The sequence below is a fragment of the Dendrobates tinctorius genome, unplaced genomic scaffold, assembly GCF_039654945.1.
Source record: "Dendrobates tinctorius isolate UK_male_01 unplaced genomic scaffold, ASM3965494v1 ptg000022l, whole genome shotgun sequence".
Taxonomy (NCBI): Eukaryota; Metazoa; Chordata; class Amphibia; order Anura; family Dendrobatidae; genus Dendrobates; species Dendrobates tinctorius.
This window is the reverse complement of record NW_027361690.1, coordinates 13,848,585-13,920,673: the sequence shown is the minus strand read 5'-3', so window position 1 is coordinate 13,920,673 and position 72,089 is coordinate 13,848,585.

Sequence of the window (72,089 nt, the reverse complement as noted above, 5' to 3'; positions counted from 1 at the left end):
TTTCCAAGTTCAAGCTTTTTGAAATGATTTTTGGTAATCACTCTGGATCTCCCTGATGACGACCATGAAGACGACGACCCTGAAGTCCACCCCGAAGAAGATGACGACCCCTAAGACGATGACCCTGAAGACGACGACCCTGAAGACCACCCCAAAGAAGACCAAAAAGATGTCCCTGAAAAAGATGACCAAGAAGACAAAGAACATGAAGACAACCACCAAGATACAGAACAAGAGACAGAAGACCAAGAAGCAGAAGAACAAAAAGCAGAAGAACATTAAGCATAAGACTAAAAATCAGAGCAAAAGATATTATCTAAATTATAAGCAGAATAAGACCAAGCAGTGTATGGGGGTGAGTCCGTTCCTCCTCGTGGTGCCCCTGGAAAATGCCTGCTACTGCAGGCCAAACTGAACGCGGACAAATCCTGTTGTAAATCTTTTGTGACAGGCAGAACGGAAGGTGTAATCTTCAAACTTTTATATATAACAACTACAGGAATGCCTGTCACAAATAAGAATATGATGAAGAAGAAGAATAGGAAGAAGCTGAAGAAGTAGAATATGAAGAAGAATAATATGAAGAATGTAAAAGAAAAGAATAATAGGAAGAAGGTGAAAAAGGAGATGAATAAGGTGAAGAAGTTGATGAAAAATATGCCACTCCTGCTCATGAAGGAGAAAGTGTGGGAGAAGTAAAAAAGAAGGTGAAGAGCAAGGAAGTAGTGAAACATACATATCTGACAAAATATAAAAAAGGTTAACATAGTCAATATCTTTGTAACTCCGAACGTCTTAAAAAAAAATTAATTCCTGCTTTTACATTTGATCGGGCTAAACCTCTATGCCTTTAATGTCTCCTCCACCTCCCCAATACATTCTACATCATTCTTAGTTGTTTTACTTCATGTAGAATTAACCTACAAGGAAAGAAAGGGTTTATTTTAATTCCGATATTTCTGTCCCATTGACTTGCATTGGTTTCCGGTATCGAAATCGGAGATATCCGATACTTTTTGGGTATCGGTCCGATCCAATCCGATCCGATATTTCCCGATATCGGAAGGTATCGCTCAACACTACCCAAAACATAAAGCCAAAGCAACCCAGGAGTTTATTAAAGCAAAGAAGTGGAATATTCTTGAATGGCCAAGTCAGTCACCTGATCTCAACCCAATTGAGCATGCATTTCACTTGTTAAAGACTAAACTTCAGACAGAAAGGCCCACAAACAAACAGCAACTGAAAACCACTTCAGTGAAGGCCTGGCAGAGCATCAAAAAGGAGGAAACACAACATCTGATGATGTCCATGAGTTCAAGACTTCAGGCAGTCATTGCAAACAAAGGCTGCTATGAATGAGTCACCGAGGAGGAAAAACAAAAGCAAGCTAAGCCACAGAAAACCAGAGAGGTTGGTAACTAAGCGGATTGCAGACCACTGATCCTATCCACACAACTAGCAGAAGCCGTGAAGCATACATATGATGATTATAGACGACTCATCAAGTGGCAGGTCTCTGCCATTTAGATCAGCTTCATTACCTACTGTTACCACTAGAGGGAGCCCGGATGGAGAACTCACGACTCCTCTGTCAACACATCCAGCTCCACCACCCTCACCAGAAGCCAGAGGTAAACCAGAAAATGAGGTCACAACAGTACCCCCCCTTGAGGAGGGGTCACCGAACCCTCATTCATGCCACCGGGCCGATCAGGATGGGCCCGGTGAAAAGCACGAACCAATCTGTCAGCATGAATGTCAGAGGCAGGGACCCAAGAATTGTTCTCCTGGCCATAACCCTTCCACTTGACCAAATACTGGAGTCTCCATCTAGCCAGACGAGAATCCAGTATTTTCTCTACCTCATATTCCACATTACCTTCAACCAGCACAGGGTCAGGAGGTGCCACCATAGGAACCACTGGCTCAACAAACCTCTTCAACAGAGACTTATGAAACACGTTATGGATCTTAAACGTAACTGGAAGAGCCAATCGAAAAGAAACCGGGTTAAGAATCTCCAAAATCCTATAAGGTCCAATAAATCTTGGCTTGAACTTTGGAGACGCAACCTTCATAGAGATATTTTTTGACGACAACCAAACCATATCACCCACTTTAAACCGGGGACCAATGGTCCTATGCCGGTTGGAAAACCGCTGGGCCTTTTCTTGAGAGAGGGACAACTTATCCACCACTTGGTCCCAAATCTGCGGCATTCTCTCTACCACAGTGTCAACACCTGGGCAGATTGAAGATTCAACTTGCCCTGAAGAAAATCGAGGATGAAACCCAAAGTTACAGAAAAAGGGCAGACATCAATGTGGCAGAACAAGCTCTATTATTTAGGGCTAATTCGGCCAAGGGCAAAAATGAGACCCAATTATCCTGATCAGCAGATATAAAACATCTCAAATAAGACTCCAAAGTCTGGTTTGTTCTCTCAGTCTGTCCATTGGTCTGTGGGTGAAACGCAGAGGAGAAGGATAACTGAATTCCCAGCTTGGAACAAAAAGCTTTCCAAAACTGGAGACAAACTGGACTCCTCTGTCCGACACAATGTTCTCAGGAATCCCATGCAACCGAACCACCTGTTGTAAAAACAAGGGCACCAACTCTGAGGAAGATGGCAGCTTTGGAAGTGGTACAAGATGGACCATCTTAGAAAATCTATCACAAATCACCCAGATAACAGTCATTCTCTGAGAGACAGGAAGATGAGAAATCAAAGCCATTGAGATATGGGTCCATGGCCTCTTGGGCACCTGCAAGGGCATCAACAACCCACTAGAACGAGAACAGGGTTTAGACCGGGAACAAGTCCCACAAGACTGCACAAAATTCCTGACATCATGAGATAACGCGGGCCACCAAAAAGACCGACTCACCAGATCTCTGGTACCAAAAATACATGGATGAGCAGCTATCGCGGAGCAATGAGCTTCAGACATCACTCTCTTCCTCCACTGGTCAGGAACATACAATTTTCCCATAGGACAACGCTCAGATTTGTCCTCCTGAAATTCTTCCAGGGCACGTCTCAAATCGGGCGAGATGGCAGAAAGAACTACCCCCTCACCTAGGATGGTAGTAGGTTTGGTCACAATAGGAGAATCAGCAAAGAAACTCCTAGAAAGGGCTTCTGCCTTAACATTCTTAGTGTCCGGAAGAAAGGAGACCACAAATTCAAATCGCGTGAAAAACAAGGCCCACCTAGCCTGTCTAGGATTCAAGCGTTTGGCTGACTCCAGGTAAATCAAATTCTTGTGGTCAGTAAGGACCACAACTTGAAGTCTAGCTCCCTCCAACCAATGTCTCCATTCCTCGAATACCCACTTCATGGCCGACAATTCCCAATTCCCCACATCATAGTTGCGCTCAGATGGGGAGAACTTTCGGGAAAAGAAGGCACAGGGATTCATTTTAGAAGTCACCTGATCTTTTTGGGAAAAAACAGCTCCTGCACCAATCTCTGAAGCATCTACCTCTACCTGAAATGGAGACATAAGGAGACATAAGGTTGCTGTAAAACCGGAGCAGAAGTGAACCTCCGCTTCAGCTTCTGAAATGCCAAAACAGCCTCTGGAGACCAATTCAGCACATCAGCGCCCTTCTTGGTCAGATCAGTCAGAGGTTTGGCAATACCAGAAAAATTAGCTATAAATTTACGATAAAAATTAGCAAAACCCAAAAGCTTCTGGAGAGCCTTCAAAGAAGTGGGCTGAACCCAATCATAAATGGCCTGTACCTTGGCCGGGTACATTTCAATATTTGATGGAGACAAAATAAATCCCAAAAATGAAATCCTCTGTACACCAAAAAGGCATTTTGATCCGTTAACATACAGGGAATTCTCCCTCAAAATCCGGAACACAGTCCGAACATGTTCCACATGAGAATCTCAGTCACTGGAAAAGATCAGAATATCATCCAGATAGATGATCAAAGATTTATCCTGGAATATATCTTTCATGAAGGATTGGAAGACAGAAGGGGCATTAGTGAGCCCAAAAGGCATCACCAGGTGCTCAAAATGTCCCTCCGGAGCATTAAACGCAGTCTTCCATTCATCCCCATGCTTGATGCGAATAAGATTATACGCCCCCCTGAGGTCAAGCTTAGTAAACCAGCAGGCACCTTTAACTCTGGAAAATAAATCAGAAATCAGGGGTAATAGATATTGATATTTAACCGTAATCTTGTTAAGGGAACGATATTCAATACAAGGCCTTAATGAACCATCTTTCTTCGCCACGAAAAAAAAAAACAGCACCTAAGGGTGAAGAGGATGGTCTAATATGACCCTTCTCCAACGACTCCTTAATATAAGATCACATAGCCTCGTGTTCAGGTACAGATAAGTTGAAAAGCCGACCCTTGGGAAATTTACACCCAAGCCTCAACTCAATTGCACAGTCATAACTCCTGTGAGGAGGCAGGGACACAGACTTACTCTCACTAAATACATCATAAAAATCAGCCAAATAGTCAGGAACATCATGAGACTGGGGAGAGGTGGAGAAAACAGGAGTGTCACCAAGAGCACACCGACAGCCCCAATTCACCACAGACAAAGATTTCCAATCCAAAACTGGATTATGGATTTGCAACCAGGGAAAACCCAGAACAATAGTATCATGCAAATTATGCAGTACCAAAAATCTACAATTTTTTTGGTGGTCTGGGGTGACCCGAATTATCACCTGGGTCCAAAACTGAGGTTTATTCTCCGCCAAAGGAGTAGCATCAATACCCTTCAAAGGAATAGGTGTCCGCAGAGGTATCATGGGAAAACCACAATGTTTAGCAAAATCCAAATCCATCAGATTCAAAGCCGCTCCTGAATCCACAAAAGCCTTGGAGGAAAATGTGGATAAGGAGCAGATCAGAGTAATTGCCAAAAGAAACTTAGGTTGTACGCCACCCACAGCAAATGTGTGTGCAAAACGTTTCTCTCGTTTAGGGCAGACAGAAATAATATGAGAGGCATCTCTACAGAAAAAACACAGCTTATTACGCCTTCTATACTCCTGATGTTGCACACTAGACAAAACGCTATCACATTGCATAGGTTCAGACATTTGTTCAAAAGGTGGCAACACCTCTCATGTAGTTTTACGTTCACATAAAAGCCGATCAACTTGAATGGCTAATGACATAGAATCGTCAAGGCCAGAGGGAACAGGAAATCCCACCATAATATCTTTTACGGTTTCTGATAAACCCTTCCGAAAGAGAGCTGCCAAGGCACCATCATTCCATGTAGTAAGGACCGCCCACTTTCGGAATTTTTGACAGTATAACTCTGCAGAATCTTGACCCTGGTTCAATGCCAATAGGGCTTTCTCAGCTTGATCAATAGCATTAGGTTCATCATACAACAACCCCAAGGCCTGAAAAAATGCATCCACATTAGTCAGAATAGGATTTTCAGGTGTCAAAGAAAACGCCCAATCCTGGGGATCGCCGCGCAGCAAGGAGATGACGATTTCAACCTGCTGCGCAGAGCTCCCCGATGAGTTAGGCTTCAAGGCAAGAAATAATTTACAATTATTCTTAAAATTTAAAAATTTAGACTGATCCCCAGAAAACACATGAGAAGTAGGGATTTTGGGTTCAACAGCGTGTGATTGAGCGAGATAGGTGGAAATTCCTCGCACTTCAGCAGCGAGCTGCTCCACACGATCAGACAATTGCTTAATCTGCATTAAGGAAAAAATCCTCCTACGGCCCCAGAGAAAAAGAGTAAAAAATGCATATAAAAAAAATAAATTCTGACACTTTTTTTTCCCTGCTTTTGAGTACCCTAGAATCTGCGGTATGGCTGGTGATTCTGTTATGAATGCGTAACCGAGGAGGAAAAACAAAAACAAGCTAAGCCACAGAAAACCAGAGAGGTTGGTAACTAAGCAGATTGCAGACCCCTGATCCTATCCACACAACTAGCAGTAGCCGGGGAGCGCACCTACGATGATCCTAGACGCCTCGTCAAGTGGCAGGTCTCTGCCATTTAGATCAGCTTCATTACCTACTGTTACCACTGGAGGGAGCCCGGATGGAGAACTCACGACTCCTCTGTCAACACATCCAGCTTCACCACCCTCACCAGAAGCCATAGGTAAATCAGAAAATGATTTCACAACAAAAGGGTTTTCAACCAAGTACTAGAAATGAACATTTTATTTACAATTATTTAATCTGTCCAATTACTTTTGGTCACTTTAAAAACAGGGTGGCACATGTTAAGGAGTTAAAATTCCTAAACCCTTCATCTAATTTTAATGTGGATACCCGCAAATGAAAGCTGAAAGTCTGAACTTCAACTGCATCTGAATTGTTTTGTTTAAAATTCATTGTGGTAATGTCTAGAACCAAAATTAGAAAAATGTTGTCTCTGTCCAAATATATATGGACCTAACTGTAGATACACGGCTCATAAGACGGTATCACATTGGATAGGATTACAAACATGGCTCAGCAGACAGTATCACACAGGGTAGGATTAGATACACAGCTCAGCAGACAGTAACACACAGGACAGGATTAGATACATGGCTCAGCAGTAGTGTTGAGCTTTCCGATACCGCAAGTATCGGGTATCGGCCGATATTTGCCGTATTGGAATTCCGATACCGAGTACCGATACATTTTTCGTATCGGATACCGGAATCGGAAGTCCAAAATGCAATGAGCCACTTTTGTGGCTCTGATTGGCTGTCGAAATGACGTCATCATGATGCGCTGTCTGTGCGCATCATGATGCGCCGTCAGTTCGGGCCTTCGGGGGGGCTGTGCCGACTGTCCAGGGGTCTGTGCCGGCCTGCCAGTGGTCTGTGCAGGCCTGCCGGTGGTCTGTGCAGGCTCCGGGGGTCTGTGCCAGCCTGCCGGGGGAGCTGTGCCGGCCTGCCGGTGGGTTGTGCAGGCTCCGGGGGTCTGTGCCGGCCTGCCGGGGGAGCTGTGCCGGCCTGCCGGTGGGCTGTGCAGGCTCCGGGGGTCTGTGCCGGCCTGCCGGGGGAGCTGTGCCGGCCTGCCGGTGGTCTGTGCAGGCTCCGGGGGTCTGTGCCGGCCTGCCGGGGGAGCTGTGCCAGCCTGCCGGTGGTCTGTGCAGGCTCCGGGGGTCTGTGCCGGCCTGCCGGGGAGCTGTGCCGGCCTGCCGGGGAGCTGTGCCGGCCTGCCGGTGGGCTGTGCAGGCTCCGGGGGTCTGTGCAGGCATTGTCCGATGGGACTACATGTCCCATCGGGTGATGCCTGCTACCATGACAGTGATTGACACATTAGCCAATGATGGGACAGTAGTAGTCCCATCATCCGGCTAATGTGTTGAATGTAAAAAAAAAAAATAATAAATTTACATGCTACATACATGCTACATACATACTACATACATACTACATGTAACATACATACAACATGCATACTACATACATGCTACATACTACATGCATGCTACATACATACTACATACATGCTACATACTACATACATACTACATATATACTACATGTAACATACATACTACATGCAACATGCATACTACATACATGCTACATACTACATGCATGCTACATACATGCTACATACTACATGCATGCTACATACATACTACATATATACTACATGTAACATACATACTACATGCAACATGCATACTACATACATGCTACATACTACATGCATGCTACATACATGCTACATACTACATACATGCTACATACATGCTACATACATGCTACTTACATACTACATACATACTACATACATACTACATGTAACATACATACTACATACATGCTACATACTACATGCATGCTACATACATGCTACATACTACATACATGCTACATACATACTACATATATACTACATGCATGCAACATACATACAACATATATACTACATGCATGCAACATGCATACTACATATATACTATATATACTACATGTAACATACATACTACATATATACTACATGCTACATACATGCTACATACTACATACATAATACATATATACTACATGCATGCAACATACATACAACATATATACTACATGCATACTACATATATACTATATATACTACATGTATACTACATATATATACTATATATACTACATGTAACATACATACTACATATATACTACATGCTACATACATGCAACATACATACTACATACATGCTACATACATACTACATACATAATACATATATACTACATGCATGCAACATGCATACAACATATATACTACATGCATTCAACATGCATACTACATATATACTATATATACTACATGTAACATACATACTACATGCTACATACATGCAACATACACACTACATGCTACATACATGCAACATACACACTACATACATGCTACATACATACACACTACATGCTACATACATGCAACATACATACATGCTACATACTACATACATGCTACATACCACATGCATGCAACATGCATACTACATATATACTGCATATATACTACATGCATGCAACATACATATATACTACATACAATACATACATATAGACATACAGTACATATAACATAGAGTACATACTCACCGTCACTTGTCACTTTGATCCCCGAAGCCATTGTCCCCTCGAGGAATAAATATCAAAATAAAAAAACACCAATATACTTACCCCGATCCGCAGAAGTCCACGAGGGTCCCACGTCGATCTTGCGTGGAGAACAGCAGCATCAGCTGATGCTACCGTTCTCTACCAGCTCCAGGAATACAATGACGGAAGGTAGGTATCCTTCCGCACTGTATTCCTCCACCACTTTAAAAAAAAAAAGTCCCTAGTCTCACTTTATGCCATTGCTGCGTGGGAAATTCCCACGCAGCAATGGCATAAAGTGAGACTAGGGACTTTTTTTTTACAGTGGTGGAGGAATACAGTGCGGAAGGATACCTACCTCCCGTCATTGTATTCCTGGAGCTGGTAGAGAACGGTAGCATCAGCTGATGCTGCTGTTCTCCATGCAAGATCGACGTGGGACCCTCGTGGACTTCTGCGGATCGGGGTAAGTATATTGGTGTTTTTTTATTTTGATATTTATTCCTCAAGGGGACAATGGCTTCGGGGATCAAAGTGACAAGTGACGGTGAGTATGTACTCTATGTTATATGTACTGTATGTCTATATGTATGAATTGTATGTAGTATATATGTATGTTGCATGCATGTAGTATATATGCAGTATATATGTAGTATGCATGTTGCATGCATGTGGTATGTAGCATGTATGTAGTATGTATGTAGCATGTAGTATATATGTAGTATGTATGTTACATGTAGTATATATAGTATATATGTAGTATGCATGTAGTATATATGTTGTATGTATGTTGCATGCATGTAGTATATATGTATTATGTATGTAGTATGTAGCATGTATGTAGTATGTATGTAGCATGTATGTAGCATGTAGTATATATGTAGTATGTATGTTACATGTAGTATACAGTGGGGAAAAAAAGTATTTAGTCAGTCAGCAATAGTGCAAGTTCCACCACTTAAAAAGATGAGAGGCGTCTGTAATTTACATCATAGGTAGACCTCAACTATGGGAGACAAACTGAGAAAAAAAATCCAGAAAATCACATTGTCTGTTTTTTTTTCATTTTATTTGCATATTATGGTGGAAAATAAGTATTTGGTCAGAAACAAAATTTCATCTCAATACTTTGTGATATATCCTTTGTTGGCAATGACAGAGGTCAAACGTTTTCTGTAAGTCTTCACAAGGTTGCCACACACTGTTGTTGGTATGTTGGCCCATTCCTCCATGCAGATCTCCTCTAGAGCAGTGATGTTTTTGGCTTTTCGCTTGGCAACACGGACTTTCAACTCCCTCCAAAGGTTTTCTATAGGGTTGAGATCTGGAGACTGGCTAGGCCACTCCAGGACCTTGAAATGCTTCTTACGAAGCCACTCCTTCGTTGCCCTGGCGGTGTGCTTTGGATCATTGTCATGTTGAAAGACCCAGCCACGTTTCATCTTCAATGCCCTTGCTGATGGAAGGAGGTTTGCACTCAAAATCTCACGATACATGGCCCCATTCATTCTTTCATGTACCCGGATCAGTCGTCCTGGCCCCTTTGCAGAGAAACAGCCCCAAAGCATGATGTTTCCACCACAATGCTTTACAGTAGGTATGGTGTTTGATGGATGCAACTCAGTATTCTTTTTCCTCCAAACACGACAAGTTGTGTTTCTACCAAACAGTTCCAGTTTGGTTTCATCAGACCATAGGACATTCTCCCAAAACTCCTCTGGATCATCCAAATGCTCTCTAGCAAACTTCAGACGGGCCCGGACATGTACAGGCTTAAGCAGTGGGACACGTCTGGCACTGCAGGATCTGAGTCCATGGTGGCGTAGTGTGTTACTTATGGTAGTCCTTGTTACATTGGTCCCAGCTCTCTGCAGTTCATTCACTAGGTCCCCCCGCGTGGTTCTGGGGTTTTTGCTCACCGTTCTTGTGATCATTCTGACCCCACGGGGTGGGATTTTGCGTGGAGCACCAGATCGAGGGAGATTATCAGTGGTCTTGTATGTCTTCCATTTTCTAATTATTGCTCCCACAGTTGATTTCTTCACTCCAAGCTGGTTGGCTATTGCAGATTCAGTCTTCCCAGCCTGGTGCAGGGCTACAATTTTGTTTCTGGTGTCCTTTGACAGCTCTTTGGTCTTCACCATAGTGGAGTTTGGAGTCAGACTGTTTGAGGGTGTGCACAGGTGTCTTTTTATACTGATAACAAGTTTAAACAGGTGCCATTACTACAGGTAATGAGTGGAGGAAAGAGGAGACTCTTAAAGAAGAAGTTACAGGTCTGTGAGAGCCAGAAATCTTGATTGCTTGTTTCTGACCAAATACTTATTTTCCACCATAATATGCAAATAAAATGAAAAAAAAACAGACAATGTGATTTTCTGGATTTTTTTTTCTCAGTTTGTCTCCCATAGTTGAGGTCTACCTATGATGTAAATTACAGATGCCTCTCATATTTTTAAGTGGTGGAACTTGCACTATTGCTGACTGACTAAATACTTTTTTTCCCCACTGTATATAGTATATATGTAGTATGCATGTTGCATGCATGTAGTATATATGTTGTATGTATGTTGCATGCATGTAGTATATATGTATTATGTATGTAGTATGCATGTAGTATGTAGCATGTATGTAGTATGCATGTTGCATGTAGTATGTATGTTACATGTATGTATATATGTAGTATGTATGTAGCATGTATGTAGCATGTATGTAGCATGTATGTAGCATGTAAATTTTTTTTTTTTTTTTTTACATTCAACACCTTAGCCGGATGATGGGACTACTGCTGTCCCATCATTGGCTAATGTGTCAATCACTGTCATGGTAGCAGGCATCGTCCGATGGGACTTGTAGTCCCATCGGACGATGCCTGCACAGACCCCCGGAGCCTGCACAGCCCACCGGCAGGCCGGCACAGCCCCCGGCAGGCCGGCACAGACCACCGGAGCCTGCACAGCCCACCAGCAGGCCGGCACAGCCCCCCTGCAGGCCGGCACAGACCACCGGAGCCTGCACAGCCCACCGGCAGGCCGGCACAGACCACCGGAGCCTGCACAGACCACCGGCAGGCCGGCACAGCCCCCCCGGCAGGCCTGCACAGACCACCGGAGCCTGCACAGACCACCGGCAGGCCTGCACAGACCACCGGAGCCTGCACAGACCCCCCGGCAGGCCGGCACAGCCCCCCGAAAGGCCCGTACAGACCCCAGAGAGGCTGTACAAGGCCAAAATAGGGTTTTTCTTATTCCGATACCGGAAGTCCCATAGACTTGAATGGGACTTCCGGTACCGGAATCGGCGATACCCGATATTTTTTTTAGATCGGCCGATGCCATCCGATACGATACTTTTAAGTATCGGACGGTATCGCTCAACACTACTCAGCAGACAGTATCACACAGGATAGGATTAGATACACAGTTCAGCAGATAATAACACACAGGAGAGGAATAGATACACAGCTCAGCAGACTGTATCACACAGGAGAGGATTAGAAACACGGCTCAGCAGACAGTATCACACAGGATAAGATTAGATACATAGCTCAACAGACAGTGTCACACAGGATAGGATTAGATAAACAGCTCAGCAACAGGATGTGCCAAAGGAGAGGACATTTTCATTTCAAAAATTCCACTCATTCCATCTGATTTGCCTTTTGATTTTAAATGCCTCCAGTTTCCACTTCGACTGGCATTTGTAATGTCCATTAACAAGGCTCAGGGACAGTCCTTGAAAGTAGTAGGGATCGATTTGCAATCTCCATGCTTTACTCATGGTCAACTTAACGTGGACTGTTCAAGAGTTGGAACTGCAAAAAATCTGTTCATCTTTGCACCGAAAGGAAAAACCAAAAATGTTGATTATCAAAAAGCTCTTGAATGAGTTGAAAATAAAATACTATCAGTACTTAGGTAATCATTTAGTTAATTTGTGTTACAAATCTATAGTGTTGAATATATGATGTGAAATATTTTATGTGCAATAAAATCATTATAATTTGTTATAACTAACCACAGTTAGTTACTATGTCTGGCTAACGCCGGGTTCTTTAACTAGCAACTAAAAAAGTGCCATCCGCCAACCCTAATTACAGTGTGTCATCAGCATAGAGGTGATACTGCAAGCTGTGAGATTCTATGAGCTGTCCCAGTCCGAAGGTGTAAATGGAGAAGATCAGGGGCCCTAGGACTGAACCTTGCAGGACTCCGACAGATAGGGGCTAGGTGAGGAGGTGGTGTGTGAGTGGGAGACACTGAATATCCTTTCTTTTAGGCATGATACGATCCAAGATAAGGCCAAGTCTATGATTCCAAGAGATGAGAGGGTTTGTAGTAATAGGGAGTGGTCCACTGTGTCAAAGTCAGAGGACAGGTCCGGGAGAAGGAGGACAGAGTTGTGTCGCTTGGCTTTGGTAGCCAGTAGGTCATTGGTGACTTTAGTTAGGGCAGTTTCAGTAGAGTGATGCAGCCGGAAGCCAGATTGTAAGCGGTCAAAGAGGGAGCAGGGAGAGAGTTGGGAGGACAGTTTGAAATGGACATGTTGTTCCAGCAGTTTTGAGGCAAAGGGAAGAAGTGAATGGGCGATAGCTAGATACAGAGGATGGGTAAAGAGAGGACTTTTTGAGGATGGATGTGATTGAGGCATGTTTGAAGCATGAGGGGAAAACACCAGTTGTTATTGATAGGTTGAAGAGATGGGTTAGAGATGGGATGAAGTCTGTGATGAGGTTTTGGATGAATTTGGATAGGATCGGGTCAAGTGCACAGGTGGTGAGATGTGATCTTGAGAGTAGGGTGGAAAGTTGGTATTTTATGTTATTGGAGAAGCTGGTTTTGGAGGAAGAGAGCTGAATAGTTAGGAATAAGTGCTGTGGGGGTTGTAGGCCAAAGCTTTCTCAGATGTTATCAATCTTCTGTTTCAAGAATGATGCAAAGTCTTCAGCTGAGATGAGTGGAGAGGGAGGTGGTGCTAGGAAAGGAGGAGAGAATTGAAGGCATTGAATAGCTGTTTAAGGTTGTGAGACACGGAGGATATGAGAGATGAGAAGTAGGTTTGTTTTGCTGCAGCGAGTGTGGCCTTGAAAGTAGTGAGGGACTGTTTAACTATGAGGCAGTGCAGGCATTGCATTCAGTGCATAGGCTAACAATGTGGCAGAAGCTAATGAATAATGTGAACTTGGTTTTCCTGTGGCCATCCAGTACCTGGGTTGAAAGGCTTATTGGGGCGTGTGTTACTTTGGTGCAGGGCAGGACTTGCATTCAATGCATAGGCTAACAGTTTGACAGAAATAAATGAATAATGTGAACTTAGTTTTCCTGTGGCCTTCCAGTACGTGGGTTCAAAGGCTTACTGGGGTGCATGTAACTTTGTGGCAGGGCAGACCTTACTTTCAATGTATAGGCAAACACTATGGGAGACCCACTTCCTTCTAAAGGGAACATTTGTGTCCTGAAGCCCTCAAGTAACATCTGTTGAAAGGCTTATTGGGGCGCATGTTATTTTGGTGCAGGGCGGTCCTTGAATTCAATGCATAGGCTAACAATTTGGCAGTATCAAGAGAATAATCTAAACTTGGTTTTCCTGTGGCCATCCAGTACGTGGGTTCAAAAACTTATTGTGATGCTTGTGACTTTGTGGCAGAGTAGGCCTTGCATTCAATACATAGTCTAACAATATGGCAGAGCCAAATGAATAATGTGAACTTGTTTTTCCCGTGGCCTTCCAGTACGTGTGTTCAAAGGGTTATTGTGGTGCATGTAACTTTGTGCCAAGGTGGGCCTTGCATTCAATGCATAGGCTAACACTGTGGCAGAAACAAATGAATAATGTGAATTTGGCTTTCCTGTGGCCATCCAGTACCTGGGTTCAAAGGTTTATTGGGGTGCATGTAACTTTGGTGCAGGACAGGCCTTGCATTCAATGCATAGGCTAATACGTAATATGGCAGTACCAAAAGAATAATGTGAACTTTATTTTCCTGTGGCATTCCAGTACGTGGGTTCAAAGGCTAATTGGGGTGCAGGTAACTTTGGTGCAGACCCACTTTCTTATAATGGGAACATTTTTTCAGGAGGCCCTCCTGTACGTCTCATGAAAGGGGTATTAGGGTGCGTCCTAATTTTTGGCAGCTGTGAGGTAGCGCTGTCATTTACTTAGGGGATTCTCGCTTGCAGCGAACAAAAACACATCCGGCACCAGGATTTCCATATATCATCACAGTCCATGTGGTTTATTGTTCAGCATAAACCAGCGTAATCAACATACAGTTCATATCAATATAGCATCCATTGTATAGGCTAGCCAGCCTCAGCGTTATCTCACCCGTCAGGGTTCCTCATGCGGCTTCACCATTGCATACGTTAGTTCCCTCCAGGGAACTCTCAGGCACACATCGCCATTGCTCACAGCCACCTCTCATGCTGTGATCCAGGAGACAACTCTCTTCACGGGACCTTCCAAGCTGGACCAATCAGGTCCCAGCATTCACCCCCATGTGACCTACCCTGGCCACATTATATGGTATATAGCCACGCCCACCAAGTCACATGACTATGACCTCATCACAAGTCCTTCACACACTCACATTGCTTTTTAATACAGGCGTTTTCAAACACACCCCTGAGTGGGTTTGTAGGTAACTGGCCCTCCCAACTCCCGAGTTACCTGGAGACTTCTCCCTTATACCTTGAAATAACACTTCAGCAATATCATTACTGATCAATACACATAACTAAGTCTCCATCTCAAAGCCACCCACTTTGAGATACATAACCATCCTTCAGGATTCTGCCACTCATCCTCTCTCTTGGAACCTCCACACAGCGCCCCCTAGCGGACATAGTGGTTACTACACCACACAGCCCAGCCACTCAATGCATAGTCAGTAACAGTATAGGAGACCCACTGTTTAATAATGGCCCTGTAAGAATAGTAATGTCGACTGATGCCCCTATAAAAATAGTCTATGTGTCTTTAAGAGTCACTCCTTCATAAATGAAACAAGGTGTGTCTGATGATGTGTCACACACCACATGGCCAGCTAAGGTTTTAAAGGCTACAATGACATTTCCCAGTAAATGCATTTGTACTGGTTGAAAGTAATGGTAACATTGAAAATCTCATCAAAAATGCTATGTATGAACATAGCCAAAGTGGTGGAGAAACGTTTTTTGAGGGGTTATTTCTTTTGCCTTACATACAAATTATTACCCTGGAAAGCATGTCCCTTAACATATTTCCCTGTAAAATCTATTTTGGTTTCGTTTTTGCATGTTTTATTGTGCGCCTGTAAAAGTGGCGTCACACTCTGACAACATTGGTCACAGCAGTGACCTAGGAGTCAGAAATGCTTCCAGGGGCCTTCCCCATGTTGTCCCCATGTCATTTGTGCACTGTTCCCTTACATTTCTGATGTTTTGATACCCTAGAAGGACCTCCAGGGGGGTTGTGGCAAAAAAGCTCGGATTTCCCATAGACTTACATTGGGCTCGTTGCTCGGGTCGAGTACCTGAGTATTCCAATTTGCTCGACCCCAGCAACGAGCACCCGAGCATTTTAATGCTCGCTCATCACTACTCAGCTCTCTTCAGATCATTGATCAGTTCCTCCCAAGTAGTTCTGGGCTAATTACTAACTTTTCTCAGAATCAAGATCTTGCATAGAGCCCCAAACTGAGGAAGATTAGCATTCATCTTGTGTTTCTTCTATTTTCTAATAATTGCACCAACAGTTGTTACCTCATCACCAACTTGCTTGCCTCTTGTCTTTTTGACCTGGTGCAGGTCTACAATTTTATCCCTGGTTTCTTTACACAGCTCTTTAGTCTTGGCCATGGTGGAGAGGTTGAAGTGTGATTGAGTGTGTGGACAGGTGACTTTTATACAGGTAATGAGTGGTGATGAGCGAGCACTAAAATGCTCAAGTGCTCGTTTCTCGGGTCGAGCTGATTGAAATGCTCGGGTGCTCGACCCAAGCAATGAGCCCAATGTAAATCTATGGGAAACTCGAGCATTTTGCCGCGGCCCCCCTGGGGTCTTTTTAGGGTCTAAAAACCACATAAATCGATGGGAACAGAGCTCAAATGACATGGGAACATCATGAGGAAGACTCCTGGAAGCATTTCTGACTCCAAGGTTGCTGTGAACAATGTTGGTCCATTTTTGACACTGCGTGCTTTTGCTCAAAAACACAGTGTCTTACAGTTCTAGCAAAGTGTATAATTCCCATTATTATGGCAATAAAGTTTTGCCAAAGAAAAAGGCAAGAAGTATCAAAAACAAATAAGCTTTATTTAAAGCATGACGCATGAAACAGAGACAAAAAATGTCGCCTCAAAAACATGATAAAACTGCATGTTTAAAAACGCACACAAAAAACAATGAAAAAACACAAGCAAACTAATTATATAATAGGTGCAGAAATGCTGCAGAAAATGGTAAAAGTGCTTGTTTTGTATGGTCCAGCCATCAGTGAAACAAATGAATAAAATAATATTTGTGACATATCAGAAAGATCGGCTTCTTTCTCTTGCAGAACTGTTCCGTCATTATCACAATTTTCAGTTCTGAGTAAAGTCTTTATTCAGTGAAGACAGATTATTAATTACTGATATAGGAAATGGTGGCTGCCACTGACACATGTCTATGTAGATGGAAGGAGGAGCTAGAGACAGAGCTCCTCCCTCCTCCTCTGCCTTCTATCTAAATAGATTCTCATCAGTAGCAACAACCATCTCCTATCTCAGCTTTGCATGCAGTTTTACGCCTCATTCAGACATCTATTTTTCATGAACGTGTTATATTTTTGTGTCTCTACTGATAGAACACGTACTGTTCTATGGGGATGTTCACATGTCTGTTTTTTGTCGACTGTGTGTCTGAAAAAGTACAAAAAGGAAACAACTAGTCATCTTTTTGAGTCACTGATCAAACATGCTAATGCAAGTCTATGAATCTGTGAAAAAACTAGACCAGCACACGGATTGCATCCTATTTGCATTAGAGTTGAGCGAAACGGGTCGGCCAAATTCAGAATCCGCCGACTTTGGCTAAAGTCGGGTTTCGCCGATCGAAACCCGACCACAGCGTGAGGTCGGCCATGATGTCGCTGACTGGAGGGCCAAAGTCGCGTTACCCACAATGCTTCCAGTGCCTTTTCTCATCCAATCATCAAGGACGCATACTGTGGGCAACGCGATTACATAGGCAGCGGCCCCCACCATGTTAAAGAAGGGCATTCAAGTGATTGGCTGGCTTTGTGTGGCATCACAGTGCCTATAAAAGGCTGTGACCACGGACCGCCATCTTACTTCTGCTGGTCTTAGCATAGGGAGAGGTTGCTGCTGATCGTCCTCAATAGGGAGAGTGTTTAGGCAGAGAAAAAGAAAAAAAATTGCTTCTGCTGATAGCGAATGTCACTGTACAACAAAACAGTATAGTGTGCAGTGACAGGGGAGGATATATTTGTGTGCAGCAGCTCTGTTGGTTATTAAGCTGCCTTATAAGGCTCCCTGATAGCTGCATTGCTGTTTGCACACTGCTGTGTAGAGTGCTTTTTTAAAAGCAAAAATATTTTTATTCCTTTTTTCTGCACAGTTGCCAATCGTTCATTTTTTCACACCTTTTTGTGCAGCAGCTGTTGGTGATTAGGCTGCCTTATAGGCTCCCTGATAGCTGCATTGCTGTGCCCACACTGCTGTGCAGAGTGCATTTTTAAAAGCAAAAATCCTTTTATTCCTTTTTCTGCACAGTAGATACTGAGCGTAAATTTTTTCACAAACCGTATAGAGGTGTACGCTCCTCACACACTACCATGTACTGGCTGGTATTATGGACAAATACATGCTATATGTGTGTGACTCCATAAAAAAATACACGAAGATTAACATTTTTCCATACATACACCGTATAGAGGTGTCCGATTATCAAACAGTATTGGATATCTGGTGCTCTTATTATGGTCACATATATACAGAGTCAGCGTGTGTGTGACACTCCATAAATACATATACGGACATTTCCATTTCTTTATACACCGTATTGGGCAGTCCGATTCTCAAACAGTATCGGATATCTGGTGTTCTTATTACAGTCACATCTACACAGTCAGCGTGTGTGTGTGACACTCCATAAATACATATACGGACATTTCCATTTCTCTATACACCATATTGAGCTGTCCGATTCTCAAACAGTATCGGATATCTGGTGTTCTTATTACGGTCACATCTACACAGAGTCATACTGGGTGAGCGTCTGTGACTCACAAAATATATACGGAGATTTCACTTCTTACACACACCATACACAGCTGTACGCTACTCGTACAGTACCATTTCTCTGCTGGTATTTTTGGTGCATTTTCCCAAACATGAGGAAGTCTGGTGAAAGAGGCTGTGGACGTGGGGGGTCGCAGCTGGTGCTGATGGTGGTGGTGGTGCATCGGCTGGTTCTGGCAAAAGCACAATAGCAGCTAAGGCAGGAGGTGTTGAGCCTGCGTCATCGTCTGGCACAAGAAGGCCTTTAAGGTTCCCTTTTCTGGGAGTAGGTAAACCGCTTTTAAAGCCAGAGCGTCAGGAACAGGTTTTGGCTTACATTGCCGAAACAGCCTCCAGCTCTATTGCCTCCTCTTCTGAAGTTACAAAAACTGCAAGCACAGAGTTGTCAGTGCAGGTCTCTGGACAGGAACAACACCTTTCCTTGTGTCCTTCACCCACACCAAAAGTGAAGGATGCTGCAGCACACACTTCAGATTACTCCATGGAGCTCTTTTCACATACCATTCCTGGGTTATCAAGTCAAATCCTGAATTCCCCAGTCCAAGATGAATCTGACATGGAGTGCACTGATGCACAGTCACTGCTAGATGAATCTGCTGGTACATTCACCCACAGCACTACATTGCCCTCACAGTCTACTGAGCCAGAATCAGACCCTGATGAAACTCAGGTGCCCCTTTCCGCATACTATACCACCTTACACGGTGACACAGAGGAAGGTACAGAGGAAGGTGCAGATGACATTGAAGACAAGGTCATGGATGACCCAGATGTTGACCTGGATTGGCATCCATTGGGGGAAGAGGGTGCTGGTGACAATAGGTCAGAAAAGGAGAAGTGTCAGGGTCCTGTCAGCGCCGACGTGCAGCCTCCGCTGAGCAGGGACTCATCCGCACTGTAGGGGGCCCGGGGTCAGGGGGACATACCAGTGGATTGACTCACCCGACTATTGAAGGCAAATTCAGGCAACGGCAGTATATCACACCAGTCATTCTGTCTAGCAGAAGTCAGACATCTGAGGATCTGTTCCAGAGACTGATTAGTGCGTTCCGTCTGACCATTACTCTCGGGATGGTATGCAGACGAAAAGGACAGAGATATCAATAATTTTTTGCAGAAAGCATGCCAAAACTTAGCCACAAACTGCACACCAAGATCAGACACCCCACATTCAGGGATACCACATGCAATCGGACCACATGCTGCACAAACAACCTGGATAAGGTCTCAGCAGAAGGTAATGCGGACAGGGATACAAAATAAGCCTGCTTTGAAAATCTGTCCACCACTACCCATACCACCGTATTACCCCTGGAAGAGGGAAGATTCATAATAAAATCCATGGAAAGGTGGGTCCATGGTCTTCGGGAACTGCCAAGGGCGTCAGCTCCTCCGCCGGCCGGCTATGAGAGCTTTTAGAACGAGCGCAGACCCCACAACCAGAAATGAATTTCTTTATATCAGAACCAAGGGTAGGCCACCAGAAGATCCTAGCCACCGCCAGTCGCGTGGCTGATATACCAGGGTGAGCACACAGCTTGGATTCATGGAACTCTTGCAAGAGTTTAAGGCGAAGTTGCTCTGGGGCAAACAACTTGCCCCCTGGCTTGGCCACAGGAGCCAGCGACTGGGCCCCTTCAATTTCCCGTTCCAATTCAGACGAGATCCCTGCTAACACCACCCCAGGGTGCAGAATGGAGGAAGGTGGCTCAGGGGCAGACACAGGATGAAAACTGCGAGATAAGGCGTCAGCCTTGACATTCTTTGACCCTGGACGGATTGTAATAGAAAACTGGAAAGGAGAAAAAAAAGTGCCCAAAGGGCCTGTCTGGGCATTAGTCTTTTAGCAGACTCAATGTATGACAAATTTTTGTGATCAGTGATCACAGTAACCGGGTGATTAGCCCCCTCCAAAAAGTGCCTCCACTCCTCAAACGCCAGCTTGACCGCAAGAAGCTCTCTATTGCCTACATCATAATTTCTTTCAGCAGCAGAGAACTTCCTGGAAAGGAAAGCACATGGCCTGAGGTTAGTAAGAGTGGCAGGCCCTTGGGACAACACTGCCCCCACCCCCACCTCAGAGGCATCCACCTCCACCACAAATGGTTTGGACGGATCTGGCTGTACCAACACAGGAGCAGACATAAAACATTTTTTCAAAGTCACAAAGGCCTCTTTTGCGAGCGAGGACCAATTTCTCACATCCGCACCTTTGCATGTTAGATCCGTGAGTGGTTTGACTACCTGCGAAAACCCCGGGACAAATTTGCGGTTATAATTGGCGAACCCCAAGAAGCGCTGAAGACCCTTAAGATCTCGGGGTTGCACCCAATCTGCAATGGCCTGCACCTTCTTGAGGTCCATGCGAAAACCCTCAGAGGATACAATTAATCCCAAAAAAGACAATTATTGAACACAAAATACACATTTCTCCAATTTGGCAAACAGATGATTTTCCCTCAGTCTTTGGAGAACAGTTCGTACATGTTCCAGATGAGAATGCCTGTCGGAGCAGTATATCAAAATATCATCTAAGTAGATAACAACAAAACGACCAATGAGACCCAAGAATACCACGTTGATGAAATTCTGAAATATGGCGGGGGCATTGGTAAGACCAAACGGCATGACTAAATTTTCAAACAGTCCCTCGGACGTGAGGAGGCAGTTTTCCATTCATCCCCTTCTCGGACCCTTATCAAATTATATGCCCCCCGAAGATCCAGTTTGGAGAACCATTTTGCCCCTGATAGTTGGTTGCACAAATCGGGAATCAACGGAAGGGGGTACGTATTCCGTACAGTAATCTGATTAAGCTCCCGAAAATCGAGACAGGGACGTAACCCGCCATCTTTTTTCTTTACAAAAAAGAAACCTGCCACCACATGTGAGACTGAAGGACGTATGTGTCCCTTGCGCAGACTTTCAGCAATGTACTCCTTCATAGCCAAGCGCTCAGGGCCGGATAAATTAAACAGACGGGCTTTAGGTAATTTAGCCCCGGGACCAACTTGATAGCGTAGTCAAAGGGTCTATGTGGCGGTAACATCTCAGCCTCGCTTTCAGAGAATACATCTTCGAAGTCCTTCAGGCATTCCGGAATACCTTCCAGCTCGACAGATGATACAGACACAGATTTAACAGGTTCAACCAGCAGTGCAGATTTATCACACAACTTAAAATCATTAAACCCCCATTGAACAATCTTCCCCTGTTTTCCAGTTAATAACTGGGTTATGGCGTTGTAACCAGGTCATGCCCAACACCAACCCTGCAGGTAGATTGTCCAAAACCAAACAACTTAGGTTTTCCACATGAGTAGCACCCACTCTGAGCGAAAACAAGTCAGACACAAAGAGAATTCCCTCCTTAGTGAGAGGAGAGGAGTCAATAGCCGCACCTTGATCGGAACCTTGAGCCTAACTGTCCCTATCTTGCAGTGTGTGACCAATTGGGAGTCAATGAGATTAATCGATGATCCGCAGTCCACGAAGGCTGTAGAGGGAAAAGAACTACCGTCCACAAACAGTTCCACATGAAGTAAAACCTTAGAAAATGAGGAAAAGGGTACCTGAGAGTCTGAGTAGCCTCCCCGCTGTCTACCCAGACCTAGTTGTTTCCCACCAACCGGGTCGAAGACAGGCAATCAGGACACTCCCTTTTCCAATGTCCCATTTGACCGCAGTAAAAGCTTAACTGCTTGTCCTTCTGGCGTTTCCTCTCCGTATCCTTCATGGAGAGGACGCCTACATCCATGAGCTCAGGGGCAGTCTCTTTTCCACTGGGGAACAATGGAGTCTCCACCTGCATCACCCCTCTGGCCCGCAGCCTGCGGTCCATCTGGATGGCCTGGGTCATGGCGTCCTCGAGAGAGTTAGGTTGGGGATGTTAAACCAAGGCATCCTGCAGCCGCTCGGACAAGCCTCTGCGAAAGAGTCCTCAGAATGCGTCGTCGTCCCAAGAGACCTCTGCGGCCCAGTGGCGGAATTCAGTACAAAACCACTCAGCCGAGTGTTTCCCCTGACAGACGCTCATCACCATGTCCTCTGCCAATCGCACTCGGTCAGGCTCATCATAAATGTGCCCGAAGGCCTCAAAGAATGCATTCACAGACACTCTCTCAGGGGCAGTGGGAGGAAGGGAGAAAGCCCAAGCTTCTGGGGACCCTCTTAATAAGGACCCCAACCTTCTGACTTTCATCCCCAGAGGAACGTGGCCTCAAACTAAAAAAAAGTTTGCAACCCTCCATGAAGATCCTGAACTCCTTTTTGTTCCCAGAACAGAAGTCAGGCAGTTTAACAGGTGGTTCCGGAGACACCAGAACAACATCCCTCACCCCAGCCCCCGGAGACCCAGCAGATAAAGCCCCTCGCACTGTCTCAGAAACCTGCTGCTAAGAACGAGCCAGAGCTTGCTGCTCCAGGGATAAACCCTGAAACAACTGACTCAGATTTTTAATCTGGTCAGTTAGAGACTGTATGGGATCCATAATTCTCTGCACAAAAAAACCCCAAAAACTTAATGGTCAGTTATAATGTCAGGGTCCTGTCAGCGCCGGCGTGCAGCCTCCGCTGAGCAGGGACTCACCCGCATTGTAGGGGGGCCCGGGGTCAGGTACAGCCGGAAAGTACAAAGAGGACCTGGGGACGCTGAAGTTTAGCAAGCAGTGAAGGACCTATGGTCATGTGACTGCAAGGGGCGGGGCTTAGCATCCTGCTTACAGAGATGGCAGGACACTAAACAAAAATACTCAGAGTCAGGCAAAATGGAGGTCATACACAGAGATAGCGGTAAAGTACCAGGGATGAGACAGAACGGATAGTCGGGGCCAAGCAGGGGTCAGAACCAAACAGACATAGAAGGTACCAAGCAGAATCCAACAAGCAATATCCAGAGAACAGACCGAGTCATACACAGAGTATCAAGCAACCAGAACACAGCACAAACACACTCAGGGGTCACCACACTATGCCAAGGGCGAAAGTATAACTGACAGGGATGGGAGCTTCCTGAGGCTATAAGAAGCTTTCCCAGAACCAATGAGAGGCCACCATAATAAGTCCCAGGTGTGCAGGTAAGAGTCTGCACTGAGATCAAAACATTAACCCCAGAAGTGCAGGTCCACCAGCACTGGTATCATGACAAGAAGGATCCGCAGCAGGCATCGTCATCGCAGCAGCGGTTATCCGGCAGGCCCATAGCTGTCAAAAACTTAGCAAAAAATCTAAAAGAGTTGCAGGACAGCTTGGCCAGACGGTCAAATTAGCACAGCGTGCAAGCCATGAAAATTTGTACCATAGTAGGAAGAGTGCAGTGTGGCACTTTTTTGAACAAAATCCTACTGATGACGCAAAGGTTATCTGTAAGAAGTGCTGAAGGACCTTTAGCAGAGGGAAAAATCTAAGAAATTTGAATATCAGGTGCATGCTTAGACATTTAACTAACATGCACTTACAAGCGTGGATGGACTACAAAAGCTCAGGTATCACATGTGCAGCTGCTCCGACTGACGTTAGCCAGCAATGCTCCATCGCTTCCCCCACTGTAAGGCCACCGCTAAGCACACCACCATGAAGAAATGTTGAGGTATCATCGCTAGGCCAAAGCGGTAAAGCGATCACAATATTTTCGCAAGGAAACACTGAATCTAGGCCATCAACACCCTCCCCATCACCAACCCCTTCTCAGTCCATCATGTCCAATGCTAGTTCCCCCATATGCAGCTCTCAAGTCCAGCTCACTCTACCAGACACTCTGAGTAGGAAAAGAAAGTACTCATCCTCTTATCCGCGTACATTGGCTTTGAACACCTACATTGCCAAACTGATCTTATTAGAGATGATGCCATTCCATTTGGTAGAAAGTGAAGCTTTCCGAGAGCTCATGGCCTACGCTGTCCCACGCTATGACCTACCCAGTCGGCTCTTCTTTTCTCGAACAGCCATCCCTGCCCTCCACCTGCATGTGAAAGACCGCATTGTGCATGCACTAAAACAATCAGTGAGTGGAAAGGTGCACCTCAAAACAGATGCATGGACAAGTAGGCATGGCCAGGGCCATTACGTGTCCATCACTGCACACTGGCTTAATGTGGTAGATGCAGGTTACACAAGGGACAGCGGCAGTGGAACAGTGCTGCCTAGCCCACGGTATAGGAAACAGTTGGCTGTAGGCATTCGACTCTCCTCCTCCTCCAGAAACGAAAGCTCATCAACAGAGCGCAGTCGCACGAGCACTCCATCCACATCTGTCTGTCTTGCACATGAGGTGTCCCACTATCGAACAGGTAGTGGTAAGCGGCAGCAGGCTGTTTTAAAAATTATGTCTTTGGGCTACAGTAGACACACCGCGAAGGTACTGGCCAACTACTTGCATCGACAAACTGAGTCATGGCTGGGCAGTCTACATCTTGAGCCAGGCAAGGTAGTCAGTGATAATGGGCAGAATTTTGTGGAGCCATAGCCCTTTCAAAACTCACACACATACCTTGCCTGGCTCACACCTTGAACCTGGTGGTGCAGTGCTTCCTAAATAATTATCCGGAGTTAACAGTCCTGCTCCATAAGGTGCGAAGACTGTGCTCGCACATCCGCCGCTCAAACGTCCACTCCAGTCAAATGCAGAAGTTTCAGCGATCACTCAACCTCCCCAAGCACCGCCTAATCATAGACGTTGCTACAAGATGGAACTCCACCATGCACTTGGCTGAGAGGCTGTGCGAACAGAGGCAGGCTGTAATGCATTTGTGGGAGGATACAAGGGCAGGCAGTTTGAGGGAAGACATGGAATTGTTAGGTGTGCAGTGGTCAAAGCTGAAAGACCTCTGTAAAGTCCTTCAGTGTTTTGAGGAATGCACAAGGCTGGTAAGCGCAGACAACGCCATCATAAGCATGAGCATACCACTTATGCGTCTGCTCATGCAAACTTTGACACACATTAAGGATCAGGCATCTGCAGCTGAGGAGCAACAGGAGGAGGAGGAGAAGGGAAGCCTTGATGACAGTAAGCCATTGTCTGGTCAGGGAACTGGCGTGGATGAGTTGGAGGAAGAAGAGGAAGATGAGCAGGAGGATGAGGGGGATGATTATTTTGGTGTGGAGGATGCTTCTCAGGGGGCAAGAGAACATGTGGGTGTGGTAAGTTCGGGTACAGGGTTTGTGCATGACTGAAGGGATGTGGATTTGCCAGAAAGTGCTCCTCCACCCACCACTGGCAGTGCAGCCTTGACACCTGGAACATTGGCCCACATGTGTGACTATGCCTTGCGGATCCTAAAAAAGGACCCACACATTACAAAATGATGATGTTGTAAATTCACTTTCTGGCCTACCTCTGGTTACTTGTGAAGATGATAACCAAAGACAAGATAAGGAGTACAAAGTCCAAAAAATATAAAATATATATAATTTTATTAGACCTAATTGTCACAAACATGAATACATACAAAAGGATCAGGTAATGAAGGCAAGGTCACAGATTAAATACCATGTAAAAAATGCCAAAGTGCATTATACCACCATGGGAATAGATTATAAAATTACTGACCAGTATAAGTACTAAATCCCCCACTGTTGGAACCGGCCAAAATACAATTAAAGATACATCATAAATAAATGCCCCAAGTGCTTACCCGTAAGTGATATGAATCAAGACCAAAGCCCCACGCCACCGATGCGTGTTTCGCTGCTCTTTTTCAAGGTGCCTTACTGTGTGTCACACCAGGCCGATTTTTATATCCCTCCATTTCACAATCTACGAATCACAGCGTGTGTCAATGGTAATGCGCCCTGGAAGTTACATCATCAGCTTCATAATGACAGAATGCCAAACTGTCACGCGGGGCTTAGTTCAACTGAGGCTGAAATACCCGGGGCCCCTGTGATGTCCCTTTAACTAGGGGAAACACTGTCTGACCCTCAACCCAGGGTTTCTGCTGATGGTGCAAATGTCTGAGCCTCCAACCTTTCCTTATCTCCTGCTCAGCCCTGCACTTAACCCTCCACCCAGTGAGGAGACACACCACCAAAGCCCCCACACAAATTATGACAGACAGGGAGAACTTAAACTGCACTGCGCCGCACACACACAGGAATATACAGTAATGTGAACAGGGCACAACTAAACACAAATATGGGAAGGAGAAAGGATAACAACGGATCATACGCCACCAGATACGAATCTCTCTCTCTTCAACACCTCCACTCCAGACCACTTGGTATGAAACACAAGCTATAATCGGCGACGCCCATAGGCCAGCATGACTATTTAAAGACCGTGGGCGTGACTAACCATCCAACCTGGTCTCCAGCAAGATTAACCCCCGAGAGCCTGAAGATCAAGCCGGCGCCACTGAGGCTATAGTGGATGGAGGTGGAACTACCTCTGCCTGCCGGACGCTGTGGTGTGAACAACGTCTGACATGACATTACCCCGTCTTCTATGAGGGACCCCCGGACCCTCAAGACTCATAGCACCCGGCTTGTCCGGATGATGATGGTGAAAGGAACTGACCAGTCGATTCGCATGTATGTCTGAGGCTGGAACCCAAGACCTCTCCTCCGGACCATACCCCCGCCAGTGCACCAAATACTGAAGAGTACGGCGTACTACTCGAGAGTCCACTACCTTGGCGACCTCAAACTCTAAATCACCATCCACCATGACTGGAGGTGGCATCAGCGTCGTGTTCACCAAGCCTACCACCTTTTTCAATAAAGCCCTGTGAAACACGTTGTGTATCTTGTACACCGCAGGAAGTTCCAACCGATAAGCCACTGGGTTAATGATGGCAGAAATCCTAAAAGGCCCAATAAACCTTGGACCCAGCTTTAAAGATGGAATTTTGAGTTTTATGTTCTTTGTAGCTAACCACACGCATTCACCCACACACAGGTCCGGACCTGGCACGCGTCTACTCTCAGCCACCCGTTTGTACCTAGCACTCATGCTCAACAAACGCTGTTTCACCCTCCTCCAGACCGATGACAATTGGGCTCCTAGCTGATCCTCCTCCGGGACACCCCCCGAGTCACCCTGACGTAAGGTACAAAACTGAGAATGTTGACCGTACACACAAAAGAATGGAGACTCTCCCGATGACTCTTGGCGGTGATTATTTAACGCGAATTCGGCCAGAGGAAGGAAAGTAGACCACTCCTCCTGGTTGTCGGACACAAAGCATCGTAAATACTGTTCTAGATTTTGGTTCATGCGCTCAGCTTGTCCATTAGACTGTGGATGAAACGCCGATGAATGTGACAACTTGATCCCCAAACGTGAGCAAAACGCTTTCCAAAACCTCGCCACAAATTGCGTACCCCTATCAGATACTATGTCCGACGGAACTCCGTGGAGTCTGACCACCTCCTTCACAAATACCTGAGCCAACGTCTTTGCATTGGGCAATGAAGACAACACCACAAAATGCGCCATCTTTGAAAAACGGTCAACCACCACCAGGATGACCGTGTTCCCCGCCGAGGCTGGCAAGTCAGTGATGAAATCCATGGAGATTTCTGTCCATGGCCTATTGGGTACCCCCAGAGGCTGTAGCGTGCCAGCAGGACGGGTTCGGGGTGACTTAGCCCTAGCGCACGTGATGCAAGCTGCCACGTATGAGACCACGTCCTGCCGGATTTTGGGCCTCCAGAAACGACGCGATACCAGCTCTAAGGTGCCCTTCACCCCTGGATGACCAGACAGTACCGAGTCGTGGTGTTCCTTCAACACCTTAAGCCGAAGATGCAGGGGTACAAATGATTTGTTGGCGGGGAGACCTGGCAGTACCTCCTCTTGGGCCTCGGCAATCTCCGCCTCTACCTCCGTCGTGAGAGCCGAGACCACTACCCCTTCCTGGAGGATGGGTACCGGCTCTTCCCGAGGTTCTCCCCCCGGAAAACACCTAGACAAAGCATCCGCCTTAGTGTTTTTAGCCCCGGGACGGTGAAAAATTGAAACGAGTAAAAAACAATGCCCAGCGGACCTGCCTAGGAGACAGACGCTTGGCCGACTCCAGATAGAGCAGATTCTTATGGTCGGTGATGACTGTGACCTGGTGAGCCGCCCCCTCCAAGAAGTGTCGCCATTCCTCAAAAGCCAATTTGATGGCCAACAACTCCCTGTTGCCGATATCATAATTCCGTTTGGCCGGCGACAGCTTCTTGGAGAAGTAGGCGCATGGATGCATCTCGCTCAAGGACGAGCCTTGAGACAGTACTGCCCCCACTCCCACCTCTGACACATCAACCTCCACCACAAAAGGTTTAGACACGTCTGGTTGCACCAGAATGGGGGCTGAAGCAAAACTATTCTTCAGACGCTCAAATGCACGTATAGCCACCTCAGGCCAGCTCGCCAGATCGGCACCTTTTTTTGTCATGTCCGTGAGCGGTTTGGCGATAGTCAAAAAGTGTTTTATAAATTTCCTATAATAATTCGCAAACCCAAGGAACCGCTGGAGTGCTTTCAGACTCTCCGGCCTCTCCCATTGCAGCACCGCTTGCACCTTAGCGGTGTCCATTTTAAACCTGGCTGCGGACACAATATATCCCAAAAAGGGCAACTCCTGGACAAAAAATAAACATTTTTCCAGCTTAGCATAGAGCTGGTTCTCCCGGAGCAACTTTAACACCTGCCTGACATGCTCCAAATGAGTGTCCCGATCGCTAGAATAAATGAGGATATCATCCAGGTATACAATCACAAATCTCCCCAGGACATGAGCAAATACATCATTAATAAAATGTTGGAAAACGGCAGGCGCGATGGTCAACCCAAACGGCATAACCAGACTCTCAAAATGACCCTCAGGAGTGTTAAACGCCGTCTTCCACTCATCCCCCTGACAAACCCTTATGAGGTTATACGCCCCCCTGAGGTCCAGCTTGGAAAACCATTTCGCCCCCGCTACCTGGTTGAACAAATCCGGGATCAACGGCATAGGGTAGGGATCACGGATAGTAATCTGGTTTAACTCTCGGAAATCCAGACACGGGCGCAACCCCCCATCTTTCTTCTTAATGAAGAAAAACCCCACGCTACAGGCGAGGACAAAGGCCGGATGTGTCCTTTGCTCAGACTCTCCGTGATGTAGTCTTTCAGAGCTTGTCTCTCAGGACCAGAAATATTAAACATCCTGGCCCTAGGTAATTTGGCCCCAGGTTTTAACCTAATCGCACAGTCATAGGCTCTATGTGGAGGCAGTTCTGAGCAACCCTTCTCAGAGAAAACATCCGCGAAATCCTGCAAAGCCTCCGGCAGGCTGGGCGTCACGGCGGACACACATGTGGCCAAGCAATTGTCTTGGCAGAAACCACTCCATTGTACTATGTCCTGAGTTTTCCAATCAATTGCCGGGTTGTGCCTGGACAACCATGGAAAACCCAGGACCATTTGTGCTGGGAGATTACGGAGGACCCTACATGTAACCGACTCAGAATGTGGGACCCCAATGTGGAGTTTCACCTCTGGCACAAACTCCGTAATCTCCCCTTGAGGGAGGGGAACAGCATTAATGGTAACCACCTGTATGGGGTGAGGAAGTCTTTCGATCTTAAACCCGGCGGTGTGTGCAAACTCCTCATCTATGAGATTGGTGGCGGAACCGCTATCCACAAACACTGATATTGGTAGCTCTCTGCCCGTGATAATAACCTTGGCAGGGAGCATACATTGAGATACCATCATGGAGGATATGCATACGCTCAGTTGGGTCTCCTCCATACCCTCTGAGCTTAACAGTTTTCCGCCGGTGTGACCCTCTTAGGTAGTACCGGGCAAACGTTAACATAATGACCTCTTTTACCACAGTAGAAACATGCTCCGGGCTTCCGGAATCCCGGAGCGCGACGCTTAACCTGCGCCACGCCAGCAATCTGCATAGGTTCAGGGGACTCATCTACTTCAACCACACTTGCACCTCTGCTTTCCCACAGAGGTAGCGTCTCCTGTGCCCCCTGACGAAAACGGCGATCAATACGTATCACCAAACTCATGGCAGACTCCAATGATGCCGGAGTCTCATACATCAGGAGGGCTTGTTTAACCTTCCCTGATACCCCATGAATAAACTGGCTCCGCAGTGCTGGGTCATTCCACTGTGTGTCTACGACCCAACGGCGAAATTCCAAACAATAGTCCTCTGCCAAGCGCTCCCCCTGGCGGAGGGCGCGGATTTTAGATTCCGCTAGAGCCAGTCGGTCAGGATCATCGTAAATGAGCCCAAGGGCAGAAAAAATATTATCGACAGAATGAAATGTAGCAGAGTCAGCTGGTAAGGAAAATGCCCATGCTTGGGGGTCCCCACTCAGTAAGGATAACACCAGACCCACCCGCTGAGCCTCATTACCTGAGGAGACAGGGCGCATGCGAAAGTATAACTTGCAGGCCTCCCGAAATATGACAAATTTGCTGCGATCCCCTGAAAATCGTTCTGGCAGCGGAAACTTCGGCTCTGCACCGATACCTGCAGATGCCGTTTGCACCTTCGCTACTACCAGGCCCTGCTGCTGAACTGCCCCTTTCAACTCGGAGACCTGTAAGGACAGCGCCGTCAACTGGCGGGTTATGGAATCTAATGGATCCATGGACTCCTGAAAAATGTGGGCCGATTATAATGTCACGCGGGGCTTAGTTCAACTAAGGCTGAAATACCCGGGGCCCCTGTGATGTCCCTTTAACTAGGGGAAACCCTGTCTGACCCTCAACCCAGGGTTTTTGCTGATGGTGCAAATGCCTGAGCCTCCAACCTTTCCTTATCTCCTGCTCAGCCCTGCACTTAACCCTCCACCCTCCACCCAGTGAGGAGACACACCACCAAAGCCCCGACACAAATTATGACAGACAGGGAGAACTTAAACTGCACTGTGCCACACACACACAGGAATATACAGTAATGTGAACAGGGCACAACTAAACACAAATATGGGAAGGAGAAAGGATAACAACGGATCATACGCCACCAGATACGAATCTCTCTCTCTTCAACACCTCCACTCCAGACCGGAACCACTTGGTATGAAACACAAGCTATAAACGGCGACGCCCATAGGCCAGCATGACTATTTAAAGACCGTGGGCGTGACTAACCATCCAACCTGGTCTCCAGCAAGATTAACCCCCGAGAGCCTGAAGATCAAGCCGGCGCCACTGAGGCTATAGTGGATGGAGGTGGAACTACCTCTGCCTGCCAGACGCTGTGGTGTGAACAGCGTCCGACATGACACAAACACAGCGCATACAAACAGTAACGCCCCCCAGAAGTTACATCATCAGCGTCATGGCAGTATGATGCCAGTCACAACCATACAACCAGTAATGCCCCGGAAGTTACATCACAATCGTCATAGTAACATAAATGCCAGTCACAGCACATACAACCGGTACTTGTGAAGGCAATGGAGTTGGTTATATTGACAGAGGGGTCGCGAGTTCTCTTTCCGGGCTCCCTCTAGTGGTTACAGGAGGTAATGGAGCTGATCTAATTAACAGAGGCCTGCCACCTGATAATGAGGAGGACGATTGGACATTTGGGGTTTCTGACTGGATTTAAGACAGCCGACTCCCTCTATCCCTGCTGGTGATTTTTTTCTGCCTCCTGAGGTCTTAGTTTCCAGCTCAGTCCCTGCATTCTCAAGCTAAGTGTTCTTTTTCTATTGTTCACATTTGATTTGGTTTTGTCTATTCCGTTTTGTGTGGTCAGCCAGCCCTGGCTGGGGCTATGCTGAATTTCCATCCTTATGTTACTGTTTGTGCCAGTTGATTTTTATCCCTTATTAGATTGGCCTCTCTGTGTTCTGCTTTCAGAATATACCAGAGTGCTGATATAGTGGGCGAAGTCTAGTGACATCAGTATTTTTTCTATCAGACGTGTTGGGCATTTTTTGCAGGGTTTTTTGCATGATTGCAGACAGTGTCTTTCCTTTCCTGTCCTGTCTAGTTAGTGTGGGCCCTATCGTTATCGTTTGTTCAGCCTATTTTCCTACCTGCGTTTGTATTTTCATCTTGTCTCACCGACAATATATGTTTGGGGGCTATCCATTCCTTTGGGGTCAGCTCTGGGGCAGTTTATAATTCCCCTTTCTTGTTTTAGGCTTATTTAGTTCTCCGGCTGTGTCGAGGCGTCTAGAATCATCGTAGGTATGCTCCACAGCTACTGCTAGTTGTGTGTATAGGATCAGGGGTCTGCAATCCGCTTAGTTACCAACCTCTCTGGTTTTCTGTGGCTTAGCTTGGTCTTGCTTTCCTCCTCGGTGACCCAATCATAACAGAATCATCAGCCTAAACCACAGATTCTAGGGTACTCAAAAGCAGGAGAGAATTGTAAGAAAAAAAAAGTGTCAGAATTTTTTTTTTATATATATATTTTTTCCTCTTTTTCTCTGGGTCCGTAGGAGGATTTTTTCTTTCATGGAGATTAAGCAATTGTCTGATCGTGTTGAGCAGCTCGCTGCTGAAGTGTGGGGAATTTCCGCCTATCTCACTCAATCAACTGCTGTTGAACCAAAAATCCCTACTCCAGATGTGTTTCCGGGGATCGGTCTAAATTTTTGAATTTTAAGAATAATTGTAAACTATTTCTTGCCTTGAAGCCTAACTCATCGGGGAGCTCTGTGCAGCAGGTTAAAATTGTCATCTCCTTGCTGCGCGGCGATCCCCAGGATTGGGCTTTTTCTCTGACATTTGGAAATCCTATTCTGACTAATGTGGATGCATTTTTTCAAGCCTTGGGGTTGTTGTATGATGACCTAATGCTATTGATCAAGCTGAGAAAACCCTATTGGCTTTGAACCAGGGTCAGGATTCTGCAGAGTTACGCTGTCAAAAATTCTGAAAGTGGGCGGTCCTTACTACATGGAATGATGGTGCCTTAGCAGCTCTCTTTTGGAAGGGTTTATCAGAAACCATAAAAGATGGTGGGATTTCCTGTTCCCTCTGGTCTTGATGATTCTATGTCATTAGCCATTCAAGTTGATCGGCGTTTACTTGAGCGTAAAACTACACGAGAAGCGTTGCCGCCTTTTGAACAAACGTCTGAACCAATGCAATGTGATAGGGTTTTGTCTAGGGCGCAACATCAGGAGTTTAGAAGGCGTAATAAGCTGTGTTTTTTTTGTGGTGACGCCTCTCATACTATTTCTGTCTGCCCTAAATGAGAGAAACATTTTGCGCACACATTTGCTGTGGGCAGTGTACAACCTAAGTTCCTTTTGGCAATTACTCTGATCTGCTCCTTATCTACATTTTCCGCTAAGGCTTTTGTAGATTCAGAAGCAGCTTTGAATCTGATGGATTTGGACTTTGCTAAACGTTGTGGTTTTGCTATGATACCCCTGCGGACTCCTATCCCTTTGAGGGGTATTGATGCTACTCCTTTGGCGGGGAATAAACCCCAGTTTTGGACCCAGGTGATAATGCGGGTCACCCCGGACCACCAAGATAATTGTAAATTTTTGGTGCTGCACAGTTTGCATGATACTATTGTTATGGGTTTTCCCTGGTTGCAAACTCATAATCCTGTTTTGCATTTGAAATCTGTGTCTGTGGTGAGTTGGGGTTGTCAGTGTGTTCTTAGTGACACTCCTGTTTTCTCCACCTCTCCCCAGTCTCATGATATTCCTGATTATTTGGCTGATTTTTCTGATGTATTTAGTGAGAGTAAGTCTGCGTCTTTGCCTCCACATAGCAGTTATGACTGTGCAATTGAGTTGATGCCCGGGTGTAAATTTCCCAAGGGTCGGCTTTTCAACTTATCGGTACCCGAACATGATGGTTTGCGAGCTTATATCAAGGAGTCGTTGGAGAAGGGTCATATTAGACCATCCTCTTCATCCTTAGGTGCTGGGTTTTTTTGTGACCAAGAAAGATGGTTCATTAAGGCCTTGTATTGACTATTGTTCCCTTAACAAAATCACTGTTAAATATCAGTACCCGTTACCCCTTATTTCTGATTTATTTTCCAGAGTTAAAAGTGCCTGCTGGTTTACCAAGCTTGACCTCAGGGGGCGTATAATCTTATTCACATCAAGCACGGGGATGAATGGAAGATGGTGTTTAATACTCCGGAAGGACATTTTGAGTACCTGGTGATGCCTTTTGGGCTCACTAATGCCCTTTCTGTCTTCCAGTATTTTATGAACGACATTTTCCGGGACTTTGTGGATAAGTTTTTGATCATTTATTTGGATGATATTTTGATCTTTTCCAGTGATCGGGATTCTCATGTGGAACATGTCCGGACTGTGCTCCGGATTTTGAGGGAAAATTCCCTGTATGTTAAGGGATCGAAGTACCTCTTTGGTGTACAGAGGATTTCATTTTTGGGATTTATTTTGTCTCCATCGGCTATTGAAATGGACCCGGCCAAGGTACAGGCCATTTATGATTGGTTTCAGCCCACTTCTTTGAAAGCTCTCCAGAAGTTTTTGGGTTTTGCTAATTTCTATCGTAAATTTATAGGTAATTTTTCTGGTATTGTCAAACCACTAGAGTTGAGCGATACCGTCCGATACTTCAAAGTATCGTATCGGATGGTATCGGCCGATCTTTAAAAAAAGTATCGGTATCGCCGATTCCGATACCGGAAGTCCCATTCAAGTCTATGGGACTTCCGGTATCGGAATAAGAAAAACCCTTTCCTGCCCTTGTACAGCCTCTCTGGGGTCTGTACGGGCCTTTCGGGGGGCTGTGCCGGCCTGCCAGGGGGTCTGTGCAGGCTCCGGTGGTCTGTGCCGGCCTGCCGGTGGTCTGTGCAGGCTCCGGGGGGCTGTGCCGGCCTGCCGGGGGGCTGTGCCGGCCTGCCGGGGGGCTGTGCAGGCTCCGGGGGGCTGTGCCGGCCTGCCGGGGGGCTGTGCCGGCCTGCCGGTGGGCTGTGCAGGCTCCGGGGGTCTGTGCAGGCATCGTCCGATGGGACTACAAGTCCCATCGGGCGATGCCTGCTACCATGACAGTGATTGACACATTAGCCAATGATGGGACAGTAGTAGTCCCATCATCCGGCTAATGTGTTAAATGTAAAAAAAAAAAAAAAAAAAAAAAAATTACATGCTACATACATACAACATGCATACTACATACATGCTACATTCATACTACATACTACATACATGCTACATTCATACTACATGCAACATACATACTACATATATACTACATGCATGCTACATACATACTGCATGCTACATACATACCACATATATACTACATACATACTACATGCATGCTACATGCATGCTACATGCTACATACATAACACATATATACTACATGCATGCTACATACATACTACATGCTACATACTACATATATACTACATGCATGCTACATACTACATACATACTACATATATACTGCATGCTACATACATACTGCATGCATGCTACATGCATGCTACATACATACTACATACATACTACATGCTACATACATAATACATATATACTACATACATACTACATACATACTACATGCATGCTACATGCATGCTACATACATACCACATACATAACACATATATACTACATGCATGCTACATACATACTACATGCTACATACATACCATATACATACTACATGCATGCTACATACATACTACATGCATGCTACATACATACTACATGCTACATACATACTACATATATACTACATGCATGCTACATACATACTACATGCTACATACATACTACATATATACTACATGCATGCTACATACATACTACATATATACTACATGCATGCTACATACATACTGCATGCTACATGCATGCTACATACATACTACATACATACTACATGCTACATACATACCACATATATACTACATACATACAATACATTCATACAATACATACATAGACATACAGTACATATAACATAGAGTAACATACTTACCAATACTTGTCACATTGTTCCCCGAAGCCATTGTCTTTCCGGAATAAATATTAACATAACAAACCACAAAAATACTCACCCACGATCCGAAGCAGTCCACGAGTGTGTCCCACGACGATCTTGGGTAGAGAACTGCAGCATCAGATGATGCTGCCGTTCTCTACGGGCTGCAGGAATCCAATGACGGAAGGTAGGTATCCTTCCGCACTGTATTCCTCCGCCACTTAAAAAAAAAAAAAGTCCCTAGTCTCACTTTATGCCATTGCTGTGTGGGAAATTCCCACGCAGCAATGGCATAAAGTGAGACTAGGGACTTTTTTTTTTTTAAGTGGCGGAGGAATACAGTGCGGAAGGATACCTACCTTCCGTCATTGGATTCCTGCAGCCCGTAGAGAACGGCAGCATCATCTGATGCTGCAGTTCTCTACCCAAGATCGTCGTGGGACACACTCGTGGACTGCTTCGGATCGTGGGTGAGTATTTTTGTGGTTTGTTATGTTAATATTTATTCCGGAAAGACAATGGCTTCGGGGAACAATGTGACAAGTATTGGTAAGTATGTTACTCTATGTTATATGTACTGTATGTCTATGTATGTATTGTATGAATGTATTGTATGTATGTAGTATATATGTGGTATGTATGTAGCATGTAGTATGTATGTAGTATGCATGTAGCATGCATGTAGCATGCAGTATGTATGTAGCATGCATGTAGTATATATGTAGTATGTATGTAGCATGCAGTATGTATGTAGCATGTATGTAGTATGTATGTAGTATATATGTAGTATGTATGTAGCATGCATGTAGTATGTATGTAGCATGCATGTGGTATATATGTAGCATGTAGTATGTATGTAGCATGCATGTAGTATGTATGTAGTATATATGTAGTATGTATGTAGCATGTAGTATGTATGTAGCATGCATGTAGTATGTATGTAGTATATATGTAGTATGTATGTAGCATGTAGTATGTATGTAGCATGCATGTAGTATGTATGTAGTATATTTTTTTTTTTTTTTTTTTTTTTTTTAACATTTAACACATTAGCCGGATGATGGGACTACTACTGTCCCATCATTGGCTAATGTGTCAATAACTGTCATGGTAGCAGGCATCGCCCGATGGGACTTGTAGTCCCATCGGACGATGCTTGCACAGACCCCCGGACATCAGCACAGCCCCCCGGCAGGCCGGCACAGCCCCCCGGCAGGCCGGTACAGACCCCCACAGGGTGCACAGACCACCGGCAGGCCGGCACAACCCCCCGGCAGGCCGGCAGAGACCCCGGGCAGTCCACACAGCCCCCCGGCAGGCCGGCACAGCCCCCCGGCAGGCCGGCAGAGACCCCCGGAAAGCCCGAAATGACGGCGCATCATGATGCGCACACACCGCGCATCATGATGACGTCAGGCCGTCAATCAACTGAACTTCCGATTCCGATGCCGAATTCCGATATTGAAAAAATATCGGAAGTCGGTATCGGAATTCCGATACAGCAAGTATCGGCCGATACCCGATACTTGCGGTATCGGAATGCTCAACACTACAAACCACTGACTGATCTGACCAAAAAGGGCGCTGATGTGGTGAATTGGTCTCCAGAGGCAGTCTCGGTAGGGATGGGCGAATCTACTCGTTAGGACTCGTTACTCTGCGAGTAGTAGGGGACTCGCAGGAGTCGGTACTCTGCGAGTTTCCAAGCGATTACTCGCACAGTAATGAGTCCAATGCAAATGAATGGCAATCCTAGTTTTTGCAGAGTTTCTTAGCGATTTTGTGTCAGCAGCTGGACACAAAATCGCTAAGAAACTAGGATTGCTTGTATTAAACTGTGAAAAAACTAGCTAGGAGTTCGTTCTCTCTCTCTCTCTCTCTCTCTCTCTCTCTCTCTCTCTCCTCGCATCCCCATTCTCCTCCTCCCCAGCACAGGAATCGCTGCAAAACAGAGAGAGAGAACTCCTAGCTAGTTTTTTAACAGTTTAATACAAGCAATCCTAGTTTCTTAGCGATTTTGTGTTCAGCTGCTGACACAAAATCGCTAAGAATCTCTGCAAAAAAAAAAATCTGCATCCCCATTCTCCTCCTCCCAAGCACAGGAATCGCTGCAAAACTCGCATCCCCATTCATTAACATTGGACTCGCTAGACTTGCAACGAATAGCGAGTTTCCAAGTCGGACTCGTTACAGCCTAGCGATTCCGAATATTTCAGGATTCGCCCATCCCTAAGTCTCGGCTTTTCAGGAGATTAAGCAGAGATTCACTTCTACTCCGGTTCTACGGCAACCTGATGTCTCACTTCCATTTCAGGTGGAGGTAGATGCTTCTGAGATTGGTGCAGGAGCTGTTTTTCCCCAAAAAGATCCGGTGACTTCTAAAATAAATCCCTGTGCCTTCCTTTCTCGATAATTCTCCCCATCTGAGCGGAACTATGACGTGGGGAATCGGGAATTGTTGGGCATGAAATGGGCATTTGAAGAGTGGAGACATTGGTTGGAGGGAGCTAGACATCAAGTTGTGATCCTCACCGACCACAAGAATTTGATTTATCTTGAATCAGCCTAACGCTTGAATCCTAGATAGGCTAGGTGGGCCTTGTTTTTCATGTGTTTTAATTTTGTGGTCTCTTTTCTTCCGGGCAATAAGAATGTTAAGGCGGATGCCCTTTCTAGGAGTTTCTTTGCGGATTCTCTTATTGTGACCGAGCCTACTGCCATTCTAGGTGAGGGGGTAGTTCTTTCTGCCATGTTGCCCGATTTGAGACGTGCCCTGGAGGAATTTCAGGAGGACAAACCTGAGCTTTGCCCTATGGGAAAATTGTATGTTCCTGACCAGTGGAGGAAGAGAGTAATGTCTGAAATTCATTGCTCCGCGTTGGCTGGTCATCCAGGTATTTTTGGTACCAGAGATTTGGTGAGTTGGTCTTTTTGGTGGCCTGCATTATCTCGTGATGTTAGGAATTTTGTGCAGTCCTGTGGGATTTGTTCTCGGACTAAACCCTGTTCTCGTTCTAGTGGGTTGCTGATGCCCCTGCCGGTGCCCAAGAGGCCATGGACCCATATCTCAATGGATTTTATTTCTGATCTTCCTGTCTCTCAGAGAATGATTGTTATCTGGGTGATTTGTGATAGATTTTCTAAGATGATCCATCTTGTACCACTCCCAAAGTTGCCATCTTCTTCAGAGTTGGTGCCCTTGCTTTTACAACAGGTGGTTCTGTTGCATGGGATTCCAGAGAACATTGTGTCAGACAGAGGAGCCCAGTTTGTTTCCAGATTTTGGAGAACTTTTTGTTCCAATCTGGGAAGTCAGTTACCTTTCTCCTCTGCGTTTCATTCTCAGACCAATGGGCAGACTGAGAGAACAAACCAGACTTTGGAGTCCTATTTGAGATTTTTTTATATCTGCTGATCAGGATGATTGGGTCTCATTTTTGCCCTTGGCCGAATTTGCGCTAAACAATAGAGCTAGTTCTGCCACTTTGATGTCACCCTTTTTCTGTAACTTTGGGTTTCATCCTCGATTTTCTTCAGGGCAAGTGGAATCTTCGACCTGCCCAAGTGTGGACACTGTGGTAGAGAGAATGCAGCAGATATGGGACCAAATGGTGGATAAGTTGTCCCTCTCTCAGGAAAAATCCCAACGGTTTTCCAACCGGCATAGGACCATTGGTCCCCGGTTTAAAGTGGGTGATATGGTTTGGTTGTCGTCAAAGAATATTCCTATGAAGGTTGCGTCTTTAAATTCAAGCCAAGATTCATTGGACCTTATAAGATTTTGGAGATTCTTAATCCTGTTTCGCTTCGATTGGCTCCTCCAGTTATGTTTAAGATCCATAACGTGTTTCATAAATCTCTGTTGAAGAGGTTTGAGGAGCAAGTAGTTTCTATGGCGGCACCCCCTGTGCCTGTATTGGTTAAAGGCAATGTGGAATATGAGGTAGAGAAAATATTGGATTCTCGTTTGACTAGACAGAGACTCCAGTACTTGGTCAAATGGAAAGGTTATGGCCAGGAGGATAATTCTTGGGTCTCGGCTTCTGACTTTCATGCCGATAGATTGGCTTGTGCATTTCACCGAGCCCATCCTGATCGGTCTGGTGGCGTGGATGAGGGTTCGGTGACCCCTCCTCAAGGAGGAGGTTGAGGGGGATGATTATTTTGGTGAGGAGGATGCTTCTCAGGGGGCAAGAGAACATGTGGGTGTGCCAAGGTCAGGTACAGGGTTTGTGCATGACTGGAGGGATGTGGATTTGCCAGAAAGTGCTAATCCACCCACCACTGGCAGTGCAGCCTTGACACCTGGAACATTGGCCCACATGTGTGATTATGCCTTGCGGATCCTAAAAAGGGACCCCTGCATTGCCAAAATGATGATGTTGTGAATTCACTTTCTGGCCTACCTCTGGTTACTAGTGAAGGTAGTGGAGCTGGTTATATTGACAGAGGGGTCGCAAGTTCTCTTTCAGGGTTCCCTCTGGTGGTTACAGGAGGTAATGTAGCTGATCTAATTAACAGAGGCCTGCCAGCTGATAATGAGGACGATTGGACATTTGGGGTTTCTGATTGGATTTAAGACAGCCGACTCCCTCTATCCCTGCTGGTGATTTTTTACTGCCTCCTGAGGTCTTATTTTCCAGCTCAGTCCCTGCGTGTGCAAGCTAAGTGTTCTTTTTCTATTGTTCACATTTGATTTGGTTTTGTCTATTTCAGTTTTGTGTGGTCAGCCAGCCCTGGCTGGGGCTGTGCTGAATTTCCATCATTATGTTACTGTTTGTGCCAGTTTGTTTTTGTCCCTTATTAGATTGGCCTGTCTTTGCTCTGCTTTTCAGAATTTAGCAGAGTGCTGATATAGTGGGCGAAGTCTAGTGACTTCAGTATTTTTTCTATCAGACATGTTGGGCATTTTTTGCAGGGTTTTTTGCGTGATTGCAGACAGTGTCTTTCCTTTCCTGTCCTGTCTAGTTAGTGTGGGCCCCATCGTTTGCTCAGCCTATTTTCCTACCTGCGTTTTTGTTTGCATCTTGTCTCACCAACAATATATGTTTGGGGGCAATCTATTCCTTTGGGGTCTGCTCTGGGGCAGTTTAGATTTCCCCTTTCTTGCATTAGGCTTATTTAGTTCTCCGGCTGTGTCGAGGCGTCTAGAATCATCATAGGTACGCTCCACGGCTACTGCTAGTTGTGTGGATAGGATCAGGGGTCTGCAATCCGCTTAGTTACCAACCTCTCTGGTTTTCTGTGGCTTATCTTGGTCTTGCTTTCCTCCTCGGCAACCCAATCATGACAGATGAGGGATGATGACTACTGGTTGGCCAGCATCCACGCTATAAAGGCAAATTACACAACATCATGGCACAGGAGAACCTAGAGCTAATATTGGCTAACAAACAAGCAACTCTGGTAAACAGGTTGTTTGAGTCATTCCCAGCACACAGCAGAGGAGCTGGTTCTCCCACGAACCGTAGTGGGCAAAATGGAAGAGGTGTTCTTGCTGCACAGACCGAACTGGCATTGGAGACAGTGGTTTCCTGACCAGGTTGTGGTCTGATTTCTCAAGTCCCTCGCACACGACAGCTAATACAGAATCGATTGCAAGTGACAGGAGACAGCAGTTGTCAAGTATGGTTACAAACTACTTCTCCCATATAGAGGTTCTCCCTCACAGGTCATTCCCCTTTGATTATTGGGCCTCAAAACTAGACAAATGGCCTGAATTGGCACAATATGCCTTACAGGAGCTCACTTGCCCTGCTGGTAGTGTGCTATCTGAAAGAGTCTTCAGTGCTGCTGGATCAATCCTGACAGAAAAAAGGACCCATCTGTGGGCCCAAAATGTTGATGGTCTAACCTTCATTAAAATCAACCATGCATGGGTTTCAAAAGATTTTGTCCCACCCTCCCCTGATAACACATAGGTTGCAGGAAAAAAGGCTCGATTTTGTCCTCCTCTTCCTATGACTTCTCCAATTCCTCCATTTGCAGCAGCTGAAAGTCCAGCCAACATATCAACATATGCCATTTTTTAAACCACCCTAAATGGGCTGCCCCCCTCCCCAGGCCCGGGGTCAACACCTGCCGCAATCGGGCAAGTGCTGTTGCCCTGAACAGGTGTGTGGCCCGACCCTTGGGTGATGGCACTGGCACAGGGCCTCTCATAGTACAATAAAGTGTCTCTGACAGTGGGGGGGCCCACTCACCGTCAGACACACTGGCGTACTATGAGGGGCCCTGTGCCAGTACTGGCGCCCACGAGTGGGTCCCCCCTGTTTGCTCAGGGACACAGCACTTGCAATACTACGCTGTGTAGTCTGGCCAGTTAATTCCGTCACAGGGACGGCCACTGCAAATTTGGTGTACTGATCGATGATGGTTAAGATGTAGCTATGTCCTGTCCTGCTGGCCTCTACCTTCAGATTACCAATGGCTACTATTTGTAATGGACGTCAACTACCAATTGGATGCAGCGTTGCTTTATGATCACCTTTCACATTTTTCATAGTCACAGACATACCTGCCATCATTTTTCAATGTCTCCTCTCATGGCAATCCAATAGATTTCCCTACGGCCTGTGGCTTGTGTGGTTTGCACTCCAAAGTGACCAGAGAGATCATGATAGGCAGTGAGGACCATGTCTACAGCTCTCCCTGTGATCACAATTTGATGGAGACGAGTTACGGTGATGGGATCGATGCTAATGCGATACAGCAACCCTTTCATCATTAATTTGCGTTTTAGCTGTATGCACAGTTAAAGTTATTGAGGGTCAGCATCGCCTCTGCGAATTCTCCCGGGAGGTTTTCCCTTGATTACTAATTCAAAAACATCTAAAATCACTCGACTTTACGTCTGTACTTTTATCAATCTACCTTCCTCTAGCGGAGAGTCTGGACTGGCAGACTGACACTGAAATATAAACGAAGATTTCAAAGTACTCCAACACTGCATACTGGTGTATGTTTTGAATACATTTCCCTTTTTCTCATTTTTATATTCAGGTGTAATCCATACTGAGCCTGTGAGAGTTTGTGTCTTACTCTGGTAAAATATAAGGAGATTTAAAATGACACCAACACTGTATGCAGCTGAACGATTGTAAAACATTACCCTATTTCAAGTTTTTATATTCTTGTGTAATCCATACTGAGCCTGTGATTGTCTTTGTCTGAAGCCTGAAGTATAGATGGAGATTTACAACTACCCCTAGACTGGAAACACATGGGATCTGCTGATACAGTACCTTTTTCAAACATTTTGTATTACGGTTAAATCCATACTGACTCATAGATTGATCAAATAATAGAAGACAGAGATGTCCGTATGAAAGGTTCTGCAGCCCTGAGACCACCTTCCAAAGCCTGGCTGGACTCAAAGAAACCCACTTCTTCCACATCCGAGGACAATTACCGAAAACACTACCACAGTGAATGAGATCAAGAATCAGCAATGGAATTCCTAATACCTGCCACCTGAGAAGCCGTCACATGAGCATTAAGCGTTAAGCAAGCCAAAATTAAGTGCCACAGGACTCGAATCACTGGAGGAGAGGACGCCGTCAAGCTGTTAATGGAGCACACAACTTCCATGTTGTCACAATTAAAACGGATCCTTCTGTCCCGAAACTCCTCCTTCCATAGGTTCACAGCCACCAGTATAGTCAAAATATCCAACCAAGCAATATTCCTAACAAGGCCCAGCAGAAACCACTCTTCAGGCCATGCAACCGCGCACCACAGGCCCCTAAAATATGACCCAAAACACACTCCATCACACACATCTGTGAACAACTCCAAGTCATCACTTACAACTGCCTCCTCCATGAGCCAAAAACGTCCGTTGTATTGCTCCAAAAAATAGTCCCACAATTACAAATCAGCCTTATGTTCACTGTAAAGCCGAACAAAATGATGCGGAGCCCGCACTCCCGCCGTAGCGCTCGCCAACTGCTGAGGAAAGACCCGACCCATTGTAATAATGCGACAACCAAAAGTCAAATTCACAAGTAGTGACTGCACCTACAGTATGTCAACGACAATTTCTTCAACCGTCTTGCCCGAGACACATCATCCCGCATCCCCCTTTCAACATTTCCGGACAAACTTTGCCGCCTCCTGAAATGACTTATAAAACAAAGAGCACAGCTCCGGGTCAATTCCATCAGTCACCGACCTACCACGAGGGAAAGACAGATGATGAATGAGCCTGAACTTATGTTGCTGTTTCTTAGGCACTACACCTAGGGGCGAGACTAACAAATCCTCAAACGGAGGATCCATAAACGGCACAGACATCCTTCCCAACTTAACCTCCTTCCCCATCTGTTGTGACACCACCTCATCATATTGGTCAGCTGACCTCAGATTGTAAATCACCCATGGTATCTCAAAAGGAGGGGTGGGAATTTTAAAACCGTCACTGAAAACGGACAACAGTCCCGACTTAACCCCATCAGGAAAACAACTTACATAAGGTACCGTCGCAACCAGGTTCAATGGCGTCTACCCCTTTTGAATTTGCACTCTCACTCTGCTTCTCCTTTCTGCTTCCTCAACCATCTGGAACCACCATGCGAGGTTCCTTTGCAATGGGATCAAAGGTACTTGAATTTGCAGCAATGTAGCCCCAAATTTACACTGGCCATCATTCAATGGCCAGTAGAGACCATGCTTCTAGCTGACCGATTGCCCCGAGTGACCCCCTTGCCCCTTGTCCTTTGTGCATTTCACTAACCGGCACCCCCGGCACCCCGAGGAAAGGAATGGCCGAACTTAGTTGGCGTCATAACCGTCAACCACAGACGTATGTCTGTCTTTTCCCACCGAATTGCCGGGCGAAACACCTTCCTATGCCTAAACTGTTTGTCGTAACGGAGCCAAGCCTGAACCCCCTACACCCTATAAGCCTCCCCAATCAAATCCAAAAAACAAAAAGGAGGAGAACAATTCTCAGGCGCCTTCTCTCCAAACACGCTAGCCAAAATATCGAATGCCTGTAGCCAATTAGATAATCTGTGCGGAATCAATTGCCATCTCCATTCTTCCTACTCCTCTTTTTGGCTATCATCCGTCTTCCCTTTGTCCAAGTTTAACTTTTACAAAGGAAGCAGTGACAAAATCGCGACATATTCGTCCTTCTATATCTTTTCCCGCAGCTCCTTCTTACGATGAGTGCCCAGTGGGCTCTCAAAGCATACATATACCTCCCCACGCACCCTGTCATCTACATTGATCCGACATTCCTTTTCCTTCTCAGTCTGAACTGACACAGACACAGGGTCAGCTCGGCCAACTGACACCCCGGTAACTGCCCCCGACAAACTGGTTCCTCGCTCCTGCGACCCCAGCCAAGCGGCTAAATGCGCCGGGTGCGCTCCAAATCCCTCCATCCGTGACAACAAATTCCGCATGGAAGTCAACATCTCCCCCAGCCCCCCAATCCATGATGGAACTTGGTCCACAACTCCATGACCTAACGCCATCGGCCGGCCCCCCAACCCACTCTCAACCGCAGGGAACCTCACTAGAGATGAGGACAAGCAAGACATGGAAATGAGAAAATGGTTGCACTCAATTGCATTAAGGCATGTCAATATGAAATATGTGAAGTGTGGATAGCGTAATGGCTTTTGAAATTTAGAAAAAACATATGAGATACTTAGCACTAGAGTTGAGCGATACCGTCCGATACTTCAAAGTATCGGATCGGAATGGATCGGCCGATCTTAAAAAAAAGCATCGGTATCGCCGATTCCGATACCGGAAGTCCCATTCAAGTCTATGGGACTTCCGGTATCGGAATAAGAAAAACCCTGTTTTTGCCTTGTACAGCCTCTCTGGGGTCTGTACGGGCCTTTCGGGGGGCTGTGCCGGCCTGCCAGGGGGTCTGTGCAGGCTCCGGTGGTCTGTGCCGGCCTGCCGGGGGGCTGTGCCGGCCTGCCGGTGGTCTGTGCAGGCTCCGGGGGGCTGTGCCGGCCTGCCGGGGGGCTGTGCCGGCCTGCCGGTGGTCTGTGCAGGCTCCGGGGGGCTGTGCCGGCCTGCAGGGGGGCTGTGCAGGCTTCGGGGGTCTGTGCAGGCATCGTCCGATGGGACTACAAGTCCCATCGGGCGATGCCTGCTACCATGACAGTGATTGACACATTAGCCAATGATGGGACAGTAGTAGTCCTATCATCCGGCTAATGTGTTGAATGTAAAAAAAAAAAAAAAAAAAATTACATGCTACATACATACTACATATATACATACTACATACATACTACATACATACTACATATATACTTCATGCTACATACATACAACATGCATACTACATATATACTACATGCAACATGCATACTACATACATGCTACATTCATACTACATACTACATACATGCTACATTCATACTACATATATACTACATGCAACATACATACAACATATATACTACATGCATGCAACATGCATACTACATATATACTACATGTAACATACATACTACATATATACTACATGCATACTACATACATGCTACATACTACATGCATGCTACATACATACTACATGCTACATACATACTACATGCATGCTACATACATACTACATGCTACATACATGCTACATATATACTACATGCATGCTACATACATACTACATGCTACATACATACTACATACATACTACATGCATGCTACATACATACTACATGCTACATATATGCTACATACATACTACATGCATGCTACATACATACTACATGCATGCTACATACATACTACATGCATGCTACATACATACTACATGCATGCTACATACATACTACATGCATGCTACATACATACTACATATATACTACATGCATGCTACATACATACTACATGCTACATGCATGCTACATACATACTACATGCTACATATATACTACATACATACTACATGCATGCTACATACATACTACATGCATGCTACCTACATACTACATGCATGCTACATACATACTACATACATACTACATACATACTACATGCATGCTACATACAATACATTCATACAATACATACATAGACATACAGTACATATAACATAGGGTAACATACTTACCAATACTTGTCACATTGTTCCCCGAAGCCATTGTCTTTTACGGAATAAATATTAACATAACAAACCACAAAAATACTCACCCATGATCCGAAGCAGTCCACGAGTTTGTCCCACGACGATCTTGGGTAGAGAACTGCAGCATCAGCTGATGCTGCCGTTCTCTACGGGCTGCAGGAATCCAATGACGGAAGGTAGGTATCCTTCCGCACTGTATTCCTCCACCACTTAAAAAAAAAAAGTCCCTAGTCTCACTTTATGCCATTGCTACGTGGGAAATTCCCACACAGCAATGGCATAAAGTGAGACTAGGGACTTTTTTTTTTTTAAGTGGTGGAGGAATACAGTGCGGAAGGATACCTACCTTCCGTCATTGGATTCCTGCAGCCCGTAGAGAATGGCAGCATCAGCTGATGCTGCAGTTCTCTACCCAAGATTGTCGTGGGATACACTCATGGACTGCTTCGGATCATGGGTGAGTATTTTTGTGGTTTGTTATTTTAATATTTATTCCGTAAAAGACAATGGCTTCGGGGAACAATGTGACAAGTATTGGTAAGTATGTTACTCTATGTTGTATGTACTGTATGTCTATGTATGTATTGTATGTAGCATGCATGTAGTATGTATGTAGTATATATGTGGTATGTATGTAGCATGTAGTATGTATGTAGCATGCATGTAGTATGTATGTAGTATGTATGTAGTATGTATGTAGCATGCAGTATGTATGTAGCATGCATGTAGTATATATGTAGTATGTATGTAGCATGTAGTATGTATGTAGCATGCATGTAGTATGTATGTTGTATGTATGTAGTATGTATGTGGTATGTATGTAGCATGTAGTATGTATGTAGCATGCATGTAGTATATATGTGTTATGTATGTAGCATGTAGTATGTATGTAGCATGCATGTAGTATGTATGTAGTATGTATGTAGTATGTATGTGGTATGTATGTAGCATGTAGCATGCATGTAGTATGTATGTAGTATATATGTGGTATGTATGTAGCATGTAGTATGTATGTAGCATGCATGTAGTATGTATGTAGTATATATGTATGTAGCATGTAGCATGTATGTAGCATGCATGTAGTATATATGTGGTATGTATGTAGCATGTAGTATGTATGTAGTATGTATGTGGTATGTATGTAGCATGTAGCATGCATGTAGTATGTATGTAGTATATATGTGGTATGTATGTAGCATGTAGTATGTATGTAGCATGCATGTAGTATGTATGTAGTATATATGTATGTAGCATGTAGCATGTATGTAGCATGCATGTAGTATATATGTGGTATGTATGTAGCATGTATCATGCATGTAGTATGTATGTAGTATATATGTGGTATGTATGTAGCATGTAGTATGTATGTAGCATGCATGTAGTATGTATGTAGTATGTATGTAGTATGTATGTAGCATGCAGTATGTATGTAGCATGCATGTAGTATATATGTAGTATGTAGTATGTATGTAGCATGCATGTAGTATATATGTAGTATGTATGTAGCATGTAGTATGTATGTATGTAGCATGCATGTAGTATATATGTAGTATGTATGTAGCATGTAGTATGTTTGTATGTAGCATGCATGTAGTATATATGTAGTATGTATGTAGCATGTAGTATGTATGTAGCATGTAGTATATATGTAGTATGTATGTAGCATGTAGTATGTATGCAGCATGCATGTAGTATATATGTAGTATGTATGTAGCATGTAGTATGTATGTAGCATGCATGTAGTATATATGTGTTATGTATGTAGCATGCAGTATGTATGTAGCATGCATGTAGTATATATGTAGTATGTATGTAGCATGTAGTATGTATGTAGCATGCATAGTAGTATATATGTAGTATGTATGTAGCATGTAGTATGTATGTAGCATGCATGTAGTATATATGTGGTATGTATGTAGCATGTAGTATGTATGTAGCATGCATGTAGTATGTATGTAGTATGTATGTAGTATATATATATATATATTTTTTTTTTTTAACATTTAACACATTAGCCGGATGATGGGACTACTACTGTCCCATCATTAGCTAATGTGTCAATCACTGTCATGGTAGCAGGCATCGCCAGATGGGACTTGTAGTCCCATCGGACGATGCTTGCACAGACCCCCGGACATCAGCACAGCCCCCGGCAGGCCGGCACAGCCCCCCGGCAGGCCGGTACAGACCCCCACAGGGTGCACAGACCACCGGCAGGCCGGCACAGCCCCCCGGCAGGCCGGTACAACCCCGGGCAGTCCACACAGCCCCCCGGCAGGCCGGCACAGCCCCCCGGCAGGCCGGCAGAGACCCCCGGAAGGCCCGAAATGACGGCGCATCATGATGCGCACACACCGCGCATCATGATGACGTCATTTCGGCTGTCAATCAACTTTGAACTTCCGATTCCGATGCCGACTTCCGATATTGAAAAAATATCGGAAGTCGGTATCGGAATTCCGATACAGCAAGTATCGGCCGATACCCGATACTTGCAGTATCGGAATGCTCAACAGTACTTAGCACATAATTTGGCCAAAAGAAGTGAGCCCATTCACCAACATCAAGGTAATCTCATATTCGAATGGGTCCCTATTCTAACTGCCTAGTGTGAACTAACCTCTGGCTAATAACATGGTAAAGCCTGTATTTATAGGAAGATAGGAACCAAAAATGTGATTGGATGTAATTAAAATCACAGCTTGATGAAGGGCGGAGTGCTCAGTCAGAAAGCTAACATACAAATGACAGAAAAAACTTACGGCACATCTAGAACTAGTCTGAATAGGTGCATACCAAAAAACAGCTTACATATCAAAATGAGAAAATGGTTGCCCTCAATTGCATTGAGGCATGTCAATATGAAATATATGAAGTGTGAATAGCATAATGGCTTTTGAAATTTAGAAAAAAATATATGAGATACTTAGCACAAAATTTGGCCAAAAGATGTGAGCCCATTCACCAACGTCAAGGTAATCTCATAATCGAATGGGTCCCTAATCTAACTGCCTTGTGTGAACTAACCTCTGGCTAATAACATGGTAAAGTCTGTATTTCTAGGAAGATAGAAACCAAAAATGTGATTGGATGTAATTAAAATGACAGCTTGATGAAAGGCGGAGTGCTCAGTCAGAAAGCTAACATACAAATGACAGAAAAAACTGACGGCACATCTAGAACTAGTTTGAATAGGTGCATACCAAAAAACAGCTTACACTTCATATATTTCATATTGACATGCCTTAATGCAATTGAGCGCAGGGATGTCATTGTTCATCGCCGACCCGGCGAGTGCAGGCCCCGCATCCCGCTCTGCAAGGACTTGCAACCGCCACTGAACCCAGCCCGGCTAGTGGAATCCTCCCAGCCCGGGGCCTGCGTGCACACTTACTAGCAGGCACCCGACCCGGAGGGTCCCTGGAAGGGTCTCCGTCACCAGTGCTGGGTCCTGGGATCTGCGTCGGGGGATAAACACTCTGTGGCCCTTGACCGCCACCTCGCACGGGAAGAGACATCAGCGGCCGACCGGCTGCTTCCACCGATGATCCCCGCGACCTGCTCCGCGATCCATGCCGGCAGGCTGCAACTACGCTGCAGAGCGCAGTCTATCCAATCCAGCTGATATGGACTCCATGCCATCTGGCCATGGGACAGCCTCTGCCGCTCTGTAGCGAGAACTGAGATAACCACCCCATAAGCCGACTTCAAATCCCCCCTTATTTCCATACTCCACCCCCCAGGGACAGTTAACCCCCTCCCTCCAATCCACTGTCATGTGGGCCTCCACTTGCACCTCTGGAGAGAGGGGGGTTTTGGCTCGCTCTGGCCCCTGTCTTTAGGGAGACACTTAGGCCTGTAAACAGAAGTTCTTATGTGCTTGTGCTGAACGCAATTGTTGGGTACAGATAGGGTGCAGTCACAGGGAAGGATTTTCTTGTGTGCAGCAGCGCCGATTATTAGCCTGCCTTATAGCAGTATTGCTGTGTGTACACTGCTGTGCAGAAAGCTTTTTACACAGCACTAATACTTTTATTCCTTTTTTCTGCACAGTGAACAAACGTTCATTATTTCCCACACCGTATACAGCTGTACGCTCCGCACTGTTAGGAGTGGCGGAAGTCACTAAATAAAAAATAAATAAAGTGCCTTCGCCACCCGGGGTCCACCGTGCGGTGGATGAAAAAACCACTGCTAGAGAGACAGAGCAAAAGGCGGTAATGTGCACAAGGGTTTGACGGCACCCAGTGCACAAAAGCAAGCTCTGTTTTACTCACAGAGCTGCAGGCAAATAAGCTCAAATTAAACGCTGAGTCTGTTTAGAGTCACAGACTCACAGCGACACAGTCGCGGTATTCACGGTCACAGGAGTAGTCTTAAACAGCAGGACTACTCCGTCTAGACCTACAGTCAAATAAAGTGCGAAGCGTCACAACCGCGGACGCAGAGAAAGCTGCAACTGCAGCGCGGCAAGAATTGAGCCGCTGGCAAGGTGCTGCAATAACGCTTGTGCAATGTAGACGCTAAGCTGCTGAGCAAGATGGAGCATATGCGCGCTGGCGCTAGCGCTGCTACTGGCTGAACCCAAACACTCACACAATCGTATTATCAGAGGGAAGGGGTTTCTTAATAAGTCAGTCACCAGTCCAAGCATCCATCACCATACATACAGCAGCAAGTATGAAATACTAGCTCATGGCGGAACAGCCATGCGTGCTTTTTATACCAAACAGGACCTTCCGGAAGTCTCCAAGGCTCCAGGAGGAGCCAATAGGACTAGACACAGGACCTGAGCATGTGACTCCTGAAGTCCAGTGGGAGCTCGTCCCATGAGCATGCTCAGTGGAGGGAACAGAGGACTTAGCCTCTGGAGAGAGTTGCCGCAAGGCCCTCTCCTCTGCAATCTCCACTACCGCAGATGAAACTCAGGAGACTGCAGAATGTAAGGGTCTAGATTTCATCCTAAGGAAGGAAGAAATCAGACTCCTAACACGCACACAGTACCGTGTCCCGGCTTGTATCATGGAGAAATACATGCTGACTATCTGTATGTGACTCGGGAAATATATAGGGCGATTTACATTTTCAGTTATACTATATACACCAGGTATCTGATGTTCTAAATTTGTTAGTACGGTATAATTCATAGTGAGTGAGCGTGTGTGGTTTAGTCCTTCTATATATACGTAGATAAAAAGTTTACCTTATACTGTATACACCTCCCATCTTGTGATACAGTACCTTTGATCGACATTTTGTATTATGGTCAAATCCATAGTGAGTGAGCGTCTGAGGGTGATGGCGGAAATCGATCCCAAGATATTAAATTTGCCCAACACTGGAAAAAGCTGTACGCAAATGATACAGTACCCTTTTTTGCTATTTAGATTCTGGTGTAATCCATACTGAGCCTGTGAACATCTGTCTGTAACTCCAGAAATATATTTGTAGATTTAATATTACCCCAACACTGTATACAGCTGTACGCTTGTGATACCTTACCCATTTACTGCTTTTTATATACAGTTGTGGCCAAAAGTATTGACACCCCTGCAATTGACTCAGTCTCTTCCTGAAAATGATTGCAAGCACAAATTCTTTGGTATTATTATCTTCATTTAATTTGTCTTAAATTAAAAAATACAAAAGAGAATGAAGCAAAAAGCAAAACATTGATCATTTCACACAAAACTCCAAAAATGGGCCAGACAAAAGTATTGGCACCCTCAGCCTAATACTTGGTTGCACAACCTTTAGCCAAAATAACTGCGACCAACCGCTTCCGGTAACCATCAATGAGTTTCTTACAATGCTCTGCTGGAATTTTAGACCATTCTTTTTTGGCAAACTGCTCCAGGTCCCTGATATTTGAAGGGTGCCATCTCCAAACTGCCATTTTTAGATCTCTCCACAGGTGTTCTATGGGATTCAGGTCTGGACTCATTGCTGGCCACCTTAGAAGTCTCCAGTGCTTTCTCTCAAACCATTTTCTAGTGCTTTTTGAAGAGTGTTTTGGGTCATTGTCCTGCTGGAAGACCCATGACCTCTGAGGGAGACCCAGCTTTCTCACACTGGGCCCTACATTATACTGCAGAATTTGTTGGTAGTCTTCAGACTTCATAATGCCATGCACACGGTCAAGCAGTCCAGTGCCAGAGGCAGCAAAGCAACCCCAAAACATCAGGGAACCTCCACCATGTTTGACTGTAGGGACCATGTTCTTTTCTTTGAATGCCTCTTTTTTTCTCCTGTAAACTCTATGTTGATGCCTTTGCCCAAAAAGCTCTACTTTTGTCTCATCTGACCAGAGAACATTCTTCCAAAACGTTTTAGGCTTTTTCAGGAAAGTTTTGGCAAACTCCAGCCTGGCTTTTTTATGTCTCGGGGGTAAGAAGTGGGGTCTTCCTGGGTCTCCTACCATACAGTCCCTTTTCATTCAGACGCCGACGGATAGTACGGGTTGACCCTGTTGTACCCTCGGACTGCAGCTAGAACTTGTTTGGATGTTAGTCGAGGTTCTTTATCCAACATCCGCACAACCTTGCGTTGAAATCTCTTGTCAATTTTTCTTTTCCATCCACATCTAGGGAGGTTAGCCACAGTGCCATGGGCTTTAAACTTCTTGATGACACTGCGCACGGTAGACACAGGAACATTCAGGTCTTTGGAGATGGACTTGTAGCCTTGAGATTGCTCATGCTTCCTCACAATTTGGTTTCTCAAGTCCTCAGACAGTGCTTTGGTCTTCTTTCTTTTCTCCATGCTCAATGTGGTACACACAAGGACACAGGACAGAGGTTGAGTCAACTTTAATCCATGTCAACTGGCTGCAAGTGTGATTTAGTTATTGCCAACATCTGCTAGCTGCCACAGGTAAGTTACAGGTGCTGTTAATTACACAAATTAGAGAAGCATCACATGATTTTTCGAACAGTGCCAATACTTTTGTCCACCCTCTTTTTTATGTTTGGTATGGAATTATATCCAATTTGGCTTTAGGACTATTCTTTTTGTGTTTTTTCATTTAAGACAAATTAAATGAAGATAATAATACCAAAGAATTTATGTTTGCAATCATTTTCAGGAAGAAACTGAGTATTATCTGACAGAAATGCAGGGGTGTCAATACTTTTGGCCACAACTGTAGTGGTCTAATCCATACTGAGCCAGTGAGAGTCTGTTTCTGACTCTGGAAATATCTACTGAGATTTACAATTACCCCAACACTGTATCCAGCTATACGCTTCTGATCCATTACCCTTTTACTGCTTTTTATATTGTGTAATCCATACTGACCCTGAGAGCGTCAGTGTCTGCCTCCTGAAAAAAATAAGGAGATTTATAATGTTTAAACAATACTATATGTACCTTGTATCTGGTGATACAGTAACCTTTTATACTTTTTATTTTCTTGGCTAATGCATACTGGGACTGAGAGCGTCTGTGTCTGCCTTATGAAATGTCTACGGTGATTCAGAATGTTTAAACTATACTATATATACCTTGCATCTGATCATACTGTACCCTTTTTCAACTTGTTACATTATTGTCAAATCCATACTGAGCGTGTGAGCATATGTGTCTGCCTCCTGAAATAAATACGGAGATTTTGAATATTGAAACTATACTATATATACCTTGGATCTGGTGATACTGTACCCTTTTTCTACTTTTTAGATTGTTGTCGAATCCATACTGGCCATGACAGCGTCTGTGTCTGCCTCCTCAAATATATACGTAGATGTATAATGTTGAAACTATACAATATATCCCTGTTATCTGGTGTTAAAATGAAACGCCACGCAGGGCCGGAGGTTACTCAGTACCGGGCCTTTCAGGCTCTTTTAAGGGGGAAGTATGTCACGGTGGTGATTGGGACCAGGTCCGTGGCTCTGGGTGTCCAATAAAGAAGATGACAGTTCAGATGAGGGGGAAGATGGTATGATAATTAATTTGGAAAAAGGGGATCGTGACGCCACCCGTGGTACTCGGCTAGGGTAGCCGACGCTGCATTGCAGATCCTCTGTGCCGGTGTTAAAGCAGAGAAGATGAAGCTCTCCATGGGCAGAGCTGTATCCCAGGGCAGTGAGACGGTGTTTGTGAGTCGTTGACGGTGATGGTGAGTGTAGCATGTGTAGCAGATGAGTTGTAAAAGCCACCAAGGACATAGTTGGGTGCAGTTTCTGAGTTTCTCCTCAAAAGTTTTGTGCACAAGATGACCCGATAGGTACTGTGTCATCCGAGGAAGGGGTCCGGCAAACTCAAAGGTAGATCAGGAACACCTGTTCAAGACTCCTCCTTGTGTATCCCTTCTAGGCCATTTCTCTGCACTGATCTCTACCTTCCTTCCTGCTGTGGGCCTTCGCAAACAGTGTCCCAAGCCGGCAGCCACGGATCACACCGGGCGACGTTGGTCATGCTCCGGGGTCCTTTATTCCAACTGCTACCTTTTTGAGTATTGAATGCAGCTGCCTGAGCCCTGTATTTCTTCACTACCTTCAAGAGCCACCTTCCCCAATCAGGTCTGGTCCTTCCTTCTCCAGAAACGGGCTTCACAGGTGGCTTATTGCACTTCCCGTGCCCCAAGGACCCCTTCCTTCCAGTCTAGGAGCTTGGACAAGATTTTTCTCTCTTCTCTGACCCTCAGCCCTCTCACAGCAATCCTGCTCTTACTCTGTCCTGTCACCAACTGACAACTCTCTAGAAAGTTCCATTTAACTCAGACTAGCTCCACCCATCAACTTTCAGCTTGCTCTCTCTGATTGGATGCCCACAATCACTCCAATACCTAAGCTCCTCCCACTGTACCTACCTTCCACACTAACCCCCAACACCCTTTCCTAGTCAGTCTGTGATGAGGCCATCCTCCCGCCGGGTACACCCAGAAAGCACTGACTAACTAGTGTGTGTTGAGTGCAGGGTTAGGAGTCCTGAGTGATGATCCCTCCTTACCTGAGGGTGGAATATCACACCTTTGGATGAGGTGCAGTACCTCTGTGGTGACCATACCCTCAGGGACGCCATAGTACCCTTTCTCAACTTTCTATATTGTTGTCGGATCCATACTGGGCCTGAGAGCGTCTGTGTTTGCCTCCTGAAATGTATACGGAGATTCAGTATGTTTAAACTATACTTTATATACCTTGTATCTAGTGATACTGTACCCTTTTGCAAATTTTTATATTATTGTCTAATCCATACTGAGCCTGTGACCATCTGTGTCTGATTCATGAAATATATACGGAGATTTACAATTATCCCTAGACTGAATAGAGCTGTCCGCTTCTGAAACAGTACCATATATCTGCTGGTATTTTTAGTCCATTTTCACAAAAATGATTACGTATGGTGGAAGAGGCCGCAGACGTGGGTGTGGGGGGCCAGCTAGTACTGAAGGATGGTGGTGGTGCATCTGCTGGTATTGCAAAAAGCACAATAGCAGCTAAGGCAGGAGGTGTTGAGCCTGCGTCATCAGCTGGCACAAGAAGGCCTTTAAGGCTCCCTTTTCTGGGAGTAGGTAAATTGCTTTTAAAGCTGGAGCATCAGGAACTGGTTTTGCCTTACTTTGCCAAAAAAACCTCCAGCTCCATCGCCTCCTCTTCTGAAGTTTAAAAAAATGCAAGCACTGAGTCATCAGTGCAGGCTTCTGGTCAGGAACCACCCCTTTCCTTGTCTCCTTCACCCCCACTAAAAGTGAAGGATGCGGAAGCCCACACCTCAGATTACTCCATGGAGCTCTTTTCACAGGCCATGCCTGCGTTATCAAGTGAAATTCTGAATTCCCCAGTCCAACATGAATCGAAGATGGAGTGCACTGATGCACAGCCACTGCTAGATGATTCTGTTGGTACATTCACCCACAGCACTACATTCCCCTCGCACTCTACAGAGCCAGAATGTGACACTGATGAAACTCAGGTGCCCCTTCCCGCACACTATACCAACTTGCACGGTGACGCAGAGGAAGGTGCAGATGAAAGTGTTGGTTCCCTGAGCAGGTGGGGTTTCCTACTCGTTGGCGACGGCAGTGGCACAGGGCCCCTCATAGTACGCAAAAGTGTCTCTGCCGGTGGGCCCAGTCGCGGTCAGACATACTGTCGTACTTTGAGGGGCCCTGTGCCAGTGCCATCGCCCACGAGTGGGCCCCCCATGCTTGCTCAGGGCCACAGCACTTGCAATACTTACTTCTCCCTTCTCCACCGCCGTGGCATCTTCCGCCTTTCCTGACAGTGACATTCAGGTTAGCGCGATGACATCACGTCTGCATGCCCTCTACCGAAACAGTTCAAGTGCAGAGAGCTTTAAAATGGCAATGCTGAGGAGTCCAAAGTAGAGCAGGGCCCAGCAAGGAGAGGTATTAAATTTTTTAAATGTTGGGAGCATTTTTTGGGGAGCAATATACACTGGAGAATGATATATGGCGCCCATCATACACTGGAGCATCATCCATTTGCCACTCATATACTGGAGCATTCCAAATGGGGGACATCGGACACTGGAGCAGAATTTACGGGGCCCATTATACACTGGATCATTAGAAATGAGGCCCATTATATATGGAGCATAATTTGGGCTCAAAACACACTGGAGCATCGACCATGGGGACCAACATATACTGGAGCATTCCAAATGGGGGACATCAGACACTGGGGAAGCATTTATGGGGCCCAATATACACTGGAGCATTAGAAATAGGGCCCATTAGATATGGAGCATTATTTGGGCCCATAAGACAATGGAGCATCATCCATGGGGACCAACAGATACTGTAGCATTATGTGAAGCTCATCATATACTGTATGGAACATTATATGGGACCAATTATTCTGTATGGAGAAATATATGGGCCTCATTACTCTGTATAGCGCACTAGGTGGTGGCCATAATACTGTATGGAGTAATACACTGTCCGTTTTTTGAGCTATTGTAGAATTTAAAATAGATATCAGTCATGTCATGTAAGCAGTGAAGTATTTTTCATTGTACTATACCTATATTTCTGTGCCATACCAGAGCATTATGAATTGTGGTATGTGTTAAAAGGGCGCACTGACACTCTTTGGCCCAGGGCACACGAAAACCTGCCACCAGCCCTACCCCCCCACAACTTTAGCCAAATAACCCCCAGTTTTCAATGCGTAACTATTATTATTAAGTAAATTAAGGTTGACAAGTTTAAGTAATAAGAATTGATGTTGTTGGCATTGAAATGGGCACTGTAGGTGTGTTTCCTGTCCTCCACTCACTGCCGACTTTGCTTCCCCATTGACTTGCATTTGGTTTCGTGTTTCAGTCGGACCCCGACTTTTCCCTATAGTCGGCCGATTTCGTTTGACCCGACTTTTAAGAACGTCAGGTTTCATGAAACCCGACTCGACCCGAAAAAAGGCAAAGTCGCTCATCTCTAAGTTGCATCAATCTGCAGTCTATTTCTCGTAATTGTTATAAGCTTGAGATTTTTCCAAACTGATAAAACTTTGATGGTAAAACCTGATGCGCTGACCAAACATCGATGGAAATCTTATTCAGCATACTGATGAAAATTGGTTGTTTCTTTCCCAAGTATTAGAAAGTGGATAACTGAATGAGGCCAAAGATGTCATTTCTCATACAGTTAATAAGCCAAAGCTAGGAGTGAATCCAGCAGAAAGGAAAAGTATAACTCTTTATTTCTATTTCCCATTGCTTTAGGATCCATTTCTGTACTTTGCTTAAAAAAAATTGTATCCAAAACTGCACCAAAAACTGCAGGTGTTATTAGAGCCCCAGGGTTTTTCTAAGACTTTTGAATACAATTTTTGATATAATAGTCATCAGCTCGAAAAATAGAAAATAAAACATCAAAAATTACCCTCCTTGGAGACATTGGGTCTGCAGCAGTCCGTTTTATATTCTTTGAATGTGACTTTTATAACTACAGTACATATTCTTCCAGCATATTAATGCTGCAGGTGGTAGTGACAAAAGATGAACAACCCACGCTCTGAATAAATATAAAAGGAGCCCAACTTTACTGATAAAGCGTCTTAAAACTTCTTGATTATACCATATAGTTCCACCGCATCATTTAGTTCTACAGGCAAAGTGGGAGCCTAACTTTAATGATGAAACGTCCTTTATCCAGGATTAAGTTAATGACTGCATTTATTCAGAGATTTGGTGTTCTATAAATGCTTAAATAAAATAACTATGCAAGGGAAAATTATTCTAGAAAACTACTTTTACAACAATCAACAGCTATGACTAAGCTCCTTTCTGAAGATACATTGAGAAACCAAAGAATTCCATGCAAAAGACTTTGATTAAATTAGTGGAAAATACTAGATTCACACAGGAATCATTAAGTTTAATCTGCAGACTCAATTACAGGACAGTAATTACAAAAGGAAAACAGAGCTGAGAAAAATGGCAAATAGTGATATTCTTTTAATTTCTGAAGTAAAACATTAGACATTAAAACAACAGTAAATCAGTATAGTAAGTATGAAATTTTTTAATTAATTTTTTTAATATGATCTGCTGTTCTAAGGAACACAATAGATTAAAAGTAGATACAACAGAGAGTCTCTTTGTGATTGTAACGGGGTGGTAGCCATGGGCAAGGTACTTGTTTTGTATGACCTGGCATGTTACATGGAAGCGGGGGACCTGGATGAGTGTGTGGTCTTGTGCTGTGAGGGCGTTATGCTCGTGCAGGCCACATGAAACTGCTGACGCTGGTTAACCAGGACCAGGTGTTGAACAGCTCAAGGAAGGAGACCACCAGTTGCAAATAAACTTTTTACTCAATGATAACTCTCTTGGGAAATAAGACACGCGACAACTGCTGTGGTGTTAAAAAATTGGCCTAGGTGCTTTTAGTAAGAGATTACCTGAATAAATTAGTATGAGTTTTAATCCATAAATCCATAAATAATAAATAATTAAATAATCAATTTAATAAAATGCCAGAACCAATCCACCCTGATTACTGGGCGGTTTTACCTGTAAACAGTAACAAGCCAGAAACTCGTCCACCTTTAACCCCTTCACCCCCAAGGGTGGTTTGCACGTTCATGACCGGGCCAATTTTTACAATTCTGACCACTGTACCTTTATGAGGTCATAACTCTGGAACGCTTCCATGGATCCCGGTGATTCTGACATTGTTTTCTCGTGACATATTGTACTTCATGTTAGTGGTAAAATTTCATTCAAATAACTTGCGTTTATTTGTGAGAAAAATGGAAATTTGGCGAAAATTTTGAAAATTTCGCAATTTTCCAACTTTGAATTTTTTTGCCCTTAAATCACAGAGATACGGCACACAAAAAACTTGATAACTAACATTTCCCACATGTTTACTTTACATCAGCACAATTTTGGAACCAAAATTTTTTTTTGTTAGGAAGTTATAAGGGTTAAAAGTTGACCAGCGATTTCTCATTTTTACAACACCATTTTATTTTTAGGACCACATCACATTTGAAGCCACTTTGAGGGGTCTATATGATAGAAAATACCCAAAAGTGACACCATTCTAAAAACTGCACCGCTTAAGGTGCTCAAAACCATATTCAAGAAGTTTATTAACCCTTTAGGTGCGTCACAGGAATTTTTTTGAATATTTAAAAAAAAATAAACATCTAACTTTTTTTCATAAAAAAAATACTTCAGGTTCAATTTTTTTTATTTTACCAAGGGTAACAGGAGAAATTGAACTGCAAAAGTTATTGTGCAATTTGTCCTGAGTACGCAGATACCTGATATGTGGGGGGGAACGACTGTTTCGGCGCATGGCAGAGCTCAGAATGGAAGGAGCGCCGTTTGACTTTTTCAATGCAAAATTGGCTGGAATTCAGATTGGACGCCATGTCACGTTTGGAGAGTCCCTGATGTACCTAAACAGTGGAAACCCCCTACAAGTGACCCCATTTTGGAAACTAGACCCCCCAAGGAACTTATCTAGATATGTGGTGAGAACTTTGAACCCACAAGGGCTTTACAGAAGTTTATAACGTACAGCGGTACAATTAAAAAATCATATTTTTTCCACAAAAATGATCTTTTCACCCCAATTTTTATTTTCCCAAGGGTAACAGGACCCTAAAAGTTATTGTGCAATTTGTCCTGAGTACGCTGATACCCCACATGTGGGGGTAAACCACTATTTGGGCGCATGGCAGAGCTCGGAAGGGAAGCAGCGCCATTTGACGTTTTTGGCTGGAATTGAGATCGGACACCATGTCGCGTTTGGAAAACCCCTGATGTACCAAAACAGTGGAAACCCCCCACAAATGACACCATTTTAGAAACTAGACCCCCTAAGGAACTTATCTAGATGTGTGGTGAGCACTTTGACCCCCCCAGTGATTCACAGAAGTTTACAACGCCCGGGCGTGAAAATAAAAAATTCGTATTTTTTCCACAAACATGATCTTTTAGTCACCATTTTTTCATTTTCCCAAGGGTACCAGGAGAAATTGGACCCGAAAAGTTGCTGTCCAATTTGTCCTGAGTATGCTGATACCCCATACGTGGGAGAAAACTACTGTATGGGCACACGTCGGGGCTCGGAAGGGAAGTAGTGACGTTTTGGAATGCAGACTTTGATGGAATGGTCTGCGGGTGTCATGTTGCCTTTGGAGAGCCCCTAATGTACCTAAACAGTGGAAACCCCCCACAAATGACACCATTTTGTAAACTAGACCCCCCAAGGAACTTATCTAGATGTGTGGTGAGCACTTTGAACCCCCCAGTGCTTCACAGAAGTTTACAACGCCCGGGCGTGAAAATAAAAAATTCGTATTTTTTCCACAAACATGATCTTTTAGTCACCATTTTTTTATTTTCCCAAGGGTACCAGGAGAAATTGGACCCCAAAAGTTGTTGTCCAATTTGTCCTGAGTATGCTGATACCCCATACGTGGGAGAAAACTACTGTATGGGCACACGTCGGGGCTCGGAAGGGAAGTAGTGACGTTTTGGAATGCAGACTTTGATGGAATGGTCTGCGGGTGTCATGTTGCCTTTGGAGAGCCCCTAATGTACCTAAACAGTGGAAACCCCCCACAAATGACACCATTTTGTAAACTAGACCCCCCAAGGAACTTATCTAGATGTGTGGTGAGCACTTTGAACCCCCCAGTGCTTCACAGAAGTTTACAACGCCCGGGCGTGAAAATAAAAAATTCTTATTTTTTCCACAAACATGATCTTTAAGTCACCATTTTTTTATTTTCCCAAGGGTACCAGGAGAAATTGGACCCCAAAAGTTGTCCAATTTGTCCTGAGTATGCTGATACCCCATATGTGGGAGAAAACTACTGTATGGGCACACGTCGGGGCTCGGAAGGGAAGTAGTGACGTTTTGAAATGCAGACTTTGATGGAATGGTCTGCGGGTGTCATGTTGCCTTTGGAGAGCCCCTAATGTACCTAAACAGTGGAAACCCCCCACAAATGACACCATTTTGTAAACTAGACCCCCCCAAGGAACTTATCTAGATGTGTGGTGAGCACTTTGAACCCCCAAGGGCTTCACAGAAGTTTATAATGCCAGGGCATGAAAATAAAAAAATCGTATTTTTTCCACAAACATGATCAATTAGTCCCCAATTTTTTTATTTTCCCAAGGGTAACAGGAGAAATTGAACCCCAAAAGTTGTTGTCCAATTTGTCCTGAGTACGCTGACACCCCATATGTGGGATAAAACTACTGTATGGGCACACGTCAGGGCTCGGAAGGGAAGTAGTGACGTTTTGGAATGCAGACTTTGATGGAATGGTCTGCGGGTGTCATGTGCGTTTGGAGAGCCCCTGATGTACCTAAACTATTGAAACTCCCCACAAGTGATCCAATTTTGGACACTAGACCCCCCACGGAACTTATCTAGATGTGTGGTGAGCACTTTGAACCCCCAAGTGCTTCACAGAAGTTTATAACACTCGGACGTGAAAATAAAAAAATCATTTTTTTCCACAAAAATGATATTTTTGCCCCCAATTTTTTATTTTCCTAAGGGTAACAGGAGAAATTGGACCCCAAAAATTGTTTTGCAATTTGTCCTGAGTAGGCTGATACCCTACATGTGGGGGTAAAACACTGTTTGGGCGCATAGCAGAGCTTGGAAGGGAAGGAGCACCATTTGACTTTTTCAACTCAGAATTGGCTGGAATTGAGATCAGACGCCATGTTGCATTTGGAGAGCCCCTGATGTGCCCAAACAGTGGAAACCCCCAATTCTAACTCCAACCCGAACCCCAACACGCCCCTAACCCTAACCCTAGCCCTAACCCTAGCCCTAACCCTAGCCCCAACCCTAACCCTAGCCCTAGCCCTAACCCTAACCCCACCCTAACCCTAACCCTAGCCCAACACACCCCTAGCCCTAACCCTAACCCTAACCCTAATGTAAAAATGGAAATAAATACATTTTTTTTATTTTATTATTTTTCCCTAACTAAGGGGGTGATAACGGGGGGTTTGATTTACTATTTATGGCGGTTTTTATGTTTGGCAGCTGTCGCACGCTAAAAGACGCTTTTTATTGTAAAAATAGTTTTTGCATCACCACATATTGAGAGCTATAATTTTTCCGTATTTTGACCCACCGAGTCATGTGAGGTCTTATTTTTTGCGGAACGAGTTGGCGTTTTTATTGGTACCATTTTCGGGCACGTGGAATTTTTTGATCGGTTTTTATTCCGATTTTTGGGACGCAGAATGAACAAAAACCAGCGTTTCATGAATTTCTTTTGGGGGGGTGCGTTTACACCGTTCCGCGTGCGGTAAAATTGATAAAGAGGTTTTATTCTTCACGTCAGTACGGTTACAGCGATACCTCATTTAGGTCGTTTTTTTATGTTTTTGTCGGTTTTATGCAATGAAAACTATTTTATATAAAAAATAATTATTTTTGCATCGCTTATTCAGCGAGCTATAACTTTTTTATTTTTTCACTGATGATGCTGTGTGGTGGCTCGTTTTTTGCGGGACAAGATGACGTTTTCAGCGGTACCATGGATATTTATATGCGTCTTTTTGATCGCGCGTTATTACACTTTTTGTTTGGCGGTATGATAATAAATCATTATTTTTTGCTTCGTTTTTTATTTTTATTTTTTAAGGGGTTCGCTAAAGGGGTTAACTAATGGGACAGTTTTATAGGGCGGGTCGTTACGGACGTGGCGATACCTAATATGTGTACTTTTATTGTTTTTTTTTTTATTATTTCCAAAAAATGGATTTATTGGGGGAATATTTTTTTTTTTTTCTAATATATTTGGCGATTTTTTTTTATTTTTACACGTTTTTTTTTTTTTTTACTTTATTAAATAGTCCCAGGTGGGACATCACTGTCCTGTGACAGATCGCTGATCTGTCACATCACAGATCACTGTGACAGATCAGCGATCTGACACAGGCACTGCAGAAGGCTTCCTCATGCCTGCGCTTTGCAGGCACTGAGGAAGCCAGCTTCCTCAGGCCCCCGAAGGCCCCCGTCGCCATCTTGGATTCGGGGGCCTGGAGGAAAGGAGCCCCCCGCAGCAGCGCTGCACATTGCGCTGCCGTGGGGGGCTCAGGGAAGCACGGAGGGAGCCCCCTCCCTGCCGATGCTTCCCTTTAACCCCCGGTACACCGCGATCGTGTTTGATCGCGGTGTGCAAGGGGTTAACGTGTCGGGGCGGTCCGTGACCGCCCCTGACACATTGTGCCGGGTGTCAGCTGTGATAATCAGCTGACACCCGGCCGCGATCAGCGGCGCTCACCACGTGGGCGCCGCTGATCGCGGTAGACGTACTATCCCGTCCACGGTCATACGGGCCCGGGTACCGTGGACGGGATAGTGCGTCGGATGTCAGGAAGGGGTTAATAGTCGACTTATTCTCACTAATAAAGGACCTCAACATTATTCAATAACAAAGTCCATAAAAGTCAGGGAGGGCGGGCAGGAACTTAAAGAATTCTTCGGCTGCTCTGCAACTCTATTTATAGCTTATATTTGGCGCCCTTTCTCTGGCCCTATGTATCAGACCTATTCATGAGGAGAGATAAGAACCAATCAAACAACACAAACTCATTTAAGCTGTTGCTGAGCCCCAGTAAAATTTACCCCTGATAAACTGAAAACAATTCCAGGTCTGTGTCATCAGGCAACCACCAACTTATGCCAGCTGTGTGGTTTTCCATTGTATGCAGGAGATAGGAGACACAGATCTTTATGACATTTATTTTACAATGTGTAACAATTTCCTCACACAGATTCAATGCCTCTCTATTTTTTCTCTTCATTTTTTTTCTCACTTCACAGCTCCTCACTAATTCACCACAACCCAGCTCCATGCTACAGTCCGGCTACCAAGAGTCCTTAACTCAACCTGTGGTTCTGCATCTTCTTTCCCTACTGTGGGAACTGTGAATCCAGTGTGGCCGGTACTTATCTTCTCTGTTTCTGAAGTTCTGGAACTACAGCCAGGGGCACTCTTTTTGTAACATGTAATCTGTCCTGTCATTGTCTGTTATCTTTGCAAGTTGTAAACGCTGGGCCAGACTGCTAAGCGTCCACCCCTAGGGCCTGTCTCTGGAAAATTTGTTAGGCGTTGAGATCCTCCCTCTGCACAGGATGGATCCCAAGCCTTGTCTCCCTCTGTGGTCTCCCATTCTTCTTTGACCGCAGTGGAGCCTGCTCAGCAGACATGTCGGTCTCGGCGTCTTGCCCAGACTCGTGCTGTGCGCTGTGTTTCTGCTGTCTCTCCAAGTTCAGCTACAGTAACTGGCCATAGACAGCAGCAAGCAATCGTTCATGAGGCTGTCCAGGATTCACCCTACTGAGCATGCTCATGGCCCATGAGCAAGGTCCTTACTAACTGGAACATATAAAAGGCTCTCTGAGCTGCCCGGTGGCACGCTAGGATCTTACATATTTGCATCGTGTATGCTTGGGGCTTCGGCTCTGCCTCTAATGACCTGTGTTTGTGAGTTTGTGAGTGTATGCCAGTGTTCCCCAGCTCCAGTCCTCAAGATGCACCAACGGTTCATGTTTTGAAGATTTCCTTAGTATGGCTCAGGTGATAATTGCAGTACCTGCACAGGCAATAATTCCATTACTTGGGCAGTACTAATGAAATCCTGAAAACATGACCTGTTGGTGGCTCTTGAGGACTGGAGTTGGGGAACACTGGTGTATGCGCTAGTAGTTCCTGGTGAGGCAGGTTATCCTCTACTCAGGGCACAGTGTGCCCTCACCTGTGGTACTGGGACTTCCTTTGCTCACTCTGCACAATCCTGTAGCAGATTGGAAGACTCAGGAAGTAGTAAAATGGAATGTGTATTGTCAAGGACACTGTTTGAGTACCCAGTTGGCAAGGATGCATACCCAGAATGTGCCTAATTACCTGTCGGATTTTGGGTATGTGTTCTTGGAGCAAGGGTGCCAAGAACTCCCTCCCCATCGGCCTTATGATTTCACCATTAATCTAGTTCCTGGTGCCAAGCTGCCCAAGAGCAGACTCTATAATATCTCTGGTCCAGAGAGACAGGCCATGAATAACTACATCATAAAAAACCTGGCTAAGTGGCAGATCAGACCATTGCCGTGGGGTTCTTTTTTGTAAAGAAAAAAGATGGAGAGTTACGCTCTTGCCTGGATTTCCGTGAACTCACTGCGATCACTGTCCATGATTCTTATAGTCTCCCTCTCTTTCCAGACCTCTTTATTAGTGATGGGCGGATACTAAAATGCTTGGGTGCTCTTTGCTCTGGTTGAGCAAATTGGAATGCTCGAGTGCACAACCAATGAGCCCAATGTAAGTTTAAGGGAAACTCGAGCATTTTTCTGGGGGCCCCATCATACCCATTGTACACTGCCTGCCTAGCAATGATATCTTTGCAGCTTTATTAGTCCTTAGAAGGACTGTTAGTTGAGATGGATATGTGTATTATTTATGGTATACCCACACTAAGTACGAAGTAAACAAATCTCTCTCTAGCTGAGCAGCAACTCTCCCCACACTGCTTGTTTCCAGAGCAGACTGGGACAAGCATGGCGGCTCCAGGTCTGATATGAACCTGATGATGCTATGCTTCCAGCCAATCACTGTAATGCCACAACTATGGCTGGGGTATTACAGTTTGTGGCAGACAGTCCCTGCATGTTCATTGTCTCTCTTAAGTGCTCCAAACATGCAGGACAGGAACCCGAGCTCCTGCCGAGCAACCCCAGAAATACATGGCGAGCTCTGAGCATCTCGAGCAGTGAGATGCTCAGGCAAATACCGAGTAGTAGCGAACATGCTCGCTCATCATTACTCTTTATTCAAATTGTAGGGGCAAAATGGTTCTCTAAGGTGGACCTCATAAGGGTATATAATCTGCTCCACATTAAAGAGGGAATAAGTGGAAAACAGAGTTCAATATGCCTGATGGACACTATGAGAATCTGGTGATGCCTTTTGATACGACGAACGCGCCCGCCGTCTTTCAACACCTTAAAAATGACATGTTTAGTCACCTGGTATGCAGATTCATGGTTATCTATCTGGATGATATACTAATTTATTCACCTGACCTTGAGTCACACCAGATACATGCCAGGCAGATCTTGCACATACAGTTGTGCTCAAAAGTTATCATGCACTGGCAGAATTTTTGCTTTCTTGGCCTTTTTTCTGAGAATATGAATGAAGACACCAAAACTTTTTCTCCACTTTCAACCCCTGTTGGGTGAAGTCATTTATTATCAAACTACTGTGCTTCCTTTCTTTAAATCATAATAACAACCCAAAACATCCATACGACCCTGATCAAAAGTTTACATACCCTGGTAATTTTGGCCTCATAACATGCACAGAAGTTGACATAAATTTGTTTGAATTGCTACTTAAAGTAATATCCTCACCTGTGACCTGTTTGCTTGTAATCAGTCTGAGTGCATAAAAGCTGAATGAATTTCTGGGATCCAGACAGACTCTTGTATCTTTCATCCAGCCATTGTCATTTTTGGATTGTGAGTCATGGGGAATGAAAAATAATCTACCGGAAAAGGTGTTAGAATGTGTTCAGTTTGTGACCATCTGCCATTTTCTTGTAGTGTTCTGGCTACTGGTCTTTTTCCTCTGGTGCTGGATTTGTCTTGGGTCAGGTGATTGCATCACCCTTTATTAACCTGCACCTGTCTCCCATTCCTTGCTGGATAACAGTGTTAATCTGCTTGAGTTCTGGCTTGGAGCTTTGCTTTGCCTTCTGTGTGTTTAATTAGTGCAGTGCTGGGACCTCTGGTTCTGCTAGTCTAATGTTATTAATAGGTCACCGAGGAGGATGGCAGGAATAGGCTAGGCCACGAGGAAACCAGAAAGGTTGGTCACTTAGCGGATTGCAGACCCCTTATCCTAACAACACAACTAACAGTAGCCGTGGAGCATACTTACGATGCCCTAGATGCCTCAGCACAGTCGGAGAACTAATTAAGCCTAAAGCAAGAAAGGTGAAATCTAAACTGCCCCGGAGTAGAACCCCAAAGAAATAGATAGCCCTCAAACGTATATTGTTGCTGAGACAAGATGAGGCACAAACACAGGCAGAAAATAGACTGAGCAAATGATGGGGCCCAAACTGTCTAGATAGGATAGGAAAGGAAAGACACTGTCTGCAATCATGCAAAAACACTAAAAAATCAAACATGTATGATGTACAAAAAACACTGAGGTCTCACGGCCTCTCCCCCTCTATATCAGCATTCTGGGGTGAACTGGCAGCAAAACAAAAGAGACTAATATAACAAGGGACTGAACAAACTGACACAAGCTGTAATATATGGAGCCGTGTCCAGCACAGCCCCAGCAGGGAGCACGCTGAACCCACACAGCAAAGCAGAAAGAGGCAAACCAGATTAGATGCAATGTATTAGCAAATTAACAACTTAACTGAACAATGCAGGATCAGGCAGGAGACAGACCTCAAGATGCACAGGAAGAAACTAATCACCAGCAGCAACTGAGGGAAGCCTGCTCACTTATATCCTCCCAGTCAGTAACCCCTGATTTCCAATCATCGTCGTCAGGTGGCAGACTCCTGTCAGCCCGGCCAGCTCCACTACCTGCAGTAACCACCAGAGGGAGCCCCGACTCAGAAGTCAGATCTAGAGAATTCACAGTCTTAGTTTCTGTTTTCAGTTTGTTTCTGCAGCCTTCTCTTTGTTTTCTATTAGGAGGTGACCCGTTTTTGTACCCAGTCCTTAGATCCTTCAGGGACCCCCTTCCCCCTATCTATAAGTCTTCACTTGAGATTAACCTAGGATCATCGGTGGGTCTATTTGCAAGGAATGGGTCACCCTCTCCATCACAGGTTATCAGCCTAGTCACAGTGCAGGGTCAGTTTTCCCCCCTCCTACCCTAGTCCTGTGCTGCAGTACTGTAACAGTTTGTCCAGCCCGAGAAAGTATAAAAAAAAACCTCTTGGATTTCTGCAAAATGAACAGCGTTCAGGATCTCGCTCAACGCCTGCAACGGCTAACACTGGAAGATTCCAGCTTACAACAGTACGTGAGTAATTGCCCAGGAGTCCGCCCTGAAGAGCCTAAGGTGGGTTTGCCTGAGTGTTTTACTGGTAAATGGCAGGAATTTTTTTAATTTAAAAATGCATGTTTACTTTATTTTCAGCTTAGACACAGGTCTTCAGGGGCTGAATTACAGTGTGTGGGGATTGTTATGTCCTTATTGCGAGGGGAGCCGCAAGTTTGGGCATTTTCATTGGGTTCATATGTCCCTTGTTTGGTGTCAGTAGAAGCATTTTTTTCTGCTATGGGGTTAATATATGACGATCCGGATTGGGTCGCTACAGCCGAGGCTAACCTCAGACAGCTGACACAGGGTTCTGGTGATGCTGAGGGATATTGTACCCAGTTCTGACGATGGTCTGCAGAAGTCAGCTGGAATGATCCAGCACTCAAGATTCAGTTTTTAGCAGGTTTGAATGAGAGGGTTAAAGATTTACTCATTGCATACCCTGCACCTGCTACACTTGAGGCTGCCATGCAATTAGCTCTCAGGGTGGATAGAAGATTGAGAGACAGACAGAATGAGGAGAAGGCTTCAAAAGTGGGAGGCCCCACTGCACAACTGAGCAACAAGACAAGTAGTTTGAGAAATCGACGCCTCACAGGTCCTCAACTGGCAGCTTCATTAAATAGTACATGCAAAATGCTAGTGTCAATGTTTACAGTGAAGAGTAGTGTTGAGCATTCCGATACCGCAAGTATCGGGTATCGGCCGATATTCACGGTATCGGAATTCTGATACTGAGTTCCGATACTTTTAGCATATCGAATACCGGAATCGGAAGTTCCCATAATGCTATGAGCCAGTTTGATTTGATTCAGCCAATGACAATCCTCAGAAGTGTGGGCACATCCTGTTAGGCATGTAGGCATGTTAACTAATGGCATGGCTGTGATTGGCTGCTGAAATGATGTTATGATGCACTATAAAAGCCGTCGCTGCCGCCATTTTGGGTTCACTCTGCTGTGAATTCAGTTAGGGACAGGCTGCTGTTCAAGACTCTGAGGGACAGTTAGAGATAGTGATTTTCAAAATCATATTATGCTTTACCCAGGCTACATAATCAACCACTGTAGCTTTCTTTTGCCTTGCAGCAGTGTTCACAGCTGTCTGCAAGGTCTGTGTGAGTGCAGCTCACGCTGTGTAGTGTATCCTGCATCCACGTCTGGCTGTAGGCCGCTCAGCGTATGTCACTGCCTCATACATATGTTTCTTTTTCTGCTGCTCATTTTTCATTCTCCTATTAGTGTGCATCCATCCGTATCCATCTACATTGGTTGGTTGCAAACACTATAGGAGTAGACAGGGGAGCCTCTCTGCAGCCTTTCAGTGCTAGTGCCCAGTTTTCTGCACTGTTCACGGCTGTCTGAGAGGTCTCTGTGTGTGAGTGCAGCTCACGCTGTTGTGTGTCCTGCAGCTACGTCTGGTTGTAGGCCGCTCAGCGTGCGTCACTGCCTCACACATATTTTTCTTTTATTGCAGCTCATTTTTCATTCTCCTATTAGTCTGCATCCATCCGTATCCATATACGTTGGTTGCAAACACTATAGGAGTAGACAGCGGAGCCTTTCTGCAGACTTTCAGTGCTGGTGCCCACTTATCTGCACTGTTCACGGCTGTCTGAGAGGTCTCTGTGTGTGAGTGCAGCTCACGCTGTAGTGTGTCCTACAGCTACGTCTGGTTGTAGGCCGCTCAGCGTGCGTCACTGC